General features: G+C 48.9%; 2 protein-coding genes across 3 annotated transcripts in view; one reads left to right on the plus strand and one right to left on the minus strand.

The window, feature by feature from the left end:
• Nucleotides 1-6,610, minus strand: part of lman2la (lectin, mannose-binding 2-like a) — a 21,952-nt gene extending 15,342 nt beyond the window's left edge. For both annotated transcript variants that reach the window (XM_080217023.1, XM_080217021.1), the window contains exons 1-3: nucleotides 6,465-6,610; nucleotides 2,792-2,913; nucleotides 545-662 (exon numbers count right to left, since the gene is read on the minus strand). In XM_080217023.1, the coding sequence (XP_080073149.1) occupies nucleotides 545-662; nucleotides 2,792-2,913; nucleotides 6,465-6,600 (376 nt within the window). In that variant the 5' untranslated portion in view covers nucleotides 6,601-6,610. The remainder of the gene's footprint in view (nucleotides 1-544; nucleotides 663-2,791; nucleotides 2,914-6,464) is intronic.
• An 8,604-nt stretch (nucleotides 6,611-15,214) lies between these two features.
• On the plus strand, nucleotides 15,215-50,563 carry LOC145361436 (metal transporter CNNM4-like). The gene is made up of 7 exons (XM_080217233.1): nucleotides 15,215-16,632; nucleotides 29,422-29,565; nucleotides 30,524-30,661; nucleotides 35,069-35,238; nucleotides 35,559-35,655; nucleotides 44,221-44,378; nucleotides 46,246-50,563. The coding sequence occupies exons 1-7, from the start codon at nucleotides 15,228-15,230 to the stop codon at nucleotides 46,444-46,446; spliced, it is 2,313 nt and encodes a 770-aa protein (XP_080073359.1). The 5' UTR covers nucleotides 15,215-15,227; the 3' UTR covers nucleotides 46,447-50,563.
• The last annotated feature ends 766 nt before the right edge of the window (nucleotides 50,564-51,329 follow it).

The following is a 51,329-nucleotide window of genomic DNA, read 5'->3' on the forward strand; positions in this document are numbered from 1 at the left end:
TTCAATGAAATCTCCCCCTTATCCTTTTAAACTCCAAAGAGTACAGACCCAGTGTCCTCAGCCGGTCATATGACAAACCCTTCAGTCCTGGGATCATTCTTGTGAACCTCCTCCCCTCAGCTAGGGGAGACAATCTCTCAGTAATCCTACCAGCAAGCACAATGCTGGTAGCTTTCCTCCAAGAAATAATGTATTGGAACTGACAGGAGGGACGGTAGCATGTTATCAATGAGATTCAGAGGTTTGTTTGATCTCATCTTCTTCTATCAGGAAAAAGATATTAAAGTCTGAGATTACATACCAACCAATCCAAGAATAGCCTCCTCCCCACTGCCAATAGATTCCTGATTGGACCCACCGTGCATCAAGCTGATCCCTCTCACAGCCCAGCCATGACTGCAACACCACACTCTGTACCCCCTCCCCTACGTACTCTATGAAAGGTATGTTTTGGCTACAAGAAAAATGCCCTCCAATATATCCCAATACATGTGATGAAAAGCTGGCCGCTTTTCTTTAAGAGATTACAGATCACATACTGTACCTGGCTGCATGCGCTCTTTGGTATACCAGATTGCAAATCCGTCACCATTCAGGTTTTTCTTCCCTTGGCCATGAACTTTAAAGTGGACCTGCACCTCCCAATCTCGCATTAGACAGGCCTGCAGGCACACAGAGGCATCATGTCGTTAAACTCTGGAGATATTCAACACTGAACAACACCACACGTAAAATATGCTGCCAGTGGATTTAGCGGAAAGCCCGCAGATATCATTCTAGAATCTCAACCTTTGGTCTATGCCTTGGGAGTGTTTGATGGGGGACCGTGTAGAGGGAGCTTTATTCTGTATCTAACCCTGTGCTCTAGCTGTCCTGGGACTGTTTGATGGGGAGCAGTGTAGGGGGAGCTTTACTCTGTATCTAACCCCGTGCTGTACCTATCCAGGGAGTGTTTGACAGTGTAGAGGGAGCTTTACTCTGTATCTAACCCCGTGCTGTACCTGTCCTGGGAGTGTTTGATGGGGATGATGTACAGGAAGTTTTACTCTGTATCTAACCCCGTTCTGCACCTGTCCTGGGAGTGTTTGATGGGGGACAGTGCAGAGGGAGCTTTACTCTGTATCTAACCCCGTGCTGTACCTGTCCTGGGAGTGTTTGATGGGGGACAGTGTAGAGGGAGCTTCACTCTGTATCTAACCCCGTGCTGTACCTGTCCTGGGAGTGTTTGATGGGGACAGTGTAGCGGGAGCTTTACTCTGTATCTAACCCCGTGCTGTACCTGTCCTGGGAGTGTTTGATGGGGATGATGTACAGGAAGTTTTACTCTGTATCTAACCCCGTTCTGCACCTGTCCTGGGAGTGTTTGATGGGGGACAGTGCAGAGGGAGCTTTACTCTGTATCTAACCCATGTTGTGACAGGTCTACTACAATGCTTCACTGTTGCCAAACACAAGCTGGAATAACAGCATCTCATCTTCTGAATGGGCATTTTGCAGTCCTCTGATCCTAACACCGAGTTCAACAACTTTGAACTATGAACTCTGTCCTCCATTTTAATCCCCCATCAATCCCTGATGTGCCAGTCTGTATTTTGTTCCTCTGGTTTTACTGTCGAACAGCAGTAAGCCTTTTCTGCCAGGCAGCGGCCATTACCAACGAGAGACTCTCTAACAACTGCCCTTTGCCATTCAATGGTGTTACCATCCACTGAATCCCCCACTGTCAATATCCTGGGGGTTACCATTGACCAGAAACTCAAGTGGACTCACCACATAAACACAGTGGCTACCAGAGCAGAGGAATCCTGCTGAGAGTAACTCACCTCCTGACTCCCCAAAGCCTGTCCACTATCTACAAGGCACAAGTCAGGAGTGTGATGGAATAGTCCCCACTTGCCTGGACGGGTGCGGCTCCCAACAACACTCAAGAAGCTCGACACCATTCAGGACAAAGCAGCCCCGCTTGATTGGCACCCCATTTACAAACAGCCACTCCCTCCGCCACCGATGGATGCACAGTAGCAGCAATGTGTACTATATATACACACGACAATCATTCACCAAAGATCCTTAGACATCACCTTCCAAACCCATGATCACTCCCATCTAGAAGGACCAGGGCAGCAGACACATGGGGAACACCACCACCTGCAAGATCCCCTCCAAGCCACTCACTGCCCTGACTTGAAAATACATCGGCCGCTCCTTCACTGTCGCTGGGTCAAAATCATGGAATCCCCTCCCTAATGGCATTGTGGGTCAACCCACAGAACATGGACTGCGGTGATTCAAGATGGCAGCTCACCACCACCTTCTCAAGGGGCAACTAGGGATGGGCAATAAATGCTGGCCAGCCAGCGACACCCGTGTCCCACGAACAAAAACACATTCTACTTTGCTTTCAGACAGCACTGACCTTTATTCTGCCATTAACACCTAGAACACTCTGCACCAAAGCTTCAGACTTTTACACTATCACTCCCACTTTTTGTCAATTGTTCCTTATCTTTGTCATTCAATCTCTGATCTGTCCTTCCCTCTCTTTTGAACAGCCCAAAACCCACATCATCTTTCTAGTTCTGAACAGGAGTCAAATTGGACTCGAAATGTTAACTCTGTTTCTCTCTCCACAGACGCTGCCAGACCCACTGAGTTTTTCCAACATTTTCCCTTTACAGTCCGGATTGCAACTGCCCTGTTGCCACAGAGTTTGTTGCAAAATGTGTCCCATTCCTGTGTTCAACCCGCTTCTCACAACAGTGTTTAAAATAAGTAAGAAATCAGCCCTTACTACGCGATTCCAGATTGCTCCCTGTTTGCTCTGAAGATCGGGAGTGAGTCGTATAAAGTGAGAGGTCACCATTGTGTTTCCGTAAAGATCCCAGTGAGTGCCGGAACCAGATGCTCCCACACCTGCAGGAGACAAACGAACAAAGAGCCCTGAGCAGTGAGGGGGGGTTAATGTAGAAGGGCAGCTGATTTTGTCACTCCCTGCTATGTCAAAATCCTGGAACTCCTTCCCTAACAGAACTCTACGCCAATGGACTGCAGCGGTTCAAGAAGGCAGCAGCTCACCACCACCTCCTTCAGGAGCAATTAAGGTTGGGCAAATATTAAAGTTTATTTATTAGCCACAAGTAAGGCATACATTAACACTGCAATGAAGTTACTGTGAAATGCCCCTAGTCGCCACAGACCGGCGCCTGTTCGGGTCATTACACCTAACCAGCAAGTCTTTCAGACTGTGGGAGGAAACTGGAGCACCCGGAGGAAACCCACACAGACACAGGGAGAATGTGCAAACTCTGCAGACAGTGCCCCAAACCGGGAATCGAACCCGGGTCCCTGGCGCGGTGAAGCAGCAGTGCTAACCCACTGTGTCACCATGCCACCCCTTGCAGCTTGACTCGAGGTTTTAAACACACCAGCTAAAGACATTTCTCCTGAAGTCCCTATTTAATTCATATTGTTGCCTGTTATTTTTGCCCTTCCCAGCAAGTAAAGACGCTCATCTCTCTGTTCAGTCTGACAGAAACATAGTGACTAGAAGCAGCCCTTCCAGCCTACTCCACCATTCATTTTGATCAAGGCTGATCATTGAATATCCCAATCCCACCTCCCCCCATGTCCCTTGATCCTTTTAGCCTCAAGAGCTGTATCTAATTTCTTCTCAGAGTCACAGAGGTTTACAGCATGGAAACAGGCCCTTTGGCCCAACTTGTCCATGCCACCCCCTTTTTAAATCCCCTCAGCTAGTCACAATTGCCAATATCCCTTTATACCCACCGTACCCATGGAACCGTCTAAATGCTTTCTAAAAGACAAAATTGTATCCACCACTACTACTGCTGCTGGCAGCTCGTTCCAGACACTCACCACCCTCCGTGTGAAAAAATTGCTCCTCTGGATCCTTTTGTGTCTCTCCCCCCTCTCACCTTAAACCTATACCCTCCAGTTTTAGACTCCCCTACCTCTGGGACAAGATATTGACTATCTAGCTGATCTGTGCCCCTCATTATTTTATAGACCTCTATAAGATCACCCTTAAGCCTCCTACATTCCAGAGAAAAAAGTCCCAGTCTATTCAGCCTCTCCTCATAACGCAAACCATCAAGTCCCGGTAGCATTCTAGTAAATCTCTTGGGCACTTTTTCCAGTTTAATAATATCCTTTCCATAACGGCGTACCAGAACAGTACACAGCATTCCAAGTGTGGCCTGACCAATGTTTTGTACAATTTCAACGAGACGTCCCAACTCCTGTATTCAGTGTCGGATGCCTTCTTCGCCACTCTGTCCACCTCTGACTCCACTTTCAAGGAACTATGAACCTGTAACCCTAGATCTCTTTGTTCTGTAACTCTCCCCAATGTCCTCCCATTAACTGAGTGAGTCCTGCCTTGTTCAATCTACCAACATGCATCACCTCATATTTATCTAAATTAAACTCGATTTGCCATTCGTCAGCCCACTGGCCCAATTGATCAAAATCCCATTGCAATCCTCAATAGCCTTCTTCACTGTCCATGATGCCACCAATCTTGGTGTCATCTGCAAACTTACTAACTATAATGCCTAAATTCTCATCCAAATCATTAATATAAATGACAAAGAACAAAGAAAATTACAGCACAGGAACAAGCCCTTTGGGCCTCCAAGCCTGCACTGACCATGCTACCCGACTGAGCCACAACCCCTGAGCCTTCTGGGAACTGTATCCCTATTTGTCCAGACACCCCTTAAAGTCACTATCGTATCTGTTTCCACTATCTCCCCCAGCAGCGAGTTCCAGAAATCACACAACATTTTGGCCTTAACTACTTTCTGTGGGAGTGAATTCCACACATTCACCACCCTCTGGGTGAAGACATTTCTCCTCACCTCAGTTCCAAAAGGTTTACCCCTTATCCTCAAACTATGACCCCTAGTTCTGGACTCCCCGCACCATCGGGAACATTCTTTCTGAACCTAACCTGTCTCACACTGTTAGAATTTTATAAGTTTCTATGAGATCCCCTCTCACTCTTCTAAACTCCAGTGAATATAATCCTAACCGACTTAGTCTCTCCTCATATGACAGACCTGCCATCCCAGGAATCAGCCTGGTAAACCTTCACTGTACTCCCTCTATAGCAAGGACATCCTTCCTCAGATAAGGACACCAAAACAGCACACAATACTCCAGGTGTGGCCTCACCAACACCCTGTACAATTGCAGTAAAACATCCCTATCCCTTGACTCAAATCCCCTCACTACAAAGGCCAACATACCATTTGCCTTCTTTACTGCCGCTATACCTGCGCGCTTACTTTCAGCGACTGATGCATGAGGACATCGAGGTCTCACTGAGTATCCACCTCTCTCAATTTACACCCATCCAAGTAATAATCTGTCTTCTTATTATCGCTACCGAAGTGGATAACCTCACATTTGTGTCATTGCTCAGAAGACAGATCAAGAGATCTTAATTAGGGTATGGGCACATTGCTGCCTCACAGCACCAGGGACCAGGTTACATTTTCGGTTTGGATCACTGTCTGTCCCAAGTCTGTACATTCTCTCTGTGACTGTGTGGGTTTCCTCTGGGTGCTCCAATTTCCTCCCACAGTCCAAAAGACATGTTAGTTAGATGCATCGGCTGTGTTAAATTCTTCCTTAGTGTAACCCGAACAGGCGCTGGAGTGTGGCGACTTGGGGATTTTCACGGTAACTTCATTGTGGTGTTAATGTAAGCCTACTTGTGACACGAGTGAACAAACAAAATAATAAACTGTCCTTCTATTATTCCCTCGAAGACAGATCAAAGAATTGTAATTACGTCACCCCCCTAAGTCCTCTCCTTGTAGAGAGAGGTTGCTCATCTGGTGAGGTTTTAACTGACAACCCTGGGATTTTGCTTTTTAGTTAGCAATCCCTCCACCTTATATCCCATTTTGTTTTAAGTTTAAATATGAGTGTCATAAGTAGGCTTATATTAATACTGCAATGAAGTTGCTGTGAAAATCCCCTAGTCAGTACACTGTGGTGCCTGTTCGGGTACACTGAAGGAGAATTTAGCACCTAACGGGCACGTCTTTTGGACTTGGGAAGAAACCAGAGGAAACCCACACAGACACAGGGGAAATGTGCAGAGTCAGAATAGACAATGGCCCAAACCAGGAATGGAACCTGGGTCCCTGTTGCTGCGAAGCAGTGTTAACCACTGTGACAGCCACAGTTTGCAAACCCCTCCACCTTATATCCTTTTTTTAAGATAAATAAGTGACCTAGCCACCAGTGGCGTGCACAGTGGCTGAAGTGTGGTGGAAGCAAGGTGACATCCAGGGAAGTGCAGGAATTGCAAAACCTGTGGATTGTAATTGCTGCACCACCCTGGGTATTTACCAGGGCGCCACTGGGGAATGGAGAGAGATGGTTCGGGGGGTGGCACTTCATTCCAGTGCAGAGGAAAGGGTAATTCTTACCCTGATAGGGCTTCATCAGGCTGTGCTCGCGTTTGAGGTACTCCTCTGTGCCCGTGTCTCCCTGGCCCTGGCTGGAGACCAGCCGCTGGCTGAGCAAGGCCAGCAGCACCAACCAGCAGCACCGCCGCAGCGCCATTGTTACAACAGGGGAGGGAATCCCTCCAACCCTTCATTGGCCGCTGCCCACCTCCTCCGCTCCCCCGATTGGCCGCTGCCGCCGTCAATCATCGCGGCCCCGCCCACTTCCCCGGGCCGCGTTCCATTTTGGAATGTCGATCTTTGCGTACGCGCGGCTGATTGGCTGCATTGATACATTCGCAGCCGCAGGCTTCCTGCAGCCCCCCGGGAGCAGGAGATTCCCATTCCCAATGCTGGGGACTTGTAGGGAATAAGATGTTGACTGGTTTTAAAGTGTATTTCGGCTCACATTAACACTCTGCAATTAAAGTCCCCCGAGTTGCCACACTCCGGTGCCTGTTCGGGTACACTGAGGGAGAGTTTTGCACCTAACCAGCATGCCTTTCAGACTGTGGGAGGAAACCGGAGCCACCCGGAGGAAACCCACGCAGACACGGGGAGAATGTGCAAACTCCAAACAGACAGTGACCCAAGCCAAGAATCGAATCCAGGTCCCTGGTGCTTTGAAGCAGCAGTGCTAAATTAACATGTCCAATCCATCTTTCTGACTGTGGGAGGAAACCGGAGCACCCGGAGGAAGCCGACACAGACAAGGGGAGAACATGCAGCCTCCGCACAGTCACCTAAGCTGGAAGTCAAACCCATGTCCCTGGCACTGTGAGGCAGCAATGCTAACTAACCACTGAACAACTGTGCTGCCTATAGAAACTAGAAGCAGGAGTAGGCCATTTGACCCTCTGAGCCTGCTCCGCCATTCATTTTGATCATGGCTGATCATCAAATTCAATATCCTGATCACGTCTCCCCTTCCATATCCCTTGGTCCCTATGGTTGACAAGGATTTATTTTTGTTGTACTTTCTCCACTAAGCAGAAGCTGGAGCTCTCATTGCTTAATACCCCTTCATTCCACTCCCCCCCGACACACACACACACAATCTCGTTTATTAATGTCACAAGTTGGCTTACATTAACACCACAATGAAGTTACTGTGAAAACCCCTTAGTCATCATACTCTGGTGCCTGTTTGGGTACAATAATGAGGGTATGAAGCAGCATCAAAATAGTCATCGATGTTGTAAAAGGGAGTTATAAGAGGGGGGGCCAGATTGGACTGGAACGAGAATGCTCCACATGCCTCATAAAGAAGTCTCACAACATCAGATTAAAGTCCAACCAGCTCATTTGGTATCACGAGCTTTCGGAGCGCTGCTCCTTCATTGTTCACTCACCTGATGAAGGAGCGGCACTCCAAAGACTTGTGCGACCAAATAAACCTGTTGGACTTTAACCTGGTGTTATGAGACATCTTATGTGCCCACTCCAGTCCAATGCCAACATCTCCACATCATGCCCCATGAAGAGACAGGCATATCTGGGACTCATCTGGGTACTCATAGCCACACCTTTTTTTTGGTGGAACTGAGATGAGTTAATGGAGAAATTGTTGAATGAAGGAACAAGTTCAGCCAGAGATTTTCCAGCATTTGCTGTTTCAGTTTCAGATTCCAGCAACCGCAGTATTTTGTTGCTGTCTGGTCTCCCCTTTTCTTTATTCATTTCCAGAATGTGGGAGTTGCTGGCTAGGCCCAGTATCTATCACCTCTCCTGAATTATAGATGGCAGAGTGGCACAGTGGTTAGCACTGCTGCCTCACAACATCAGGGATTTGGGTGCAATTCTAGCTTCAGGTTTCTTGCGTGCTATACAGATAAAGCATACCATTCATAGAGAAGCGTACTGTTCATTGGCGGGGCACGGTGGCACAGTGGTCAGCACTGATGCTTCACAGCGTGAGAGACCCGGTTCAATTCCAGGCTTGGGTCACTGCCTGTGCGGAGTCTGCACGAGCTCCCTGTGTCTGCGTGGGTTTCTTCCGGGTGCTGTAGTTTCCTCCCACATCCCAAAGGTGTGCAGATTAGGTTGCTTGGCCATGGTTAATTGTCCCTTAGTGTATTTGATTTGATTTCACATGTACAATGAAAATTATTGTTTCTTGAACGCTGTTCAGACAAAGCATACTGTTCATAGAGAAGGAAAAAAGAGAGTACAGATGTAGTGTTACAGTCATAGCTAAGGTGTAGAGAAAGATCAACTTAATGCGAGATAGGTCAATTCAAAATTCTGATGGTCGCAGGGAAGAAGCTTTTCTTGAATCTATTGTGCGTGATCTCGGACTTTTGTATCTTTTTCCTGATGGAAGAAGGGGAAGAGAGAATGTCCGGGATGCAAATGGTGCTCGATTATGCTGGCTACTTTCCCGAGGCAGTGGGAGGTGTAGACAGAGTCAATGGATGGGACGCTGGTTTGCGTGATAGATTGGGTTACATATACAACCCCTTGTAGGGTCAGGAGTGGTAGCAGCGTAAATAAGTCGGCTTCTGGGGATAGGGTCTGGAATGGATTGTTGTCAATGCAGGCTCAATGGGCTGAAGGACACTGTCGGGATTCTATGATTTTAAAATTTTGTTTTGATCTGATTTTGATTTGATTTGATTTATTATTGTCACATGTATTAGCATACAGTATAAAGTATTGTTTCTTGCGTGCTATACAGACAAAGCGTACCATTCACAGAAAAGGAAAGGAGAGTATTCAGAATGTAGTGTTACAGTCATTGCTAGCGTGTAGAGAAAGATCAACTTGGTGAGAGAGTTTAAGAGGGTTAGAATAAAGTTTTAGAAGCATAGAATGAGAGTAAAAGACAGAATTAGAAGGTATGCTGGGCACACCTTGCAAGAAGTTGCCTCACTCTGGCACCATCTTGGAATATTGAAAATTGTCCCCTCGATGGTGGCGAGCTGCCTTCTCGAACCGCTGCAACCCATGTGGTAGAGGGGGACGGGACGGAGGTGGAGTCAAAAAATCTGCTGGCTGAGCCTTTGCCTTATTTTGACAGCACAAATTCTGAATGGGAGGCACAAGTACAAAGACCCAAGAAATTTGAGCGGTCAAGAAACATTCTTCCCTTCAATTCATTCCTTGTCTTTGAAATAACCACGGGGAACATTGCATCTTACTTGAAACAAGCACTTTGTTTCTAAATTTAAACGCTAGCTTTCGGACAGTTTTCACTCCGTTGCACTGTAATAATGTTGTCTGGACAAGTATTTTTAGACAGGATTACAGAGGAAGCAATAGCTGGCTGTCAGTGATTCAGAAGGCATTAATTGAGTTGAAGATTTTTGAAGATAGTGCGAGTGTATTTTTTGAGAGTGCTCATTTGGAGCCTCATTTTGTTACGTGCTGGCATTATAAGTCTATTTTTAATGGTGACAATTTAAAACCGTTTCTTTGAAGCCTTTTTGAGAGCAGAAATAATAAGATTAACCTTCCGTCTCAGAGCGCGGTGGTTAGCACTGCTGTCTCACATGTCAGGAACCCGGGTTTGATTCCTGGCTTGGGTCACCATTTGAGTGGAGTCTGCACATTCTCCCCGTGTCTATATGGGTTTCCTCCGGGTGCTCCAGTTTCCTCCCACGGTCTGAAAGACATGCTGGTTAGGTGCTAAATTCACCCTCAGTGTGCCTGAACAGGCGCCAGAGTGTGGCGACTAGGGGATTTTCACAGTAACTTCATTCAAGTGTTAATGGAAGCCAACTTGTGACACTAATAAATAAATAAATAAACACCCTTTCCTTTCCCAAAACCTGGTCACCTTCCAAAACTAAGTTTATCTTTGCCGGATCACATCTGCCTCGGTACAGCAACAGCTGTGCCAAAGATACACCATCTCTCCTCGTGCTGTCAAACTGAGGGAGAATCATAAAATGCCCACAGTTCAGAAAGAAGGTGGCATTCAACCCATCAATACTGCACCAACAACAATCTCACCCAAGCTCTATCCCCGTAACCCCATGGATTTACCCAGGTAATTGACCTGACACTAAGTGTCAATTTAGCATGGCCAATCCACCTAACCTGCACATCTTTGGACACTAAGGAGCAATTTAGCATGGCCAGTTCACCTAACTTGCTCATCTTTGGACTCTAAGGGGCAATTTAGCATGGCCAATCTACCTAGGGCGACATGGTGGCACAGTGGTCAGCGCTGCTGCCTCACAGCACCAGGGACCCAGGTTTGATTCTTGGCTTGGGTCACTGTCTTTTTTTGATATCTGCATGGGTTTCCTCCAGATGCACTGCTTTCCTCCCACAGTCTGAAAGACGTGCTGGTTAGGTGCTAAATTCTCCCTCAGTGTACCTGAACAAGTGCCGGAATGTGGCGACTGACGGATTTTCACAGTAACTTCATTGCAGTGTTAATGTCAGCCTACTTGCGACTCATAAATAAACTTTAACTAACCTGCACATCTTTGGACACTAAGAGGCAAGTTAGCGTGGCCAGTCAACCTAACCTGCACACCTTTGGACTGTGGAAGGAAACCCACACAGACATGGGGAGAATGTGCAAATTCCACACAGACAGTGACCCAAGCCAGGAATTGAATCTGGGACCCTGGGGCTGTGAGGCAGCAGTGGTAACCACTGTGCAACATTGGAATGTCTTCGTTTGTGACCAGTTCATATCTCCTATGGACAGTCTCAGCGATGGCATGGGCTTATAGTTGGAAGATCACACCAAGGCTGTAAATAGTCAGACGGATGGACCTGGTAACAAGGGAACAGGCCTCTGTGGTGGGGGACTGACAGCAATGCCTTTGATCTTTCCAGATGTTCAATTATCGAGTCATAGAGCAATATAGCATGGAAACAGGCCCTTTGGCCCACACAGTCCATGCTGACCACGGTGCCTTCCCAGCCAGTCCCAATTGCCTGCATTTGGCCCATATTGCTGTAATGCTTTCCCATCCATGTACTTATCCAAATGCCTTTTTAAATGTTGCTATTGAACCTGCCTCAAACCACTTTCTCTGGCAGCTCGTTCCACCCTCTATGTGAAGTAGTTGCCCCTTCCTTTTAAATCTTTCCCCTCCCACCTTAAACCTATGCCCTCTAGTTTTCAATTCCCCTTCCCTGGGAAAAAGACTATGCATCCTATCTACGCCCCTGCTGATTTTACAAACCTCAGTAAGATCACACCTCATTCTCCTGTGTTCCACGGAATGAAGTCCTCGCTTGGCCAACCTCTGCCTACAACTTGGGGGAGATTTCAGCTCGTTGTGTACTGGATGTCAGATGAGCAACTTGGCAGTTGATAGACAGCGGAGGGGTCGAGAGATACAAAAAACAGAAAATGCTGGAAAAACTCAGCAGGTCTGATAGCATCTGTGGAGAGAGGATGGAGCTGATGTTTCGAGTCTGGATGACCCTTCATCAGTGCGTTTTAGCTCTCTCTGGGTCAATGCAGTCAATCCCACTCCACCACTCTATGCTCGTATCGCTGCAAATTTATTTCCCTCAATTGTCCATCTCATTCCTTTTTTAGATCATACCTCATCTCTGATTCCCCCACTTTGGTAGGCCCTGGGTTCCTACTCTGACTCCACGTGCCGTTAAAGAAAAGGCACAATCCCCCCCTCTATCTCATGCCAAAAATGTTACGTCCACACCCTGTGGTGTCTATGGGAACAGCTTTTCAATGCCGACCTTATCGAAAACATAATCTTGTACACCTCGATCAGATCTCCCTCTTAATCTCCATCGCTCCAAGGAGAATAACTCCAGTTTCTCCAACCTCACCTTGGAAATAAAGCCTACCAAAGCATCTACTTTTTCAGGAGGCTAAAGAAATTTGGCATGTCCGCTACAAACCAACTTCTACAGATGCACCGTAGAAAGCATCTTTTACGGATGTATCACAGCTTGGTTGAGAGAAAGTTTGCTCTGAATTAGAACGGGATTCTGTCTGTGTACGTATGAAAAATGAAAGTGTGTTATTTGGCAATGTAACAGGGTCTGGCAAGTAGTGAGAAACAGGATCAAGCTTTTGTTCATCGACCCTAATCTCTCTCTATGTGACTCAGTGTCAAATTCTATCTGGGAAAGCTCCTGCCTTACTGTGTTTTACAGGATTAAAGACACCACATAAATGGATTTGCAGCTGAACCTAGGTCTTTGCCTAGATTGGTTTATAACTGGCAGGCAGGTGTCTGGGGAATGTTAGGTTTCAGAGGAGAATTGAAATTTGGCTAAAATAGATTATCTGACGATTTCCCTCTGCCGCAGCTTGCGACACAAGCTGCTACACTTGATCAGAATCAGTGTTATTGTCACTGGACTATGACTTCAGAGACCCAGAGCAAGATCTGGGGACCCTGGTTCAAATCCCGCTGAGGCAGCTGGCGAAATTTGAATTCGTTTTGATTTTATTTGATTTATTATTGTCAATATGTATTAGTATACAGTGAAAAGTATCATTCATAGAGATGGAAAGGAGAGAATGCAAAATGTAGTGTTACAGTCACAGCTAGGATGTCGAGAAAGATCAACTTAATAGAAAGTCGTTCTATTCAAAAATCTGATGGCAGCAGGGAAGAAGCTGTTCTTGAGTTGGTTGCTATGTATCTTTCTCCCAACTGAAGAAGGTGGAAGAGAGAATGTCCTGGGTGTGTTGGGTCCTTAATTATGCTGGCTGTTTTGCTGAGGCACCAAGAAGTGTAGACAGAGTCGATGGATGGGAGACTAGTTTGCGTGATGGACTGGGCTACATTCACGATCCTTTTAGCTTCTTGCGGTCTTGGCACACATGCTGGCTGCTTTTCCGATTCAATAAAAATCTGGAATTAAGAATCTACTGATGAGCGTGAGATCACTGTTGATTGTCGGAAAAACACATCGAGGTTCACTAATGTCTTTCAGGGAACAAAATCTGCCGTCCCTACCTGGCCTGACCCACATATGGTTGACTTTTTTTTGATTCATTTGTGGGATATTGGCATCACTGGCTAACTCTCAAATGTATTCTGAAATAGAGGGCAGTCAGGTACGAATAATAAATACTACACCCAGCTTGCAATGCTTATGTCCAGTAAAATGAATGAAACTAAAATTCAATGAGAACTTTATCACCGTAAAGTGCTTGGAGGCATGCTGAAATCCTGAAAGGTGCAACAGAAATGTTGTCGAATTAACTTTGCTCTTAAAGATGCCCTCCTGCATCACACAGGACGGACGGTTCTATTTTTGAAAAGTTTTAGAGTTTATTTATTAATCACAAGTAAGTTTACATTAACACTGCAATGAATCCGTTATTCGCCACACTCCAGTGGCTGTTCAGGTACACTGAGGGAGGATTTAGCACCTAACCAGCACAGCCATTCAGCACGTGGGAGGAAACGCACGCACTGGGAGTACGTGCAGACTCTACACAGTGACCCAAGCCAGGCATTGTGAGGCAGCAGGAGTAGAGGGACACGGTCTCAGGAAAAGTCGGGCAGCATGGTCGGTGCAGACGTGGAGGGCAAAAGGGCCTGTACCTGTGCTGTAATATTCTTTGTTCAGTGTTCGCCCCCATGCCACCCATAATAGTGGGGTTATGGGGACGGATGGGACTGTTATCAGTGTAGGCTCGATGGGCTGAATGGTCTCCTGCATTCTGTTGGGACTTTATTGAAGGGAAACTAATTTTCACCAATATGGAATTCTATTAATTCATAGTCATCATTAATAATTCCAGATTTGTTAATTGAATTTGAATTCCAGGAGCCGTGAATGGGATTCGAACCAGTATTCTGAGACCTCGGGTCCCCTAGATTACTAAACTCCCGTATCATTGCCCCTCCCCCGCCGTCTCCCTCTCAGGTGTGAGGCTCTGGTCCGAGGGTCAAACACCTTGAAGAAATAGCTCCGCCCACTGTGCCGCGTGATTGGCAGCGAACGGGGTCTAGCTCTGATTGACACTGTCTACGGCCAATAGAAACGGGGGGCAATTAAAGTGCGCGATGTCTATTGGTCAGACTGCGCGCGTCCGGGATCATTTCAGCTAATTGGCTTGTTGAGGGCGGAACCTTCAGCTTGCAATTGGAAGGGAGAGCAGGCTCCGATTGACAGCGGAATTGACCAATCAGAAAGAGGGTCAGAGGCAGGGCAGGCAATGGGAATGCCGAAGGTGCTAATTGACGTTCCTTTCGCGAATGAGAGAGTGGGAAGGAGGGAGAGAGGCGGGTTGTTGGCTGAATGACAGCGAGAGTAGCCAATGACAGCGAGAGTAGCAGGAGGGGCGGGAGGCGGAGGTGCTGATGGACAGAGAGATAAACTAATAGGATCGCGGGGAGCATTGATGAACGGACAACTGGACCAATGGCAGCATAGTGGGCGTTGATGAACGCGTGGGTTGACCATGAGAGGGGCAAAGGGCTGGTGCCGAAAGGGAGCAGGGCGGGTCATTGCTCATGGACGGCGGGATGGACCAATGAAAGCGTGGAGGTTGCTGATGGACAGCGGCATAGTCGAGTGGAAACGCGGGGGCGTTGATGAACTCAGCCTGACCAATGGAAGGAAGGAAGGGGCGGGGAGAAGGGGCGGTACCGATGGACTGCAGTTTAGGCCAGTACGAGCGCGGCATGTGTTGATGCACGGTAGGATGCGCCAATGGTAGTGCGGGAACATTGATGGACGCAATGAATGGCCAATGGAAGAGAGGAAGGGGCGGGATTAGAGGGAAAGGGGCGGATCCCGCTTGGCTGTAGTGTCGGGCGGAGGGGGGGGGCGGCTACTCAGAAGATGGCGAGGCCGCGGCCTGGCGGCTGCTGGTGCCCCTCTTACCGTTGTTGCTGTTGTTGGTGGTGCGTGCTGCTGGCGGCACTGCTGCACTCCGAGGCCGGGCGCGCCGAGGCGCTGGACATCTTGGGGCTACGGCTGACGGAGGGCGAGACGGCCGAGTGGTGGCCTGCGGCGCCGGGCGACGAGGAGGAGGTGCGGCTGGCGGAGGACCAGACGGTGAAGCTGCGGGTGTTCGGCAGCGGGGTGGACGACCAGGCCTGGCAGTGGCTAGCCTTCGCTGAGCTGGAGGAGGAGGACGGCGTGGCGGCCGGCAACGACAGCCGGCCCGCCTGCCCCAACCACAGCAAGGACATGGAGGTGCAGCCGGAGGTGAAGGCCGTTCGGCCCGGCTCGGCGCTGCTGACTGTGCGGATCAAGGCGCTGCGCAAGGGCGAGCGCTCGCGCCTGTTCGGTATGTGCAGCCGCGGCGCGAGCGGCGACTGGCTGCTGCACCCGGAGACGGACAGCCGGCTGCGGGTAGTGGAGCGGCTCCCGAAACTGCTCCCCCTGTGGCTGGAGATCATCCTGACCTCGGTGCTGCTGCTGCTGTCCGGCATATTCTCGGGCCTCAACCTGGGGCTGATGGCGCTCGACCCCATGGAGCTGCGGATCGTGCAGAATTGCGGCTCCGAGCGGGAACGGCGCCACGCCCGCATCATTGAGCCCATCCGGCGCCAGGGCAACTACCTGCTGTGCTCACTGCTGCTGGGCAATGTGCTGGTCAACACCACCCTGACCGTGCTGCTGGACGGCCTGCTGGGCAGCGGCTGGGTCACCGTGCTGGCCTCCACGGTGGGCATTGTCATCATGGGCGAGATCGTGCCGCAGGCGCTCTGCTCACGCCACGGTCTGGCGGTGGGCGCCCACACGGTGCTACTGACCAAGTTCTTCATGGTGCTGACCTTCCCGATGGCCTTCCCCATCAGCAAGGTGCTGGACTGCATCCTGGGCCAGGAGATCGGCAAGGTATACAGCCGTGAGAAGATCCTGGAGATGCTCAAAGTGACGGGCCCCTACAACGGCCTGGAGGCCGACGAGCTCAACATGATCCAGGGCGCCCTGGAGCTGCGCAGCAAGACGGTGGCGGACATCATGACGCCCATCCGCGACTGCTTCATGGTGGCGGCCGACGCGGTGCTAGACTTCAGCACCATGTCCGAGATCATGGAGACGGGCTACACCCGCATCCCGGTCTACGAGCAGGAAGAGTCGAACATCGTCGACATCCTCTACGTCAAGGACCTGGCCTTCGTGGACCCTGACGACTGCGTCCCCCTGAAGACCATCACCAAGTTCTACAGCCACCCCCTGCACTTTGTCTTCTATGACACCCGGCTGGACACCATGCTGGAGGAATTCAAGAAAGGTAAGGGTGAAGGCGGGGTGTGGGGGGTTAACATAAGAACTAGGACCAGGAGTAGGACATCTGGCCCCTCGAGCCTGCTCTGCCATGCAATAAGATCATAGTTGATCTTTTCGTGGACTCAGCTCCACTTAGCCGTCCACTTACCATAACATTCTGACTCTGCAGAAAAATGTTCTCACTACAGAGCGAGTGCAGTGAAGGTTTGCCAGACTGGTTCCTGGAACGACAGGCTCTCATGTGAGGAGAAACTAAATCGACTAGGAGTTTGGGAAATATGAATAAGTCTCTTAACAACAGGTTTATTTGGTAGCACGAGCTTTCAGAGAGCTGCTCCTTCTTTCACTCACCTGAGGAAGGAGCAGAGCTCCAAAAGGTCGAGCTACCAATTTAACCTGATGTTGTGAGACTTCTTACTGAGGTTAGAGGAGTGAGAGGGGATCTTATAGAAACTTATAAAATTCTAACAGGGAACACAGCAAAGTTTTCCAAACTGATCCCTGAGATGGAAGGTTTGTCATATGAGGGGAGTAAGTAAGTCAGAATTTAATTCACTGGAGTTTAAAAGATCTCATAGAATCTTACAAAATCCTAACAAGGAGTACAGCAAAAGTTCACTTGGCTGATCTCTGGGACTGCAAAAAAAAGTAGAGTTTGTTTATTAGTCACAAGTAAGGCTTACATTAACACAGCAATGAAGTCACTACACTCCGACGCCTGTTTGGGTTAATGCACCTAACCAGCACGTCTTTCAGAATGTGGGAGGAAACCGGAGTACCCGGAGGAAACCCATACGGACACTGGGGGAGAACGTGCAAACTCCACACAGCCAGTGACCCAAGCTGGGAATTGAACTTGGGTCCCTGGCGCTGTGAAGCAGCAGCGCTTACCAGGTCTGTTATATGAGGAGGAAGTCGGTTAGGATTATATTCACTGGAGTTTAGAAGAGTAAGAGGGGAATCGCATAGAAACTTATAAAATTCTAACAGGGTTAGACAGGGTGGATTCAGAAAGAACGCTCCCAATAGTTGGGGGGGGTGCATAGTTTGAGGATAAGGGGTAAATCTTTTAAAACTGAGGTGAAATTTCTTTACCCAGAGGGTGGTGAATGTGTGGAATTCACTACCATAGTTTAGCTGAGGCCAAAATGTTGCCTGATTTCACGAAGAAATTAGATATAGCCCTTGGGGCTAAAGTAATCAAGGATATGGGGTGAAGGGGAGATCAGGATATTGAATTTGATCAAAATGAATGGTGGAGCAGGCTCGAATGGCCTGCTTCTAGTTTCTATGTCTCATCGCTTCTTTGCAGTGGTCACCCGGAGGTCTGCACGTTCTGCCCTGGCGCTTGTCCCCGATGGATCTTGCCAAGGGGTGTGCACAGGCAGCCTCTGGGAGACTCATTGCAGTGCTGCCCGTTGAAGTGGTGGAGGCTGCCTCGCTAAATATTTTTAAGAAGCGGGTTGATGGGTTTTTGATAAGAGAAGGGATTAAGGGTTATGGGGAGAGGGCGGGAAAGTGGAACTGAGCCACGACAGATCAGCCATGATCTTATTGAATGGCGGGGCAGGCTCGAAGGGCTAGATGGCCTACTCCTGCTCCTATTTCTTATGTTCTTATGTTCTTATGTTTGTTGGTCTGCGCTGTGTGGCTGGTCACTGAATCCACCAGGACTGTGACTAACTGTAAGCTGAGAATGGGAGCTGGGTCTGCAGGGAGCTGTTCAAGCCAAAATACTGCGGGCGCTGGAGTCTGAAACAAAATGCAGAGAATACTCAAAGCTCAGCAGGTCTCGAGTTGACAAAGAGTCATCCCAACTCGAGACAGCTCTGATGGCTCTCCATAGATGCTGTCAGACCTGCCAAGAATTTCAGTTTTTGCTGGGGAGTCAAATGCTGGAACTGACCCGAGAGCTAACCACATTAGAGAGATACAGTGGGTCTTGGCACCCGCAGACTGTTGATTTGAGGAGTTAAGCAACGCTTGGACGAAGTTGTGACAAAGTAAATCACTTGAGGGGGGAAAAAAATCGAGAAGTGGTGATTTAATCTTTGTTTGTTAGAAATTGTTTTGGTGCTGGGCTTAATTTCTTAACTTTTCCTAGTAGTTGAAGGTGCATGTCATGAAGATCAAGGCAGGTTGCACAGAGTTGATGATAGCCATGATGCAGAGATGCTGGCATTGGACTGGAGTGGGCACAATAACAAGTCTCACCTGATGAAAGAGCAGCACTCCGAAAGCTTGTGATTCCATCTTAGCCTGGAGACTTCTTACTGTGCATAAAGTTGTTCAGTCCATTAGCCCCTTCCCTGCCCGCCCAGGGAACGATCTGCAGTGATTTCCCTCGTACCTCTGAGATTCCCCTTGGCTTCCCTTTGTAACAGACAGGTTACCCCTCTCGGTAAAATTGCCAGGACCTGAAGGCAGGTTCAGCGTTGAGTTGTGCTGCATTCAAGGAGGCTAATTGTGCGTGTGCCACCTCTTTGGGCTGTCTAATCAAGCCTGCTGCTGATAGGAAAGATTTGCAGGGTTGTTTTCCAAGTGTTGGTACAATTCCCTTGCTGAGGGTGGCCATTGGATCTGCTCCCACTAGCCTTTCGGCAGTGCGTTCCAGACCATAACTCTCTGCATATGTAAAAAAAAACTCCTTGTTACTCCTGTGGGCTTTTTTTAAACTCCTGGTTACTGATTCTCCTGCCAGTAGCAACAGCTTCCCCTAGTCTACCAAAAAGCCCCTCGTTACTTTGAACGTAAATCGACCTGATAGAAGCCGACAAGATTATGAGGGGCATGGAGAGAGGGGATAGTCAGAAGCTTTGTCCCAGGGTGGAAGAGTCAGTTACGAGGGGGTGAGGGGCAAAGTTTAGAAGAGATGTGTGAGGCAAGTTTTCTTGTAACATAGAGGATGGTGGGTGCTTGGAACTCGCTGCCGGGGGAGAGGGGGGGAGGAGGGAGGTAGTGGAAGCAGATAGGGCAGTGACTTTTAAGGGGCATTTAGACAAATATGTAAATAAGATGGGAACAGAGAGATATGGTCCTTGGAAGTGTAAGGGGTTCTAGTTTAGTTGGGCAGCATGGTTGATGCAGGCTTGGAGGGCAGAAAGGCCTATTCATTTGCTGTAATATTCTTTGTTCCTTGCTGATAGCAGGCGCAGGTTGCAGAAGTTCATCATCTTTCGATCTCTGGGCAAATGCGAGAGTTTCAAACAACTATCACAATTTATACCTCTCTCTCTCTCTGTCTCTACACACAAGGTATAGGATTCAGTACTCTTCCATTTTGTCCTGTCAATTGCCAATTTTCAAATGATCACAACACTTTTAGCATTTGGTTCTCCTCTGGAACCGCTCCAAGACTTTACCATAACCCTCCTGTCCGAAACTACAGACGCCCTGCTTGATGGCCATGCCTGATATCTCTGCATGTCTGCCCTGGGTGAAATGCAGTTGCCTCCAGCTCATTATTAGCAAGAAGCATGACATTGCCCTTGGCATGAGAGGCTCTGACCTGTCCATCTAATCCCACTTGCCAGCACTTGGCCCATAGCCTTGAATGTTATGACGTGCCAAGTACTCATCCTGATAATGTATGAGGGATGTGAAGCATCCTGTCTCCACCACCCTCCTGGACAGCGCATTCCAGACTGTCATCACCCTCTGGGTAAAAAAGCTTTTCCTCATAAACCTCCCACCCCCTCACTTTTAACCCGTGTCTCCTCGTAACTGACCCTTCAACTAAGAGTAACAGCTGCTCCTTATCCACTCTGTCCTTGCCCCTCATAATCTTGTACACCTTGATCAGGTCGCCCCCCCTCAGTCTTCTCTGCTCCACAGAAAACAACCCAAGCCTATCCAACCTCTCTTTATAACTTAAATATTCCATCCCAGGCAGCATCCTGGTGAATCTCTTCTGCACCCCTTCCAGTGTAATCACATCCTTCCTCTCGTGTGGCGACCAGAACGGCACACAGTACTCCAGCTGTGGCCTCACCAGAGTTCCATCATGATCTCTCTGCTTTTGGAATCGATACCCCGATTGATGAAGGCAAATGTGCCATATGCCCTTTTCAGCACCCTATTAACCTGCCTTTCCGTCTTTGTCTTAGAACCTGGTTAACAGCTTTAACAGGATAGAGTTGTGAGGGGTAACGGGAGGGGGTGATATTTACTTTAGTGTCTGTAGTTGAGTGGCCAACTGACTGTCTTTGCCCAGGTTTACTGTGTAGAATTCTAACTTGGTTGAAGTGTATGGGGAGGGGGGTAGGCTGTGCTGACAGACTGTGCCCAGGCACTAGGAGGACGTTCGTGTAACCCTGGTCAGGGCTGAAAAGTAGAGCTTTGGCCAGCAAAGACTTGAGGAAGCTGCATAATTCATGCTCAGCTCAATGTAATGCTGTCTGGTATCACACCTTCTCCAATTACTCCTCGTCCCTCTCTTTATTTCTCTGTCGTCTCAGATGGTGAGAGGGTGGCGAGGGGTGTGCTGAGCAGGGTGCAGAGCGTATTATCTCTTTGGTGTTCAGGGTGGTCCTTCCTATCTCTCTGTCCTTTTTCTTCTCATCTCTGTAAAAACTTGTTTTCTTCTCGCCCCAGCCACTTGGCATCTGGTTCGTGCACCTTGCCTGTACATCACAGCATGCTCATATGAAGTGAAAACGCTGAATAAGAGTACACAGCCAGTGGCAAGATACCTCTTTCAATTGCAATATTTGTTTCAAGGAGTTCCCTTTTACGGGACTGTCCCTTTTACTTTGTCCCTCAGTTCATTTCATCGAATCCTACAATGCAGAAGGAAGCCATTCGGCCCATTGTGTCTGCGCTGACCACAATCCCACCTGGGCCCCATCTCCGTGCATTTACCCATGCCAGTCTTCCTGACACTCGGGCAATTTGGCACGGCCAGTCCACCTAATCGGCACATCTTTGGACTGTGGGAGGAAACCGGAGCACCCAGAGGAAACCCACACAGACATGGGGAGAATGTGCAGGCTCCACACAGGCAGCGACCCAAGTTGGAATCGAACCCGGGTCCCTGGCATTGTGAGGCAGCAGTGCTAACCCACTGTGCCACCGTGTCACCCTGAATTTAATTTAGTTTATTTGTTTAAACTTGAGAAGGAGTTGAGAACTTACTTTGCCTTATCAAAATAGGACAATTTAAATGATGACTCTTCACCCTGGTGTCTTGTTCTTAAAGGGGATCAGTGGCGAATGTAGGAATTTAATCTGTTTGTTTTGCTGCAGTTATTTTCTTTGGGTAGCTTGTGGTGCCTCTCATGTTAAGGGAGGGGGAGGGGGGAAGAAAGGGAAGGGCGGTTCAGTCGCCAAGAGGTGGAAGCTGTTGTATTTCCAAGTGCTGCACACAAGGTGTAGAGTTTGGGACCCAGAGTACTCGCTCGTTGGGGAACATTGCTCAGGGTGTCCCTCCCTCCATGCCCTCGCACACACCTTGTAGTCCATGTTTATACACATAGTTTGACAGGTGTACACACCCTGCTTTTCTGTTCTGCTGAGTTCCTGGAGAACTCAGGTTGGCAGCGTCAGAGGCCATCGTGTTTACAGTTTCAGCAGGTTTTGCAACATTTGGCGTTAGTCATCCAAGTAACTAACTTGTTGACAAGCTATGTGCTGGAAGCTTACTCATCAGCTAGGCAAGAAAGAAGGCACTTATTATCCTCCCACTCGGAACCTCCCTCCCAACCAGCCCGGGAGCCAACGAGGCATGTGGATGGTGGGGCCGGGCACCCCAGATTATGCACAGCAAGATCCCACAAACAACAAGGCGGGGGGCGGGTAATTGGACAACCTGCAGGGTGAAAGGACAAATTTTGGCCAGGTCACTGGGCAAACCGGTCTGTTTCCTCAGGCTAGTGCCATGGGATCGTTCAGCATTCACCTGAGATGGTGGATGGAGCCTTCGGTCTAATGTCTTGCCCTGACAGTGCGGCACTCGCTCAGTATTTCACCGGGGGCCTCAATATTAACGCAGATATCTGCAGTGGCACTTGCGCCTACAATCTCTGCCAGAGTAACCCACTGCTGAAAATAGATCATTAAACACTTCAGTCGAATGTCTTGCTCTGACAGTGCGGCACTCGCTCAGTATTGCACCAGGAGCCTCGATGTCAGCGCAAATATCTGCAGTGGCATTTGTGCCGACAATCCCCTGGCACAGGCAGAGAACCTCTGGAAAACCATTGGGTAAAAGCTGTTACTTTCATAAATGCCAAACCCTGTTACCAAAAGCTTTGAGGAGCCACTCCTTCCTTTATTCATTCACGGGCTGTGAGCGTCACTGGGCAAGCCCCAACATTTATTGCTCAACCTTAATTGCCCCTTGAAGGAGATGGTGAGCAGCAGTGTTGAGTCGCTTGAATAAGATATTGGCTGAATGTGTTTTGTCTTGGCGGTGCAGATGTGCGGGTTTGATGGGAGGGTCTGTTCTTGTCCCATTTGGTTGTTTACTCACTGGAGTGTTTAATGATCTATTCTCAGCAGTGGGTTACTCTGGCATTCTGGCAGAGGTGAGGACAGAAGTGTTCAGCTTGTACCCAGAGCTTCCCTGGTCCAGCAGTGACGAGTTGTTGTGTTGAGTGGAGATATATCTGAGTCACTTAAGTGGTGGATTTTAGGGGACGTCGTTGGGTTTCACATTTTTTCCCCCTTCACACAGGGAGTTGTATAGAGTGCAGGCCCCAGGTAAAGCAGAGGCCAGCCCCACAAACGAGGAGTGAGCAGAGATCATCCCACAGTGTCAGCAAGAGAGTGTTTCACGTGTGCTCCTTGTGAGCCGCAGGAGATGTGATCAGTCCTGGCCAAAGTTCTGAGGCTGCATTCCTGTTATCTCTTGCTGGCAATGAGACTTCTCAAATTGAGTTGTTGCCATACTGGGTGACTGTGTAACTCAGTGAGCACAGGAAGGCTGGCACGTGAATGAGACTCGATGCCAGTTATGGTGCTGCTGTCTCTCCACCTCACTCTCTACCGTCTGCTGCTCTGTCCACCCTCACCCTGTTACTGTCTGCTGCTCTCTCTCCCCCTTGCCCCATTACAGTCTGCTGTTCTCTTTCTCCCCCTCACCCCGTTGCTGTCTGCTGCTCTTTCTCCACCTCGTCCCATTGCTGTCTGCTGTTCTGTCTGCCCTCACCCCGTTACTGTCTGCTGCTCTCTCTCTCACGTGCCCTCGCCCCGTTGCTGTCTGCTGTTCTCTCTCGCATCCTCGCCCCATTACTGTCGGCTGTTCTGTCTGCCCTCGCCCCGTTACTGTCTGCTGCTCTCTCTGTCGCGCGCCCTCGCCCCGTTGCTGTCTGCTGCTCTCTCTGTCGTGCGCCCTCGCCCCGTTGCTGTCTGCTGCTCTCTCTGTCGCGCGCCCTCGCCCCGTTGCTGTCTGCTGCTCTCTCTGTCGCGCGCCCTCGCCCCGTTGCTGTCTGCTGCTCTCTCTCTCACGTGCCCTCGCCCCGTTGCTGTCTGCTGTTCTCTCTCGCATCCTCGCCCCATTACTGTCGGCTGTTCTGTCTGCCCTCGCCCCGTTACTGTCTGCTGCTCTCTCTGTCGCGCGCCCTCGCCCCGTTGCTGTCTGCTGCTCTCTCTGTCGTGCGCCCTCGCCCCGTTGCTGTCTGCTGCTCTCTCTGTCGCGCGCCCTCGCCCCGTTGCTGTCTGCTGCTCTCTCTGTCGCGCGCCCTCGCCCCGTTGCTGTCTGCTGCTCTCTCTGTCGCGCGCCCTCGCCCCGTTGCTGTCTGCTGCTCTCTCTGTCGCGCGCCCTCGCCCCGTTGCTGTCTGCTGCTCTCTCTGTCGCGCGCCCTCGCCCCGTTGCTGTCTGTTGCTCTCTCTGTCGCGCGCCCTCGCCCCGTTGCTGTCTGCTGCTCTCTGAATGTTGCAGAAGTGTTGTGCTTTTTCCCAGTGAATGTTTTTGAATCCCCTCACAGCCTCGCTGCACTTTATCCCTGTGACTTCCTGCAGGTCTTTGAGGTATTTGCACTCCTCTAACTCTGGCCTCTTTCCTCATCCCCAGTTTGAACTGCTGCACCATTAGTGACTGGTGCCTTCAGCTGCCAAGGCTCTATGTTCTTGATTTCCCCTCTTTCCTCTCTGCCCCCTCCTTTAAAACACGCTGTAAAACCCACATTGAACAACAAATCTGTTGTATGACCTTTAAAAGTTATTGGGTGTGATTTAATTGCCTCCTCCTCTGACCGCCGTTATGTTCCGGTAGCAGCGATTTAAACGAGCCCTGCGGTCACACTTAGACCTATTGCTTCAAAGCTCAGCGAGCTGTGACTGCTGGTCACTTGGTCACGCTTTCCCAGTTTATTTATATCACACCACACAACCTGAGGGCACCCTGCGAAGGACTCGGGAAGCGTACATGGTGCAATGTCGGGAATGCAGCAACCAATTTGTGCACAGCCTGCTCTCCCAACCACAGCGAGCCAGCCTGCTTCGTCTGCGTTTGTTTGAGAGGTTATTGGCCACAACACCACTTTGCTTTGGGCTCGTGCAGAGTGGGGGGACGGGGTGGGGCGGGGGCTTCATCTCTCAGTGACTCCTCTGACAGTGCAGCATTCCGAGTCCTGCAGTGCGTGATCTAGCTGTGGAGCGGGCCTGCAGTAAACTGTGGTGTCTGAGATTTTTTTACGCATTGGGGTGCAATCTCTGGGAACCTGCTCTGCCGCTCCTAGGCTTTGTCATATTGTGTACTCCCGGAGGCGTTCCCTTCAGGCCAGGGTGTGGTTTCCGATCTCAGCTCAGTACAGCTCGAGTAGGTACAGAGTAAAGCCCCCTTTACACTGTCCCCATCAAACACTCCCAGGACAGGTACAGCACGGGGTTAGATATAGAGTAAAGCTCCCTCTACACTGTCCCCGTCAAACACTCCCCGGACAGGGACAGCACGGGCTTAGATACAGAGTAAAGCTCTGTCCCCATCAAACACTCCGAGTGGGGAGTGGTTTGGGAGTTTAAGTTGGGTTGGTGGGGGGGTGGTGAGTGTCTGTGTATGAATGAAGAGTATCTGTCCAGTAGGAGAAAGCAGGCATGTTTGATATTGAGTGCCAACTTTGCAAAGGTGGGAATGGTTCATCCCACACAGACCTGCCTCCTGACGGTGATTTGGAGGAGACCAGAGGTGTTTTTCAGTTCTCGTGCGGGTTTGTAGACGGCACTGAGGTGGAAGACATGACAGTGATAATTGGTAGCGTTATGCAGGATGCGAAGCTCTGGCACAATGCAGCTTTTGTTGCTGTCCCTGCTGTATATCAACATGAATCTTGGCCCTGTGCCCAAGTAAATATAATTGTGGCTTCGCTGAGGGGAAATCAATCCGGGAACAAACAGGGAGCTTCTCTCAGTCTTTATCCTTCATTTAACATAACTGAAATAGATGAACTCCTCGTGATGTTGCTTCTTGCCGAGGATGTTTCCTTACACCACTACGCTTCTAAACCGTGACTAAATTGAAGTTCAAGTGCTTTGTTGCCTGTTCGTTCCCCGAGTCGTCACCACGGATGGATTATCTGGACATTAACATATTGTGACCTTGCTGTGTGTCAATTGGCTGTGACCTTTCCCATGTTTCAGTGGCGGCTGCAACTGAAGTTTAAACCTGATTTATAATGTTCAAAGTTTATACTTTTGTCACAAGTCGGCTCAGGTTAACACTGCAATGAAGTTACTGTGAAAATCCCCAACTCGCCACACTCCAGCGCCTGTTCTGATTACACTGAGGGAGAATTTAGCACCCAACCAGCACATCTTTCGGGCTGTGGGAGGAAACCGGAGCACCCGGAGGAAACCCACGCAGAATCGGGGAGAACGGGCAGACTCCGTACAGGCAGTGACCCAAGCTGGAAGTTGAACCGAGGTCCCTGGATGCTGTGAGGCAGCAGTGCTAACCCACTGTGCTATTGCAGCTTTGGGATTTCCTGAGGTGGTGAATGACTGTTAGCCAGGGTGCTGGGCAAAGGTCCTGCTCCTTTTGAGATTTCTTGATTTGATTAAATATTGTCACGTGTATTGGGATACAGTGAAAAGTATTTTTTTTGTGTGTGCTATACAGACAAAGCATACCGTTCATAGAATGTATAGGGGAGAAAGAAAGGAGAAGGTGCAGAATGCAGTGTTATAATCATAGCTAGGGTATAAAGAAAGATCAATTTAATGTGAAAAAGTCCATTCAAAAGTCTGATGATGGCAGCAGGGAAGAAGTTGTTCTTGAGTTGGGTGGTATGTGACCTCAGACTTTTTTATCTTTTTCCCGTTGGAAGGGGGAATGTCTTGGGTGCATTGGGTCCTTGATAATGCTGACTGCTTTTCCAAGGCAGATGGAAGTGTAGAAGGAGTCAATGGATGGGAGGCTGGTTTGAATGATGGACTGATGTACATTCACAACCTTTTGTAGTTCCTTGTGGTCTTGGGCAGAGCAGGAGCCCATACCAAGCTGTGATACAACCAGAAAGAATGCTTTCTATGGTGCATCTGTAAAAGTTGGTGAGAGTCGTAGCTGACATGCCAGATTTCCTTAGCCCTTTTCCTGAGAAAGTAGAGCCGTTGCCGGGGGAGGGGGGTGCTTTCTTAAGTATAGCGCGACTTGGGAAACAGGAAAGGTTGTTGCTGATGTGGACACCTAAAAACCTGAAGCTCTCGACCATTTCCACTTCATCCCGTTGATGTTGAAAGGGGCATGTCCTCCACCACACAACATCCATTCGAAGAAAGGCAGGGAGGGTGGGGGTGAATCAAGGAAATTTGGCTACTCTCGAGACGGAACAGTTTAATTATTAACTGTGATAGTGTTGCTGAGATTGTTCTAAATCTGTGCTGATAGGTATAACACTACATTCTGAACCCTCTCCTGATAGGCCTTGTCCTGATATGCTCAGTGGCAGCAATAATTAACACCGTACCCGTCAACTGCATCTTGCCCCTCGTTTTGACCTCTGGGTGTCTGGTAGCGGATAGCACGTCTGCTGAAACCCCAGAGGAGCTGAGACGCGATTCTCGGACAGAAGCAATGCTGAACACATCACAGTGCCTTCATTGCCCAAGGAACCCTGTGTGTGTGGGGGGAGAAATGTGGCCAGACATCAAGTTGAGGCAGCAGAACGGATGGTCGGAAGGCAGGCAGCCGCTTGAAAGGGCCGCTGTTTGTCACTGCGGTTGGCCATTAATGTGGAAAAGCAGCTGGTATTTGATGTGTGTGAATGTTGTGATTTAAGATTTAAATTTAGTGCTGTGAGCCTATATCGAGCTGGCTTGCAGTGATTATGCACCCACCGCTTACAGTCTGTGGTCTGTGGATCAAGCCAGTTGTGCCCTCGTGAGCTGTGAGGTCATTCACCTCCCTCGTTAATCTCTCCCTCCTGCTCCACCACCCTCCTCACTCAGTGGCTCCCGCTCTGATTATAAGTCAGCATTAGGGTGCGGGTCAATCCTCCAGTATATAATTGAGAGCTCTTAAAAGAGACTTGTGTGGGAGTGAAACCATCTTGCTCAGTGACCACAAGCCTGTCATTGCTGCAGAATAGCAATCTTCTCATGCATGGGGGTGGTGGCGGGGGGAGAACTGGAAGGGAGAGGAGAATATTTTGTGCCAAGTTGTTGTGATCTGCGATGTATTGCCTGAAGGGGTGATGGAATCGATCGTAACTTTTCAGTGGAAAATATGACTGAGAGAATCTGAGAATCCTTCAGTGCAGGAGTTGGCCATTCGGTCCATTGAGTCTGCACTGACCACAATCCCACTCAGTCCTTATCCATACTCCATGCATTTATCTCAGCTAGTCCACCTGACGCTAAGGGGCAATTCAGCGTGGCCAATCCACCTAACCCGCACATCTTTGGACTTGGGAGGAAACCGGGACACCAGGAGGAAACCCACGCAGACACGGGGAGAATATGCAAACTCTCCACACAGACAGTGACCAAAGCTGGGAATTGAACCCCGGTCCCTGGCACTGTGAGGCAGCATTCTAACCGCTGTGCCACCATGCCGCTCTCGAATGAGCAGGGGAGCGGGACAAATCAACTACTTTTTTAAAAGGTTGATGCTGATTTAGACCATTTCCATATCGAGGAATCAGAGTCAGACCCACATTCTGTCACTGGGGTAATCACACACAGATCTGCATTCTGTCACTATTTGCTGAGGGAATGGAGCTTTATTCCGTATCGGACTCCCTGCTGCATCTGCCCTGGGAATGTTTGATTATTTTGTTATTGGTGTTGCAAGTAGGCTTACATTAACACTGGAATGAAAATATTGTGAAACTCTCCTAGTCCCCACAATCTGGTGCCTGTTTGGATACACTGAAGGAGCATTTAGCATGGCCAATGCTCCTAACCAGCCAGCACGCCTTCTGGACTGGGAAGAAACCTGAGCACCCAGAGGAAACCCACGCAGACACAGGGAGAATGTGCAGACTCTGCACAGACAGTGACCCAAGCCTGGAATCGAGCCTGGGTCCTAGGCGCTGTGAGGCAACAGTACTAACCCCTGTGCCACCTGTAGAAGGAGCTTTACTCTCTAACCCCGTGCTGTACCTGTCCTGGGAGTGTTTAATGGGGACAGTGTAGAGGGAGCTTTACTCTGTATCTAACCCTGTGCTGTACCTGTCCTGGGAGTGTTTGGGGATAGTGTGGTGGGAGGTATCTAACTCTGTGCTGTATTTGAACTGAGCCTGAATGAAGCTTTGTGTTACTCACTATTTTCCTCCTCCCCTTCCCATTTTAATGCTATTGGTGTGTGTGGGTTATGCGTTTATTTGTATTTCTATCTAACTACTCCCTTTGTTTTCAGGTAAATCACACCTGGCCATTGTACAAAAGGTGAACAGTGAAGGTGAGGGCGATCCCTTCTATGAGGTGCTGGGTTTGGTCACTCTGGAGGACGTTATTGAAGAGATCATCAAATCGGAGATCCTGGACGAATCGGACATGTACAGTGAGTGGCTTTGTTCAGGGACAGGAGGCCATTCGTCCCCTCGAACCTGCTGTAATCTCTGTTGGACCATGGCTGATTTGTATCTTAACTCCACTGGAAATCATGTCCCCATGAATTAAATAAAAGAAAATATGGTTTCTAGAATCATAGAATCCCTCCAGGAAGCCATTTGGCCCATCGAGTGTGCACCGATAACAATCCCCACCCAAGTCCTATCCCGGTAACCCCACATATTTATCCTGCTAATCCCGCTAACCTATGCATCCTGGGACACTAAGGGACAATTTAACATGGCGGAGGCACTTAACCTGCCATGGCTCCTCATCCATAATAACCTTGTCTAATGATCTGTTTTGAGATCTTCACTTGCCTCCCCCTGGCCTTAGCACACATTTGGGGGAGCGAGTTTCAGATTTCCACGATCTTCCATGAGGATATCACCTCTGAATGGTGAGACTCTTAAAAGTTCTGTCCCTTTATTCCGAATTCCCCAGACCACGCCCAGCAACCGGCAAAGCTGGAATTCACAATAACTCTCACCTCTGAAGCACCACTCCCCTGTTCAGTGTTCTGTTGGTGCAGACACTAAGTCTGCCTTATTTTAACCTTTTTAGCCCTCTGGATCTTCCTGGTACCCCAACTCCCCGGAAGGCCAATATCCCACTTCCTGAAATAGAAGCACAAATTGCTGGAAAAACTCAGCTGGTCCTGGCAGCCTCTGTGAGGAGACAGTCAGTGCCATTGCATCGAGTCCAATATGACTCCTGCTTGGACCCTTGAGGCGCGGTAGCCAGCTGTACGTGCAGTGCTCCAGGTGGGAGCCTACTGGGAGTTTTCTGGGTCAGATGTGACGGGACTGGGTGGGGTGGGGGAGTGGAAGAATTGGGTGGAGGAGGTAAAGCAAAAGTGATCTCTAATCCCGCCCCCCCCTGCCCCATGTGTTGTTTTTTCTCTTCAGCTGACAATCGCTCCAGGCAGAGGGTGGCTCACCCGGGCAAGAAAAGGGACTTCTCTGCCTTCAAGCCCACCCTCCAGGAGGTGAAAGTCAAGGTGTCCCCCCAGCTCCTGTTGGCAGCTCACCGCTTCCTATCGACGGGTGAGTGACAGATTTGAACCACGTGTCAGGATGCTGCTCCTCAGCTGTCGTGCTGGTTTTGGGTGGGGGAGGGAGGCTAGGTGGGCGGGGAGGGGTGTGGATGTTGGAGGAAGCATTAACCACTGTCCACCACCTTGGTTTGCAGAGTGAAATCTCTTCTGATCAACCCAGAGAAAGTAGGATGGTTAAACCTAGAAGAAATGAGGAGAAGGGAAGGAAGTCCTTTAGTGAACGAAATCTGCCGTCCTTACCCGGTCTGGCCTACATGTAAGAACATAAGAACATAAGAAATAGGAGCAGGAGTAGGCCATCTGGCCCTTCGAGCCTGCCCCGCCATTCAATAAGATCATGGCTGATCTGTCGTGGCTCAGTTCCACTTTCCCGCCCTCTCCCCATAACCCTTAATCCCCTCTCTTATCAAAAACCCATCAACCCGCTTCTTAAAAATATTTAGCGAGGCAGCCTCCACCACTTCAACGGGCAGAGAATTCCAGAGATTCACCACCCTTTGAGTGAAGAAGTTCCTCCTCAACTCCGTTCTGAACCGCCCCCCCTTTATCTTGAGGCTGTGCCCCCTAGTCCTACTGTCTTTTTTGAGCGGGAAGAGTCTCTCCACCTCTATCCTATCCATCCCATTCATCATCTTATACGTCTCAATGAGATCTCCCCTCATTCTTCTAAACTCTAACGAGTACAAGCCTAGTTTATTCAGCCTCTCCTCATAGCTCAACCCCCTCAACTCCGGTATCAGCCTAGTAAACCTCCTCTGCACTCCCTCCAAGGCCAAAATATCCTTGCGCAGGTGCGGCGCCCAAAACTGCACACAGTACTCCAGCTGCGGCCTCACCAATGACTTTGGAGCCACAGCAATGTGGTTGACCCTCCAACTGCCCTCTGAAATGACCTAGTGAGCCACTCAGTTCAAGGGCAACTAGGGATGGGCAATAAATGCTGACCCAGTCAGTGACGCCCATGTCCCCCGAATGAATAAAATAAATTTCTTTTACACGCAAGTTGTTGTGCCCCAGAACCCGATGCCTGAATGCCTGGTGGAGGCAGATTTGATATTAAGTTTCTAAAAGAGGGACTGTAGTTCTGGGCGGGGGGGCGGAGCTAACTCTTGCAAAGAGGTAGCATGGACACCATGGGCCGAATGGCTTCCTCTGTGTCTTATGTTTCTAAGGAGAGGCAATGGAGTGAGGTTTGCCTCTTACTGTTGTGGCATTTCAGGATCAGCTTCTTTGAAAAGGGGATAGAAACCATAGAATCCCTACAGTGCAGAAGGAGGCCATTCGGCCAATCTGGTCTGCACCGACCACAATCCCACCTGGACTTTATCTCCATCACCCCGCATATTTCCTATGCATCCCAGGGCACTCGAGGGGCAAATTAGCATGGCCAATGCACCTAACCCACACACCTTTGGACTGTGGGAGGAAACTGGAGTACCCAGAAGAAACCCATGCAGACATGGGGTGAATGTGCAGACTCTGCACAGACAGTAACCCAAGCTGGGAATTGAACCCAGGTTCCTGGAGCTGTGAGACAGCAGTGCTGACCACCGTGCCACCCGTTCTGGTGCTTGTGGATGCATTACCTGTTGGATCCCTTCGCCAGTATCTGTGGAGCTTACACTGATTGCCCCTTCCAGCAGGCAACCTAAAAACGAGTGCAATCCTCACGAGGTATATCACAGAATTGGAGAAACCTGCTCTGTGTCTGCCCATCATCTCCACAAAATGTGAAAAACTCAACAGTAACAGTTTGCAGCTTGAATGCAGGCAAATGCCCCCAAAGTGCTCGACTAGCGATGAATCAAATTAATCTTGACATTGAAACAAGCAAGGTGCTGGAGAAGTGAAGAGGGAGATAGGTTAGTGGGACTGAATTCTGGGGCTTAGGGCCTTGGTGGCTGAAGGCAAAGGCATCTTTTTATTCATTCATGGGACATGGGCATCGCTGGCTGGCCAGCATTTATTGCCCATCCCCAGTTGCCCTTGGAGGGCAGTTGCTGTGGCTCTGGAGTCACATGTAGGCCAGATCAGGAGAGCCGATATCATAAAATCCCTAAAATGTAGGAGGAGGCCATTCGGCCCATCAAGTCTGCAGCGAAAATCCCACCCATTCACGTAACCCCACATATTTACCTTGCTAATCCCCCTGACACTAAGGGGCATTTAGCATGGCCAACCCCCTAACCAGCACATCTTTGGACTGTGGACGGAAAACGGAGTACTCGGAGGAAACCCACGTAGAACTGGGGAGAATGTGCAAACTCCACACAGACAGAGAACCGAGGCTGGGAATTGAACCCGGGTCCCTGGCGCTATGAAGCAGCAGTGCTAACCCCTGTGCCACCCAGGCCATGTCCTTCCTTAAAGGACATTAGCGAACCGGATGGGTTTTTCCAACGATAGTTTCACGGTCATCAGTAGATTCTTAATTCCAGATTTTTATTGAATTCAAATTCTGCCATCTGCCGTGGCGGGATTCGAACCCGGGTCCCCTGAACTTTAGCTGAGTTTCTAGCTAACAGTCGAGCAATAGTACCACAAGACCATGACTGGAATGGAATGAATCAAATTGGGAAGAGGGGAGTGTAGGTATTGTGCAGGAGGTTACGGAGGCAGGGTACAGTGAAACCACGTTGGGGGGAATTGGAAGTAAGGATGGGAATTTTAAATTTGACATGTTGATGGGAGTGTGTGCGAGTTTGCTTCAGTTGTTGTCAACCCTGTGAAAGCACATTGTCCCGGCTCTGCTGTGCAGACAGATGAGGCTCAGCCAGCCACAAGTCAAGACTTAATTACAGGGATCCAGGCAATTACCCGTCATGTCTGTCTCGGACTGTGGGAAAAACAATGCCGCAGCTCCTGGAACAGGAACCTGTTTGTGCTTCGCATGACTTGGCGAAGATTTGGAAAAAAATACGTCAGCCTTTTTTTTAAAAAAAATCTCTTTCTTTCTGCTTTGCATTTGACTGAGACGGAGAAAACTGATCTGACAGAGATAGGGGTTGGTCACTCCATGTCGCTAACCAAGGAGGCTTTCACACACTGCTACATTTGATTTGATTTTGATTTGACTTATTATTGTCACATGTATTGGGATACAGTGAAAAGTCTCATTTCTTGTGCACTAGACAAAGCATACCGTTCATAGAGAAGGAAAGGAGAGAGTGCAGAATGTAGTGTTACAGTCATAGCTAGGGTGTAGAGAAAGATCAACTTAATATAAGGTAGATACATTCAAAAATCTGACAGCAGCAGGGAAGAAGCAGTTCTTGAATCAGTTGGCATGTGACCTGAACTTTTGCATCTTTTACCTGATGGAAGAAGGTGGAAGAGAGAATGCCCGGGGTGTGTAGTGTTCTTAATTACGTTGGCTGTTTTCCGAGGCAGCGGGAAGTGTAGACAATCAATGGATGGGAGACTGGTTTGCGTGATGGATTGGTAAAAGGGGAGCCTCATCCCAAAGATCAACCACCTCAATGTCTGCCGACTCTCCTCCAATTCGCCCCCTTGCAGAAACCTCAGCCACTCCTGTTGAGTCCCGGGGCACTGACCTCTACGGTGGCACAGGACTCATGGGTGCAGGTGCTTACTGGGGCATGGGTTCCCCCTCCCCACTCCCCTGACAGGGGCAGGTGCTCCATAGGGACACCAATGATGAACTGTCTTGAACCCAAGCACACCAAATGAAAACCGAGCAGTCATAGAGTCCCGACAGTGCAGAAGGAGGCCATTCGGCCCAATGAGCCTGTGCGAACAACAATCCCATCCAGGCCCTATCCCCATAATCCCATGTATTTACCCTAACTAGTCCCATTGACAGTAAGGGGCAACATACCATGCCCCTATCAACCTAAACTGTACACCCGGACACTCCAAACACGTGTGGGTTAGCTGGATGCAAACTCGATGGGCTGAATGGCTGCCTCCTGCACTGTCGGTTTCTATGATCTTTGGAGGAAACTGGAGTACCCGGAGGAAACCCCTGCAGACACGGAGAGAACGTGCAAACACAGACAGTTTTTAAAGTTTATTTATTAGTCTCACAAGTAGGCTTACATATTTACACTGTAGTGATGTTACTGTGAAAATCCCCCAGTTGCCACATTCTGGCACCTGTGTGGGTTACACTGAGGGAGAATTTAGCACCGAACCAGCACGTCTTTAGAACTGTGGGAGGAAACCGGAGCATCCGGAGGAAACCCACACAGACACGGGGAGAACGTGCAGATGCCAAACAGACAATGACCCAAGCTGGGAATCGAACCCAATTCCCTGTTGCAGTTGAGGCAGCAGTGATAACTAACCATTGTGCTGACCATTCATGTCAAGTCAGTGGTGTGTGTTTGTTTTTGCTCTGGGAGTTTTACTTGATCCTTCCTGTTCTCCTTCGCAGAGGTTAGTCTTTTTGCCAGTGCTTACATGTCCGAGAAGGTTCTCCTCCGCCTCCTCAAACACCCTGACGTCATCAACGAGATCAGGTTTGATGAGAGCAACAAGATGGCTGCTGATCACTACCTGTACGTGCGTGGGAAGTCAGTCGACTACTTTGTCCTCATTTTACAGGTAAAAAGCTTCTCGTTTTGGCTTGATTTTGTCACTTCCTGAAAGGCCCATCCAGACACCCCCCGCGCCCCCCAAAAAAATCTAAACCTGGCCAACTCTCTGTACCTGGGGGGGGGGAGATGTATGGAGCTGGAGTTGACGCTACTTGTGTAGATCTGCACCTGACATGCCACACATCCTCCAGGGCTATGAACCAAATACTGGAAAGCGGGATGATGTTGGGTGCTCGCGTTCTGGCCAGCGCATAAACGATAAGCAGAGTGGCCTCCATCTGTGCCATACACCTTCCATAATTCTCAAGAATTGTTATTGTTCGCCAGGGTAAAGTGGAAGCAGAAGCCGGGAAAGAGGACATGAAGTTTGAGACGGGACCATTCTCCTACTACGGAACCATGGCTCTCAGCGTTCAGAACATGGGTAAGAACCCTTCCGCTTCTTCTTGTTGTCCGACTTTATTATTTTATTTTTGTGTCACGAGTAGGCGTACATTAACACCGCAGTGAAGTTGCTGTGAAAATCCCCTGGTTGCCACACTCCAGGGCCTGTTCTCCACACTGAGGGAGAATTTAGTACCTAACCAACACATCTTTTGGACTGTGGGAGGAAACCCACGCAGACATGGGGAGAACATGCAGACTCTGCACAGACAGAGACCCAAGCCGGGAATCGAACCTGGGTTCCTGGCACTGTGAGGCAGCAGTGCTAACCACTGTGCCACCTTGCCATTTACAGAATGTCAAAGATCAACCCAGAGTGAGATTTTATAAATGGAAAGGAGGAGGCCATTCAGCCCTTCGACTGTTCCACCATTTAGTGATGTCACGGCCCATCTGTATTGAAAGCTTCCTTGATTCCATAATCCTTCTTGCACTTACATGATAAGGTGGATCCATTTGGAAATGTTCAGTTGACCTTCTGTCCCATCCCAACCAGTCCCCACCCCACCCCTACCTCTTATGTGAAGACCTGTCTTTACCATTGAAAGGGTAGCTGTGCCTCAGGGCTGATAGGGTAGCGCTGTTGTCTTTTGGGTCTGAAGGTTCATAAAATAGAATCATAGAATCCCTCCAGTGCTGAAGGAGGCCATTTGGCCCATTGAGTCTGCACCAACCACAATCCCACCCAGACCCTATGCCCATACTGATTGTCCCCCGACACTAAGAGTCGATTTAGCATGGCCAGTCCCCCTAACCTGCACATCTTGGATTGGGAGGAAACTGGAGCACCCGGAGGAAACCCATGCAGACATGGGGGAGAATGTGCAAACTCTGTGCAGACAGTGAGCCAAGCTGGGAATTGAACCCCAGTCCCTGGAAAAGTGAGGCAGCATGCTAACCACTGTGCCACCATTGTGAATTCAAATCCACCTCGAAGACTTAGAAACAATAGAGTGCAGAAGGAGGCCATTCGGCCCATTGAGTCTGCACTGACCACAATCCCACCCAGGCTCTATTCCCGTAACCCCACAAATTTACCCCACTAATCCCTCTAACCTGTACATCCTGAGACACTAAGGGGCAACATAAAATGGCCAATCAACCTAACAAGCACATCTTTCGGACTATGGGAGGAAACCAAAACACCTGGAGGAAACCTTCGCAGACACGGGGAGAACATGATAACTGCACACAGACAGTGACCGAAGTCAGGAATTGAACCCGGTTCCCTGGAGCTGCAAAGCAGCAGTGCTAACCACTGTGCTGCCCCCAATTTGAGCGCAAAACCTTGACTGAAATGCCGAGCGCAGTACTGTGTGTATGCTGTGCTGTCGGAGGTGTCGCCTGTGATGTGAGGCGTTGATGGCTATAAAAGATCCCTTTGCAATGTTTGCGTAGTACGGATCAGAATGGAGGTGGCCATTCGATCCCGCTGTGTCTGTACTGGCCCTCTGAAAAAGCAATTCACCGAATGCCATCCCCCACCTTTTCCCCACAGCCTTGCTCATTTCTCCTTCATTTGGCCTGACTACCACTGGCTCAGGCAGTGAGATCCAAATCTTCACCCCTCGCTGCGTGGAGGAAACAAATCCCTATCTCTCCATTGCTTCCTTTGCTGATGCCTTTAAACTCTGACCTTTCATTGCAGTGTTAATGTAAGCCTACTTGTGACACTGATAAGTGAACTTCAACTTTAAACCTGCTGTTTCTCCACCCTTCCCCGATCTGAACGGTCTTCCCCTGTCAATTCTAAACACCTCAGTTGAACCTGGTCTCCACCTTCCCTTTAAGGAGCATGGCTCTTATTTTTATCATCATTCTGTGTAACTCAAGTCTTCATTCCTGGGACCATTCATGTGACTCTTCTCAGCATACCTATGACCTGGCCAATGTTCAACCTATAACCCTGACTTGGAGAAAATAAATTGGGTTTCTCTGGTCAATATTCAATTGCTGCTCACTGTGTCTCTCTGCCATTTATGTATGGTACAACGTGACTGCGCAAATAAATTTCTCTTTTAGGGCAACTGTAGATTGCTACAGTGCAGAAGGAGGCCATTTGGCCCATCGAGACTGCACCTACCACAGTCCCAATCCCTTATACTCATAACCCCATGCATTTACCCTAGCTAGGCCCCTTAAAATCAGAGGGAATTTAGCATGGCCAATCAACCTAACCCGCAAATCTTTGGACTGTGGGAGGAAACGGGAGCACCCGGATGAAACCCATGCAGACACGGAGAACGTGCAGACATCGCACAACAGTGGCCCAAGCTGGGAATCAAACACGGGTCCCAGGCGCCGTGAAGCAGCAGTGCTAACCCACTGTGCCACCGTGCCTCAATAATCGCTGCCATGGAGAGTCTAAATCAGCAACACCCATCATCAGACATGCTCTCGCAGGTTAATCGGGTGGCACTGTGGTTAGTTCTGCTATTTCTCAGTGCCAGGCACCTGGGTTCTATTCCTGGCTTGGATCAGTGCCTGTGTGGAGTCTGCACACATCCTTCCCATGCCTGTATGGGTTTTCTCCGGGTGTTCTGGTTCTCTCCCACACTCCAAAGGCGTGCTGGTTAAGAGTTAAGTTCTCCCTCAGTGTACCCGAACAGGCACTGAGTGTGACGACGAGGCGACAGTAACCTCGTGGCAGTGTGTTAATATCAAAGGTTCTACCAACAGCACCCTCACCTTGAAAAGCAGAAGAAATTGCTGAATAATCAAATTCGCTGGCCAGTCTTGTTAGAAGATTCATACTTAAGTACTTTCAGATTCTGTATACTCTGAAGTTTTTGGCATTTATTGATTGTGCTCTGGGACGTTCCAAGTTTGTGGATGGTGCAATGGAGTTAGGAGTGTTTTCCTCCTTTTTCCTTATTATTGAGTGCCAGTGAAGCGAGTGCTCGCCTGTCCTGAATGTGTGTGTTTTAATCTCTCTCTTCTCTTGCTTCATCCTCATCTGCCAGCTCCTTCCTCCAGGCTCCGTACGTGCAGCCTCAAACAAGCTTCCCTGTTCTCTTGGTTCCAAGGTAAATCCAGCATGGTCTGCACAGTTTTATATACCTGCTCTGTATCACCCCACTCCCACCTCCTTACCCCCCCCCCCCACCTCATCGGCGTCATTCACTCCTGAGAGTGGTGATTGTTTTGGTTTGAAGCACCTTTGGGGCTCTCCAACCTTTGGAGGGTAGGTGTGAACCCTCTGTGCCCTGCCCACACCCTGTTGCTACCTTTGAGTTGGCTTGAGACTGAGGGATTGACTATGGCTGCATGTTACCTCTTCTGCATCTTTGTACCTTGACTTGTAATAAATCTTTGGAGCCCCAATTCTAATCAGTAACCCAGTTTCCCCCTCTCTCTCTCCCTGGCCCAAGCATTAACTCGTGTTGCTAAAGTTCTCGCCCCTCTCTGTGTCAAATCTGCCATCATCATCGCTCACCTCAAATGACCTCTGATCCGCCCATGCAACCTTCTCACCCCTCCTGCGGGCCTCTCTGAGGCCCTTGATTGCATTGTGCTCTTGCAAATCTATTGCCATCTTCCCCGGAATCTCTTCCAGTCAGATTTCCGCTTCTGTCAACAGCACGTCAAAGAGTCACCAATAACACCCTGTGTGACTGTCGCCAAGATAAACATTCCCTCCATATCCTCCCCTACCTGCTGCAGCCTGTGACAGCTGCCCTTACGTGCCTGCAGCCTGTGACAGGTTTGATCACACCATCCTCCTTGGCTGTCATCCAGCTAACTGGAATTGTTCCCACCTGGTTCCATTCATAGCTATCCGATTCTAACCAGAGAAACTCCATCAGTTAGCTTCTCTTGCCACTGCCGCACGGTTAACTGTAGGTGCCCTTTCCCATCGATAGAATCTACCATTGTCCCCCTTGTATTTCTCTCCTATGATGACAGCATCTGAACATAAGAAATAGGAGCAGGAGTAGGCCATCTAGCCCCTCGAGCCTGCCCCACCATTCAATAAGATCATGGCTGATCTGTCGTGGCTCAGTTCCACATTCCCACCCTCTCCCCATAACCCTTAATCCCCTTGCCTATCAAAAACCTATCAACCCGTGTCTTAAAAATATTTAGCGAGGCAGCCTCCACCACTTCAACGGGCAGAGAATTCCAGAGATTCACCACCCTTTGAGTGAAGAAGTTCCTCCTCAACTCCGTTCTAAACCGCCCCCCCCCCCTTTATCCTGAGGCTGTGCCCTCTAGTCCTACTGTCCTTTCTGAGCGGGAAGAGCCTCTCCACCTCTATCCTATCCACCCCATTCAACATCTTATACGTCTCAATAAGATCTCCCCTCATTCTTCTAAACTCTAACGAGTACAAGCTGAGTTTATTCAGCCTCTCCTCATAGTTCAACCCCCTCAACTCTGGTATCAGCCTAGTAAACCTCCTCTGCACTCCCTCAAAGGCCAAAATATCCTTGCGCAAGTTCGGCGACCAAAACTGCACACACTACTCCAGCTGCGGCCTCACCAGTGCCCTGTACAGCTGCAGCACCAATTTTCAACTGTACCACCCCAGACCTGTCCCAAAATTGTTCCGTTTGTCTGTGTTCAGTCCTGGAAGATCCAGGACAGAGAAGACCAGTAGGGAACAGGGGTAGGTCTGTTCCCTAGTCCCAGTGATTTCTCCACCCTCCCCCCTCCCCATCCTCCCTGCTGGGAACAGGCAGACTCCACTTGCTGCTGGAACCTGAATGCCATTCTGTGATCAAGTCTTGATGTTTGGGCCCTAGACCAGAACCCAAATTTCATTAGGACGCCAGATTCGACCCCAACAGCTTTTTTATTTTGGTATAAACGTGAACCATAAGACATAGGAGCAGAATTAGATCAGTCGGCCCATCGAGCATGCTCTGCCGTTCAATCATGGCTGATATTTTTCTCATCCCCATTCTCCTGCCTTTTCCCCATAACCCCGATCCCCTTATTAACCAATGACAGAGATGGATTTGTCCATGACCCAGCCTCCACAGTCTTCTGCAACAAAGTGTTCCACAGATTCACCACTGTCTGGCTGAAGAAATTCCTCCCTCTGTCTTAAAGAATTGTCCCTTTAGTTTCAGGTTGTGCCATCTGGTTCTAGTTTTTCAAACTTATGGAAACATCCTCTCCATATCCATTCTATCCAGGCCTCGTAGTATCTTGTAAGTTTGAATAAGGTCCTCCCTCATCCTTCTAACCTCCAACGAGTACAGACCCAGGGTCCTCAACTGTTCCTCGTATGACAAGCTCTTCATTCCAGGGATCATTTTGTGAACCTCCTCTGGACCCTTTCCAAGGCCAGCACATCCTTCCTTAGATATGGGGCCCAAAACTGCTCACAATACTCCAAATGGGATCTGACCAGAGCCTTATACAGCCTCAGAAGTACATCCCTGCTCTTGTATTCTGGCACTCTCGACATAATGCTGACATTGCATTTGCCTTCCTAACTGCTGACTGAACCTGCACGTTAACCGTAAGAAAATCTTGAACAATGACCCCCAAGTCCTTTTGTGTTTCTGATTTCCTCAGCATTTTTCCATTTAGAAAATAGTCTATGCCTCTCTTCTTCCTTCCAAAGTGCATAACCTCACACTTTTTCACATTGTATTCCATCTGCCACTTTGCCCACTCTCTGAACCTGTCCAAGTCCTTCTGCAGCCCCCCGCTTCCTCAACATTACCTGTCCCTTTATGTATCTTTGTATCATCTGCAAACTTCCTCCAAATCATTCCTTCCAAGAATGATTCCACTGACAAACTGGAGATCTTTTATTGTAAAACTAACTTTATTTAATTACACAGTTCAAATGTAACTTTAACAATGAAGCAGCTTAACCATTAAGAGCTTTAATTTCTAACTTACTCCGTTTCAAATAAGCAGCATCTCTTTTGCGGATTTACAAAATCGCTTTAAATACAGTTAGTACCCATTAATATACTTGCTACAATCAGTGTTATCAGTCTTGAAGCTTTTGGAGAGAATGAGTTCAGCACAGCTTGTGGAACTCTGTCTTCAGACAAACCCCAGCCAGAACTGACAAGTTGTTTTCTGTTGCGACAGACCTAGCCCCACCCATTAAACATATCATGTGACTGTGCCTACCTGTATTCACGTTCCATTCCTTTAATCAAAAACCCAGGGGACCTTTTCCTTTTGTAAACAGAAGTCCATTAGCTCTATCTTGGTAAACACCACACAGCTAAAGTGAGTAATTTTCTGCTCTCCTAGCATCTGAGCTAAATATATTCGAAACACAGCCTGCAGAATAGAACTGTAAACAGTCTGTAAATACTGCAAATAAATCTGTAAACAGTCCCCTTAAACATAAAAAAAAAATCTATAGCAATTGCACACTTTCGTCACACAATGCTCAATAACCTGCTTTTTATCTTTATTCTTTAATACTTTTGGTTAAAAAAATCAATCTTGGATTTAAGTTGAACAATTGATCGAGTATCAAATACTATCTGCAGTCGAGAGTTCTAAGTTTTTAATCATCCTCTGAGCGTGGAAGTGATTTCACTGTTGAAGGGCCTGTCTGTTGTTGGTCCTTGTCTCCCCAACCAATCTGATCCCCTCAATATCTCAAAACTTTGATCAAATCACTCCTTGTCGATCTAAATTTTGGGGATTCTAATCTATCTTGTATAATACCTCCTTATCAATTGAGCCTCGGAGTGCCAGTGTCATTCTGGTAGAATTATAGAAATCAAAGAAACCATACAGTGCAGAAGGAGGCCATTCAGCTCGTTGAGCCTGCACTACCCACAAGCCAGGTACTATCCCCATAACCCCACATATTTACCCTGCTAATCCCTCTAACCTACGCATTCTGGGACACTAAGGGTCAATTTAGTGTGGCTAATCCACCTAACCGACACATCTTTGGAGTGGGGGAGGAAACCAGAGCACCCAGAAGAAACCCATGTGGGCACAGGAAGAACGTGCAAACTCCACACTGACAGTGACCCAAGGCTGAAATCGAACCTGGGTCTCTGGTGCTGTGAGGCAGCAGTGCTAACCACTGTGCTGCCCCTACCTGGGTTGCACTAGCTCCAAGGTCCAATATATCATTCCTGAAGTGCGGTGCTCAAAATAGCTGTCAGCAACTTCAGCAAGTTGCTGATTGTGAGAGGAGAGATCTGTTGCTGAAGCTTTTCGTCTTGCCCTCATCAGGACCAGTGCATGAATATCAAATTGCAAACAATGGGCAGCAGCCCTGAGTGCACGAACAACCAGTTTAAAAATGATCTGTTGAACAAGCAACATGACTCGTTTACACTTGCTAGAAGTGAAATGTGTTCATGTGTGCAGGGCACATAAGCAAAAGGAATGTTTTAAAGCTTTGCCCTTTTTATAAATTACCTATAAGCATGGGGAGCCCAGAGTTGTCTACTGCTTTTGCTATGGCAACATGTCAGCCAATCAGAGTGGACTCGCCCACCGGTCAGCAAGTTTCTCCTCCCGTTGTGATCATTGAAATTTGAAATTTGGCATTCATGCATTTGTCCAGATGAGTGCAAAGTGAAAAGCTTCGAAAACATGTCACTCCAACAAAATTAGGAATGAAGGTTCTTCCCCCCAGCCAGTTCAGCCATTGCTTAGTCCTCTCTTCCTGAGCATTGGCGTCGCAAGTCTATGCTTCGAGTCAAACTATCAAATTTGTGCTCAGTTTTGTTTCTTTTGCAGTGGGGAGAAGGTCAAAATGCCTTTGCTGACCTTTAACAGAGCACGTGGAATGTCACCAACCAGCAGTGAGTGAGGCTGCTCTTTCATTGGGATGCGATTCCCAAATATCCTGGGTTTAAAAAAAAATGACTGTTTGTTTGTTTGTTTGTTTGAAATTGGCTAAGATTTGGCGTCTTTGCCACAAACCAGTGGCCTTGATGGTGGAACCCCCCCCCCCGCCCGCCCTCCCTCCCCAAGACCCCAGATGAATGTTGGCCTTAGTTCCTCACGTTTGCATCCATTAATGAAGAATATATTATTGGTTTTCCTGGCTAACTGTACGTCTTTATGTCACTAAATCTTTCGGAATGATTTTGTTGATGTTTTTAAACTATGAATTCCGATTGCTTTATGTCTCCGACATAATTCCACCTTAATGCGGTCTTAGTGCTCGATCGCAAGGGATTCTATTGTTCAGGGAGCCATCAGGGTTAGACAGAGAAAGGAAAGGACAGAAACTCTGACTTGTGATTGCGGTGAGATGCCCAGAGTGGTGAGAAGTGCTGACGCCCCAGGAAGGGCACAGTCTGTGGTTTGGGTTGGTGATGGTTTGAGGCATGAGAACTCTATTGATAACCCACTTCTGCTGCAGATGGCAGTGTCCTTGGTCCGCGCTCTGTGCCGATTGCCACTGCTTTGCATGCAGCATACGATGTGAATCCCGTGCATGCCTGTTGATTGCCTCTCCTTGCCCCTCCGCCAAGCTGATAGTCTGCACTGATTTGTTCTCCTGGTTGCAGACCTTCCCAATTGTAGCTCATCCTGCTCACCGTCGTGGGTACTGATCCTTCTGGTCATTGTGTTTTTTTCCTCTCTCCAGAGACCCGTCCGTCCTCTCGTAACAGTGAGATAAGCCGCTCAACGTCGCTGCAGAATACCGAACGCACGGAGTCTGTGCAGTCTGTGGTCTTGCCCGCCTCCAGCCCCTACATTCCTGATTTCTCTGTCAGGGCACTTACTGACCTGCAGTACGTCAAGGTAAGAGTTCAAAGGCTCGCACTTCATCACTGTCAAGGAGGCCATTCAGCCCATTATGCCTGTGCCAGTTTGATTGGCGTGTCGCATTCTCCAAGGCTTCGACGTCCTTCCTAAAGTGCGCAGTGCCGAGAATGTGTCTCAAACTCCCGCCCTTAACTACCGCGCTGTACTTCTGGTTATTTCGACCAGTTTTTCGTGAGCCTGTCACCTTTATGAATATAAAATATTAACCTAACCTGGGGAGGCGATGGCCTAGTGGTATAATTGTGAGACTATTATTCCAGAAACTCAGCTCATGTTCTGGGGACCGGGGTTCGAATCCCAGTATGGCAGATGATGGAATTTGAATTCAATTAAAAAAATCTGACATTAAGAATCTACTGATGACCAGGTTACCATTGTCCATTGTCGGAAAAGTCTATCTAGTTCACTAATGTCCTTTAGGGAAGGAAATCTGCCATCCTTACCTGGTTTGGCCAACGTGTGACTCCAGATCCATAGCAATGTGGTTGACTCTCAGCTGCACTCGGGCAACCAGGGACGGGCAATAAATGCTGGCCCAGCCAGCGATACCTATGCCCCACAAATTAATTTTTCTAAAAAATTGTCCATTTACATTCAGCCAAGTCTCCCCCATCCCTTCCCTCAGTGACTAATCTGTCCGTGCTGTTACCTTACCCTGAGCTCGGCAGTGGCCATCTCCAGCAAGGCAGAATCGAACCATTTCCCCATAACATTCCGTTACCATCACCGAGTCCTCCACCATCAATGTCCTGTGGGGGTGGGATGAAGAAACCTAACTGGTTCAGGCTGCAGTCGATGAACAAGGCCAGGAATTCAGCGGCTGGCAATTCCTGCCTGTCCACCATCTATGAGTCAGGAGTGTGATGGAATATTCCCCACTTGCCTGGATGAGTGCAGCTCCAACAATACTCCAGAAACTCGACACCATCCAGGACAAAGCAGCCCCGCTTGATCGCTACCCCATCCACAAACATTCACTGCTTCCACCACTGATGCACGGTTTAAGAAGGTGGCTTGCCAGCGTCTCCTGGAGGGCAGTTGGAGATGGGCAGCACGTGCTGGCTTCTCTGTGAACCGGGGATTGAGGCTGCAACACTGCTTAACAACGCCTTGTGGCACTGCTGTTCAACTCTTGGCTTCTGAGCTCAGTAGCTCCCTCCACTGGGTGTTGGGTAGGATTGCTCCACTTCCCAAGTGGGGACTGAATATTGGCTGTAAAGGACTTTTAAGTGGACTGTGGTCATGAGAGATGCTGTGAAAATGGTGAGAATACTCGGCTGATGTGGCAGCATCTGTGCAACTCCAGATTTTCACGCAATCCCTGCAATGTGGAAGGGGGCTGCCATTTGGCCCATCAAGTCTGCACCGACCACAATCCATCCAGGCCCTATTCCTGCAACCTCTCATACTTAGACTACTAGTCCCCTGAACAATAAGGGGCAATCTAGCATGGGCAATCCACCTAACCTGCACATCTTTCGACACTAAGGGGCAATTTAGCATGGCCAATCCCCCGAACTAACCTACACATCTTTGGAGTGTAGGAGGAAACCGGAGCACTCGGAGGAAACCCACGCAAACAGTCACCGAGGGCCAGAATTGAACCTGGGTCCTTGGCGCTGTGAGGCAGCAGTGCTAACCACTAATCAGTGCCGCCCTTGTGGAGAGAAACAGTTACCGTTGCGTGACTTGACATCAGGAATGGCACACATTCGTCAGCCTGACGCCCTAACAGTTTCGCTGCCAGATCTCTGCTGTGTTCGCACACCTTCTCCCACCCGGCTAATGGGGGGATTCTCCGTGGCGCACCCCTTAACGCATTTTCCTATTTGTATCCAAATAGGTCACGCGGCAGCAATACCAGAACGGATTGCTGGCTTCGAGATTGGACAGCAACCCCCAGTCCCCCGAGAACCCCCACACCAGGATCGACATGTCTGCGGTGGATAAGCCAGACACGATAGCGGACGAGACCACAAACCTCTTGAACGAGCAGAACTCTTTGAACCATAAACCCAACCACACTTTGGAGAACAGTATATGACCCTACTTGAGATGCGTGGTACTCTGGAGGGGTGGCCTCTGCTCCTGGGCATTGAAAGCGGTTTGCGCAAACAAACTCCGTGCAATTTTTTATAGTGGTGTGTTTGTGTGTGCGCGTGTGTGGGGATGAAAGGAACAGGACGACATGCAGCAACTTGGGCCTCTGTGCGTGTGTGCAAAGGGGGAGAACACTGCATGGATGTCTACTGGCTGGTACAGCTGGGGGTGAGGACAGCCATGGAAGCTGAACGGACTCCAGGCGAGACCTCCATCACCTTGGACACAGCGCCCATGGCCATTTGCTGAAGACTGGAAACCACGTGCGAGTTTGGGCAGCTTCAGACGGGTGTGTGATGCTGTCAAGCACTGAAGCTCCCAACCAGAGTCGACCGAAATAAAAACCCACCCTGTGCTGGCTGCTGTTTTCCACAATCACTTATCCTATCACCACCTCCTTCCCATTCCACCCCACACTTTTGTTTCCCTCTGCCTCTCCCCCTCTCTTCCTTCCCACGTCCATCTCCCTGCCTCTCCCTCCTGTTCCCCACCTCTCCCTGCCGTCTGTCACCTCTCCCATCCCCCTCTCTCTCTCCAAGTCCCCCCACCTCTCTCTCTCTCTCTCTCTCTGTCTCCCTCCTGTGCTCCCCAGTCCCCCCCCTCACTCTCTGTCCTCCTCCGCCTCTCCTTTCCGTTTCTCCTCACCTCCACCTCCGCCTCTCTTGCTTTCTCGCTCTCCAGTACCCCTGGCCAGTCTCTCTCTCTCTCTCTCTCTCTCTCTCCCTCCCGTCCGCTCTGCCTCTCTCCCTCCTTCACATCACCCTGTTTTCTCCCTCAGCCCCCGTATCTGGTGGCGGTTGAGTGGCAGCACTCGCGCTGGTGTTTAAGGACTTGGGAGACGTTTTAGTTCTTTGCCAAAGTCATTGAAGTTTTTCTTGGTTTTGTTTTGGTGGGTGGAGGTGTTATTGTTGTAGCGAGGAAGAAGTAGGGAAGCAGATTAAATATTCCTACAAATAGACAGCAGTAAAATGGCCACCTTTCATTCCTCGCACATCTGGTCCAAACCAATTCCTGTATCTGGGGTCTCCAGGCTGAAGAATTGGATGATTGAAGTGTTAACCAAATGCTGTATTCTCAGTAGCAATTGAAGTGAAGCCATGGAGGTGTCACTAACCAACCCTGTGCTTTGGTGACCCACATGCTCTTACCCATGTCCATGTCTCCAGAAAGCTTTCAGCCTCCACCCCCCCCACCCCAACAGTGGACCACTTTCACTGTAACCTCATCCCCTTGACCTCTAGTCCAGGCCAAGAGGCAGAGATGTCATCTACCGATTGGACGAGTGCCCAACTTTCTGTTGTAGAATGAATGAAGGTGCTTCGCTGAGCAAATGCAGCAGGAGTGGCTGTGCGTGCATATCCGCGTCAGAGGCAGGTCAGTGCTTCCACTGAAAAGCCTTCCTTTGAGCAGGTCGCTGAATCTTCAGTGATATTTTCAGTGAAGAAGGGGTGTTGTGAATGAAGTGGGGAGTACAAACTGGGCTGGTGTCTTCGATTCAGGCTTTGCTTTGAGTGAATGTGATCTCGGAACAAAGCTAATTTTCAAGGCATATCTTATCCACATGTTGCTGAGTGATTGCGTGTCCAAATACAAACTGTTGGGTGAAGCTTCCAGGACCGGAGATGGCCACTGACTGTGCGTGAGTCTGCAAGGTGTGAAATTCCACAGTGTGGGCAACACGGTGGTTAGCACTGCTGCCTCACGGCGCCAGTGACCTGGGTTCAATTCTGGCCTCGGGTCACTGTCTGTGTGGAGTTTGCACGTTCTTCCTGTGTCTGTGTGGGTTTCCGCCAGGTGCTCTGGTTTCCTCCCACAGTCCAAAGATGCGTGGGTTAGGTGGATTGGCCGTGCTAAATTGACCCAACTGTCAGGGAAATTAACAAGGTAAAAATGTGGGGTTACAGGGATAGGGCCTGGGTGGGATTGTGGTCAGTGCAGACTCGATGGGCTGAATGGCCTCCTTCTGCACTGTAGGGATTCTATGATTCTTTGGGGCTGGCTGCTTATTGAACAGATGCATGTCTAAACCTGGGTAAGGGGGATTGATTGGACAAACACGTGGGTCACCACTCCAATGCCAGTCGACAGTTCTCGTGCCCTGCGATCTGTGACTGAGAGGATTTACAGGCGTGTCTGTCAGCGTGTTCTCCTGAATGATTTGCAATGTAATAATTTACTGTTGGTTTATTTATATTATGTTTTTAATGTCGGTTCTTGTCTTCCAACTGGGAACATTTGCACTCCAGGCAGACTTCCCTGATGAATCATTTTTTTCTCTTGCTAGTTGATTTTGAGTTGCTTTGGCGTCGGGCTGCAAGATGCTGCTTTCAGGTGCGATGCGCTTCAGAAGCTGTCAAATTTCTTGCCAAGTCCTTCCCGCAAATTGGACAAACTCCTCCAGCTGTTTAAAATTGCGAGCGAGGCGGGTTGCCCAGGGATTCTTGTGAGGTCCCTTGCCCGCACTGGTGCGATCACGGGCTCAAACCTGATCGCTGATTCCAGTCAGGAAGGCTCTGTGCTCGGCTCTCCTCAGGACACAGTGTCCCCTGATGTGGGCGAGCAGGCACTGAAGAGGGTTAACCCACCAGGAATGCCCGCTTGCTGCACAAAGATAAATTAGATGTGACCCCTTTGGGGGGGCCCCCTCCCCTTCGTGTGGCGTGACCAATTACCCATCAAATGTATTTGTATTTCCATTCACTCGTCTCCTTACACACCCGAGTTCCACAAAGGTCTTCCCTCTTTCCACCTACTGGTGATATTAAAAATAGCTTTAAGTTTTATTCTTCTCCCCCTGGGGAAGACGTTCTTGAATAAAGTGCGCACTAAGTAATGGCAATCGTTTTTCAGAGTATAGATTTTAGAATTTTTTAAAATTTAAATCTAAATATATTAAAATGAGATTTTTTTTGGGCGGGCAATTATAATATTTCCACTTCGATGTGGAGATGCCGGCATTGGACTGGGGTGGGCACGGTAAGTCGTCTCTCAATACCAGGTTGAAATCACCAACTTTCGGAGCGCAGCCCCTTCCTCAGGTGGAGTGGCCACTCCACCTGAGGAAGGGGCAGCACTCTGAAAACTCACGATTTCAAATAAATTATTGGACTTTAACCTGGTGTTGTGAGACTTTGTACTATCTCAATTTTGACAGCCATTTGCGTCAAGGGGAGGGTGGGATCCTTGTAACTTCGGCCTCTTGTCGACACGTACACAAACTCAACTGATGAGAGTACAGGAGGTGACCTGTATATATTTTATGTGTGTATGTGTGTTTGTGTGTGTTTTTAAATGGCTTTATTTCATATGGAGCTGAACACTAGCAATAATTAGAAAGCAAATTAAGAGGCGTTCTAGAACGCTGTGACATTCCCATTCCCATTTCCTCCTGCGTGTGTGTGTGTGTGTGTGTGTGATATTCCTCTGGTTCCGCACCTTCCGGAGATATCTGAATTAGGAGACCTGATTTAAGATGGACAGCTGGTTCTCTATATAGATCGTATTTATTTTGCAATGAGATGTTATTTGTATATTTTTGTGATTTTTTTTTCTCTCTTTTGCCCCTGACTTCCATGCACAGTTTGCATTAAGTCCTTTGATTTTCAAACCAAACACTTGAAACTTTGTCTGTGTGTGTATGTGTGTTGCTCCATTTTTGTACCAATTCCTGGTCTCTAGGGTGTGCACTTTCCTGACATTTTATTGATGGGGGTCAGTCAAAGCCGAGCGTGTTCCTCTCTTGTGACTGGTTCATTGCGGACTCTCTTTTTTGCCAATGGAAGCTGAATTTCTGATTTTTTTTTTATATCTGTGACCAGCAAAGAGGGTATTCCTTTTCTCTCTTTCTCGACTTCCAAAACAGATGTGTCAAACTTCTCGATCTGATTATTTTTCTGTAACGTATTAGCAAGTTTTTGTAAGTGGGGAGAGCCAATCTTCCTTCTCCTCGTGGTGCATGCGGTCGCCACGTAGGAGAAACTTGTGTACTGAGATTTCTTCTGAATTGGGGGGGGGAGGGGGAATGTATTATATTTCTCTATTAAAACAAAAATTAATCTTTGTATCTTTCTGATTGTTTTTGCATCTCAAACATGGGTGGGATTGTGGTCAGTGTAGATTTGATGGGCCAAATGGCCTCCTGCACTGGAGGGATTCTTTGAGGTTTCTGTGTGGAGAAGGGGGTGTTGCTTTACAACATTCTTGATAGTATACTGATGGACTATCCCTTCTTTCTTGGAACAAAAGCATGGAGGCGATGGCCCAGTGGTATTATTGCTGAACTCCAGAGCCACAGTGATGTGGTTGACTCTCAACTGGCCTCGGGCAACTCGGGACAGGCAATAAATGCTGGACTGCCAGCGGCACCCGTGTCCCACAAATGAATTTAAAAAAGGATGCTCACCTTGAATGACTTGTTGTCCCACCAGCCAATATATTCCAGAGCTGTGTAAATCTCTGCAAATGTAGACTGCGCCCCCCCACCCCCAATCAACATCTCGGCTGTTCCCCTGTTAAAACTGGGGTTGGTTCTCCTCCCAAATCTGATGCAAAATCTACCAATGCAATGTTCTCCTACATGCCTTTATAGACCTCTAACACATCACCGCACAAGAGGTTATTACAGAAGGTCAGGGGTCATGGAGTTGGGGTAGGGTGTTAGTGTGGATAGGGGATTGACTGTCAAATAGGAGGCAGAGAGTGGGGGTCAATGGGGGCTATTCAGATTGGCAGTTGGTGACTAGTGGAGTGCCCCAGGGGTCGGTGCTGGGGCCTCAGCTATTTACCATTTATATAGATGATCTGGAGGAGGGAACCGAGTGTATGGTG

This window comes from Carcharhinus amblyrhynchos, chromosome 34 (assembly GCF_965287045.1).
Source record: "Carcharhinus amblyrhynchos chromosome 34, sCarAmb.v2.hapA, whole genome shotgun sequence".
In the NCBI taxonomy this organism is placed as follows: Eukaryota; Metazoa; Chordata; class Chondrichthyes; order Carcharhiniformes; family Carcharhinidae; genus Carcharhinus; species Carcharhinus amblyrhynchos.

Coding starts and splice junctions, on each gene's coding strand:
- LOC145361436 (XM_080217233.1), top strand. CDS start 15,228: ATGGCGAGGCCGCGGCCTGGCGGCTGCTGGTGCCCCTCTTACCGTTGT. Junction 35,656..44,220: donor TCTCAGCGTTCAGAACATGG/GTAAGAACCCTT, acceptor TCCTCTCTCCAG/AGACCCGTCCGTCCTCTCGT. Junction 44,379..46,245: donor CTGACCTGCAGTACGTCAAG/GTAAGAGTTCAA, acceptor GTATCCAAATAG/GTCACGCGGCAGCAATACCA.